The sequence below is a fragment of the Cetorhinus maximus genome, chromosome 12 (assembly GCF_964194155.1).
Source record: "Cetorhinus maximus chromosome 12, sCetMax3.hap1.1, whole genome shotgun sequence".
In the NCBI taxonomy this organism is placed as follows: domain Eukaryota; kingdom Metazoa; phylum Chordata; class Chondrichthyes; order Lamniformes; family Cetorhinidae; genus Cetorhinus; species Cetorhinus maximus.
In genome coordinates, this window is record NC_135890.1 from 116096475 (window position 1) to 116168563 (window position 72089).

The following is a 72089-nucleotide window of genomic DNA, read 5'->3' on the forward strand; positions in this document are numbered from 1 at the left end:
GCAGATTCATGTTAATAAGCAAAATAAATTGTGTTGCATCCCATTTTAAGTACCATTAGTTAGAGACTGAGATGTATATTTGTTATACATAGTGTTAGCCATGGTTCATTTGGCAGCACTCTCGTTTCTGAGTCAGAAGGTTGTACATTCAAGCCCCGCTACCTAGACTTTGGCACAAAAATCTAGGCTGACCCTCCAGAGTGTCGGAGACACTCTCTTTTTGATGAGATGTTAAAGCAAGATCGCGCAAAACAATACTTATCCCTCGTGCCCTGGCCAATATTTATCCTTCAGTCAACATCACAAAAAAAGAGATTATCTGGTCCTCATCAAATTGCTGTTTGTGGGAGCTTGCTGTGCACAAATTGGCTGCCAGAGTTACTAGAACCAAAGAATGTTTATAGCACATTCAGCCCATCACATCTGTACTGACTTTCCGCAAGACCAACTCAGCTAGTTCCATTCCCCTGCCCTTTCCCTACAGCCCTGCATTTTTTTTCTCGTTGGTTAACTATTCAATTCTCTTTTGAAAGCCACGATTGAATCTGCCTTCACCGCACTCTCAGGCAGAGCATTCCAGTTCCTAACCACTTGCTGCGTTAAAAAGTTTTTCCTCATGTTGCCTTTAGTTCTTTTGTTATTCACCTTAGTTGGACGTGTCCTCTGGTTCTTGACCCTTCCACCAATGGGAACAGTTTCTCTCTAACTACTCTATCCAGACCCCTCATGATTTTGAACACCTCTACCAAATCTCCTTTCAATCTCTCTTCTCCTAGGAGAACAGGCCCAGCTTCTCTAATCTATCTACGTTACAGAAGTCCCTCATCCCTGGAAGCAATCTTGTAAATCCTTTCTGCACCCTGTCACGACTCACTAGGGATAGTGCGTTGCAATATCAAGCCCCACTGCTCCCCAAGCCGTGACAAGTGTGAAAAGTTTGATCACACCACGTACTTGTTTAATTTAGGTTAACAGAATACGAGCACCAGGTTTGTAAACTTAGTAAGTAAATAACTGTTTATTGAACAAATTGTCTTTAACCAGGGGCAAAAGGAAGAAATATGAACTGCTAATTTCTAACACTATAACCTAAACTCTATCCCTTCTTAAATTTATATACACACACACATACAAGATACATAAGACACACAAAAACATGGATTTTAAGAGTGGGACCAAACAGTTCAGTAGCACCAATTCCGGAGTACAGGATTCAATGGGTTGATTTTGATCGATGTCTTCCAAATTCCTTTCAGTTCTTTGTTGATGACACAAGGTGGGCTTCCAGCACTTTCAGTATTTAGTTCGCTGGTTGAGCACTTGCTTTTCAATGTCTCTAATGGTAATTTTCCCCTTTTCCTCTTGACAGGGGTTTTTCAGAGAGAGAGCAGGTTATAGAGATATGAGCAAAAAAACAGCTGGCTATTATTGTAGAATTACTGGAATCTTGCACACACAAGAGAAAGAGGTTTTAGGTGTTTTCTGGTTAGGAGCTTTTTCTCTGCTGCACTGCTCTCACACAAACCCTGGTCAAGAGCCAATTAAAATGTTGTTGCCAGACAGTTCCCTGTTAAACCAGACTCCTCCTCAGCACCATCCTGTCTTTCATGGCACACTCTGTTCCAGGACAGCAACGTTGTATACATCCCTCACACTGTTCCAGTAGACATGTCTTTCAAACTGCAGACATTGTAATTTTAATCCATAGTCCAACAGAAATAAAAATATATGTTATTTACAACAGTCCAACAGAAATAAAAAGATATGTTCTTCACAACTGTCCAACAGAAATAAAAAGATATTTTCTTTACAACCATCTCTGAGGCCTTCATATCCTTCCTAAAAGTGTGGTACCATGAACTGACACAATACTCCACTTGAGGCTGGACATTGATTGCAACAGTGGCTACACTTCAAAAGTACTTCAGGCACATGAAAGGAAAATACTGTGGATGCTGGAAATCTGAAATAAAAACAGAAAATGCTGGAAAAACTCTTCTTCAGAGCTAAAGAGAAGTAGAAATGTGATGAAATTTATACTGTTTAAGTGGGGGGCTGGAGCAGGTGAAGCTGGATAGAAGGCCAGGGATAAATGGGGGCTGAGGTGAGATTGACAAAGATGCCATGGACAAAAAGACAAAGAGAGTGATAATGGTAGTGGTAAGGGCTGAAGAAGGTGCTGATAGTGGCATAAAGGTAAGAAAGCAGAATATGTTAATAGCAGAATTGAGTTGAGGGTGTAAGGGTATGAAACTGAGTCCTTTGCTGAGTACAGATGTTCAGCATCAGAGAGTGAGGTGAGGGCATAAGGGTATGAAACTGAGTCCTTTGCTGAGTACAGAACATTCAGCATCAGCGAGACCTCTATCTCTACTGTATTTTAAATCCTATTTTTATTTAATTTTACTTTTTATCTACTCATTTTTAGTTTTATTCATTTATTCATTGTTTATCCCTTTTTCTATCCTTTCTCCCCAACACCACCCCCACCCCCTCCCCCTCCCCTAAAAGAGCCATCTGTCAATTGTTCTGTGTTGTTCTTTCAGAGTGCTGACCCTTGTTCTGCTATAAACACATTCTTTCTTACTTTTATGCCACTATCAGCACCTTCTTCAGCCCTTACCGCTACCATTAACACTCCCTTTGTCTTTTTGTCCATGACATCTTTGTCATTCTTTCCTTAGTCCCCACTTATCCCTGACTTTCTATCCAGCTTCACCTGCTCCACACCCCCCACCCCCCTCCCCAAACAGTACAAATTTCATCAGAGATAAAAGCAAACAACTGCGGATGCTGGAAATCCAAAACAAAAACAGAAACAGAAATACCTGGAAAAACTCAGCAAGTCTGGCAACATCGGCGGAGCAGAGCACAGTTGACGTTTCGAGTCCTCATGACCCTTCAACAGAGTTATAAATTTCATCACATTTCTACTTCTCTTTAACTCTGAAGAAGAGTCATATGGACTGGAAACATTAACTCTGTTTCCCTCTCCACAGGTGCTGGCTGACTGGCAGCGTATTTCCAGAATTTTCTGTTTCTAATCAGGACAGAAATGCAAGTCTTTCTTCCTTCAGACTTCATAATAGGCATAGAATGAGTTTGGAGTGGGGGTGAAGGTCATGTGATGGTGCTGGCTGCCCGTCTCAAAGATGGCCGCGCCCGTGGGTGTTTCACGGGGCGGGAAGGGAAGGGAAGCGGGGTGACGTCAGGGGGACCTGGCGTCGGGTGATTGTCAGCTGATTCCCGAGGAACCGAAGGAGGTGAAGAAGCGGGAGGGAGGGGGCTTGTTGGTGTCAACCCGGTCAACAGACAGCGGCCCGTGTGTGAGTGTGTGTAAAAGATGTCGGTCTACCCCAACCGCTATAACCCGTTCGCCGAGGAGGATGAGGAGGATCAGCCGCCGGCGTCGGGCGGCCGGAGGAGTGACCCGTGGCCGGAGGAGGAGGAGGACGGCGGCGGCGGGCCGGGCGGCGCGGCCCAGGACCGGCAGTGGAGCCTGAGGCAGCAGGTGCTGCGGAGCGCCGACCGGACCGTGCAGAGCAGCGGCCGCTGCGTGGCCCTCGTGTACGAGTCCGAGCAAATGGGCACCGAGGCGGCGACGGTGAGAGGCCCGGGGCCCTGATGAAGGTTCCCCGCCCACCCCTCTCTCCCCCCACCCCTCTCTCCCCCACCTCTCTCCCCACCCCCCCCCACCCCACCTCTCTCCCCCCCCCCACCCCTCTCTCCCCCCACCCCCCCTCCCCCCCCTCCCCCTCTCTCCCCCCACCCCCCCCTCACCTCTCTCCCCCCCCTCTCTCCCCCCCTCTCTCCCCCCCCTCTCTCCCCCCCCTCTCTCCCCCCCCTCTCCCCCCCCACCTCTCTCCCCCACCCCCCCACCTCTCTCTCTCTTCCCCCCCCACCTCTCTCCACCCCCCCCACCCCCACCTCTCTCCCCCCCCACCCCCACCTCTCTCCCCCCCCACCCCCACCTCTCTCCCCCCCCCACCCCCCCACCTCTCTCCCCCCACCCCCCCACCTCTCTCCCCCCCACCCCCCACCTCTCTCCCCCCCACCCCCCCACCTCTCTCCCCCACCCCCACCTCTCTCCCCCCCCCCACCCCCACCTCTCTCCCCCCCCCCACCCCCACCTCTCTCTCCCCCCCCACCCCCACCTCTCTCCCCCCCCCCACCCCACCTCTCTCCCCCACCTCTCCCCCCCCCCCCACCCCCACCTCTCTCCCCCCCCCCACCCCCACCTCTCTCCCCCCCCCCACCCCCACCTCTCTCCCCCCCACCCCACCTCTCTCCCCCCCACCCCCACCTCTCTCCCCCCCCCACCCCCACCTCTCTCCCCCCCCACCCCCACCTCTCTCCCCCCCCACCCCCACCTCTCTCCCCCCCCCACCCCCACCTCTCTCCCCCCCCCCCACCCCCACCTCTCTCCCCCCCCCCCACCCCCACCTCTCCCCCCCCCCACCCCCACCTCTCTCCCCCCCCACCCCCCACCTCTCTCCCCCCCCCACCCCCACCTCTCTCCCCCCCCCACCCCACCTCTCTCCCCCCCCACCCCCACCTCTCTCCCACCCCCACCTCTCTCCCCCCCCCACCCCCACCTCTCTCCCCCCCCCCACCCCCACCTCTCTCTCCCCCCCCCACCCCCACCTCTCTCTCCCCCCCCCACCCCCACCTCTCTCCCACCCCCCCCCCCCCCCCCGGGGAGGGGAGCTCGGAGGTTTTTGCTCACCCACAGACACCGGCTATTTCATTTATATATAAACTCTGGAGAGTTACACACTTTATATAAAGGAGGGGCTGTGTTTTTTTTTGCCTATTATTTGAAGGTGGCTGGACAGGTCAACAAAGGAGCCCCAGCAAGAAATAAAATGCTAGTAATTTTATTTGAGTTAACCAAGCATTTGGATTCTGAGCTTTTATAGGGTACAAAAACTAGGAAGATTTGCTCAACCATATTAAACACTTTGGTTTGGTCCCAGCTCATAGAATCATTCATGGCACTAGAGGCTATTTGGCCCATCAAGGCTCTTCTGCCTCTGTGTCCTAAACCAATCCTTCTCATTCCTCTGGCTCTACCCCTTTAGCACTGCAGGCTTATTCCCTCCCGAGTGCCCGCCTTAACTTCCTTTTTTTTATGAAGGTCATCGGTTGTCTCGGCTTCCACCTTTTTAAAGCACCCAAGTTTGCAGTTCTTACCCGCTCGCTGCATAAAAAAAATAGTTCTTCCTCATGTTCCCTGTTTTGTGTATTATGTTTTAATTCTGAGCGCCATATTTTGGGAAGGACGGCGACGGATTTGGAGGGGGTGCAGAAAAGATTTGAGGACGGTTCCGCAGATGAGAAGTTGAGGTTCTGCTTGGAGCAGAGAAGACTAAAGGGAGGTTTGTTTAAGATCATGAAGGGTTCAGATAGAGTAAATAAAAAGAAACTCTTTCTAGTAAATGAATGGTTGACAAGCAGGGGGCACTGATTAAAGGTGATTGACAAATGAGCCAGATGTGATGGGGTGAGTCTTTTCCACACACTGGTTAGAATTTGGAATGCACTTCCTGATAGGGTGGTGAATACAGATTCAGCAGTCGTCTCCAAAAGGCAATTGGATAAATACTTGAAGGAGAGGAAAAAAAGTAAGAATACAAGGAAAGAGCAGGAAGTCGGACTAACTGAACAAAGGTTAGCATGGAGTCGATAGATTTTTTTTTGTCCTGTACTATTGAGATTCTATGGTGAGAATGTGGAGCTTGATCCCACATAGTGGTTGAAGTGAATAGCATAGATGCATTTCAGGGGAAGCTAGATAAGAGCGAGAGGGAGAAAGGAATGGGAAGTTAGTTGATGGGGTGAGATGAAGTAGGATGGAGCACAAATGCTGTTGATTAATTGAGCCAGTTTATATTGTGCACTCCCACGTAATACTGTGCCTGTGTTCTCCATATTGAAAGAGGTGCTGAGAAAGGTACCAAAATATTTTGAGGGATATTACTAGAACTGAAAAGTTATAACTCTTAGGAAAGCCTGAATAAGCTGGGGCTCTTTTCTCATGAGAGAAGGCTGAGTAAGTGGTGAGCTGATAAGGTCTTCAGGAGGTTTAGTAGGGCAGATGTAGGGAAGATGTTTCCACTTGCAAGGAAGTCCAAAACTAGTGATCATAAATATGATTCACCAAACCATCATATCCAATAAAAAATTCAGGAGAAACTGCTTTACTCAGAGTGGGACTTGCTACCACTTGGCTTGGTTCAGACAACTAGCATGGATGTGCTTAAAGTGAAATGAGATACAGTAAGTACATGAGATAGAAAGGAACAGAAGGATGTACTGATAGGGTGGGAGGAGACTTGTGTAGAGCATAACTGCGAATATATAGCAGTTGGACTGAAGGACCTGTTCCTGGCTGTACATTTATGTAAGCTGTCAAAGATGAGCAAAACTGTTTAATTAGATAAAGTTCAAGTGAATATTGGGACAAAACTATTGTCCAAGGAGAGAAGTTCAACTAACCAAAGTAGGGTGTTAACTTTATGAGGCTCTTTACTTTTTAAAATGAAGAAAAAGCCTGGTGGAGACAGGTCTGTCACTGTATAATCACCCTATAATTTGGTGATCTGTGAAAATGTCCTATTGGGTTTTACAAATGGCCATCTGTATTCCTCTCTGATGTCTATTGGAGCATTGAATTTATTTTGCTGTATTTCCTTTCCAGGAATGCTCTCCAATGGGGTTTTTTGTTTGTCGCTCTTACTCTGTTCACCTGGAGTAATTTGTGATTCCCTTTTTGTTTCCCCTTTGTTCTTTTCCCGGTTGTTTAAAAATCAGCATCATCCAGTACTAATCAGCTTCAAAAATAACTGTATTTCTGTCTCCATAAATGCCTGACCTGCAGTATGTTTCTGACATTTTCTGGTTTTGTTTTGGATTTTGCAATAATCTGTTTTGACATGATTAGGTTAGTTACCAGAACCCAGTCAGGAACACAATCTTCACCAGCTTAAAGTGTTTAAAATGTAAATCTGAAGGGCATTATTACAGATAACTTTATAACACTGAATATGCTAAAAGTACATGATTAAAAATACTGTACATCTAACATTTAAGGAACTTCAGTTATATGGAGAGACTAGAGAAGTTGCACAGTGCAGAGAAAGTTGGGGGTCACTTAATGCAATGCTCAAAATTAAGTGTTGTGGTAGTCTAAATAGGATAAACTGTTTGCAATGATGGGAGAGACAGTAACCAGGGGACACCAATTAAGATGTGGCAAAAAAAAATCAAGTGATGATGAGTTTTTATGCAGTATTATGACCTGCAGTGCAGCACTTAGAGGGTGCTGGAAGCAACTCAAATCGTAACATTCAACAGGGAAACTGGAGCTACGGCTCGGTTGGTAGCAGTCTTGCCTCTGATTCAGAAGGTTGTGGGTTCCAGTCCCGGTTCACAACTTGAGCGCACAGATCAAAAAGGCTCATACTCCAGTGCCGCACTGAGGGAGTGCTCACAGTGAGAAGTGAGATCTTTCAGCTGGGGCATCAAACCCAGGCCCCACCTGCCCCCTCAGGCACTGCACCCTTTCAAAGAAGAGTCGGAGAGTTATTCCACATTGTCCTGGCCAATATTTATTCCTCAATCAACATCCCCTTACGCATTTATGGAAAGGCACAAACGATGCTGCACATTATTGAGGAGAGTCCCCTCTACAGGCTATGTGCTGGACTAATTGCCTTAAACTCTCTCTCTCTGGCTTTGGGGATTTGCATTCACTAAATAAAATAATGTCTCAAAAACAGATTTTGTCCACCATCAGATTTCTGTTGGAGGGATAAAAAACTGAAAATACTGGAAACACTCAGCAGGTCTGGCAGCACCTGTGGAGAGAGAAAAAGTTAACGTTTCAAGTCTGTATGACTCCTCAGAGCTGTTTATAGGAATTTGCTGTACACAAATTGTCACATTTCCTACATTACATTAGTGGCTACAATTCAAAAGTACTTAATTTGCTATAGAGCACTTGGAGCCATCCTGCAATCATGAAAGGTGCTATATAAATGCAAGTCTTTCTATTGGGGGGGAGGGGTTTAGCAGAGAAGTGGGACTAACTTGAGAGCTCTTGTAAAGAGGTACATAGACACGATGGGCCAAATGGCTGTCTTCTGTGTTGATTCTGTGTTCAATGTGCATTTACAGAACTAATATTAATGTGGTGCAGCCTATTGTACCTCCACGACCATTGTAGGTCAGATAAACAGTGGAAACCTCGCTTTCATTTTAACTGTTTACTGAGCATATGGTTCCAAGCAGGGGAATGATAAAGGTATTTTACACCAAAGTGTTTTATTTTTAGTATTGGTTGAATTATTTACTGTTGATGAGTCTGGAACTTAAATTGGAATTTTACATGGATAAAGACTTGAATACTGATGTTTAGGTGATGAGATAACCAGTTCTGGGTGCAATACAATTAATTGTACAACCTGACAACCTTCCTGTTCATGCCTCAGCAATAAGGAAACAGTTAATATCAGATCCACCAACTCTTAATATCTATGAATTACACTTGTCTCCAAGCATACTGACCAATTAATTATAGAAAAATTGTAACATGGAGTCATACCATTCAGTCTAATATATTAGTGTCACCCCTCCACAAGAACAGTAGCCATTATCCCATCGGGTACCTTCCTTCAGTCATCCATTCAACCTATTCTTAAATGTTGACATGATTTCAATCTCAAATTCTGGTAGTGTTTTCTCAACCATCTGTATTTTCAAAAAAAAAAAAAATATCTCTCTCTCAAATCTCTTGCACTTAATTTTATGTCTATGTCCCCTTCTAAATCCCCTCAGTCGCTGAAGACAGTCTGTTTCTATCTACTCTAGCCCATCCCTTTCTTACTTTAACCTTTATCAAATCGCCCCATTTCCTCTGCTCCTGATGAAAACAATCCCCATTTTTGAAGCCATCATAGCTAGGCCCAGCTCTTGCAAACATCTTTGTTGGGGTCCATGAGAGATGTGTCTTCGATGGAATGACACCCATTCTCCTACCCCTCGCATATTTTCAATATGTGGATGATACGTTTGCTATATTTAAATCTGCAGCTGTATGTAATAATTTCCTTGCATGTCTTAATGGGCTTTGTCCTGCCCTCAAATTCACCTTTTGAAATGGAGCAGTTAAATGAACTTCCCTTCCTTGACATACTAGTTGAGAAATCTGGCAGGATTTCTACCACAATCCACCATAAGCCTACCTTCACTTGTCAATACACACATTTGGACTCTTAGAGTTCCATATGTTGTAAGATTGGCCTTATCGGCAACCTGGTAAATGGGGGCCCAAGCCATTTGCTCACCATGCAAGCTTGATGCTGAAATAGGGTATCAAAGACATCCTGCAGGATAATGGCTCCTCTGATCAGATCATTTTGCGTTGTATATCGCGCAAACTCATGAACAGGCCCAAGGCCATCACTTCGGACCTGAAAAGCACCCAGATTACCATGGAATGGCAGGGTATCTCAAAAGTTTGAGCTACAGGTGAAACTAGCTGTTTCATGCTGCTACTACGCAGTAGCAACATGAGTGGTATTCGTCACTAACAGGATGCTGCCGTTAAGCCAAAAAGACGTTCTGCCTATCACACAAATGAGTAATGTGGCATATGAATTTCAGTGCCACTGTAAAGCTCGGCATGTAGGCCGTAAGTCCCAAAGACTGCGGATAGTATCAAATAGTATGTCCCTTCCGCTGTTCACAATGTGCAAGGTATGGACCGTACCCAAACAGTCCGTGCTTGCAAAACTCAAAACAGTGTCCAGCATTAGATGTGATTCCACGATTAGACAACATTTGCTAACTAATCCTCAGTGTGCTAAGAATTACGCTGACAACCAATTTAAGATTGTCAGTTGAGTTCTGTGTGGTGCATTTGTGTGTACTGGAAGCTACATATATTAATACACAGGGCCTTGTCCTTTGCATACTGAGCATGTACACACATTGTGCCAGTTTCAGCTAAACAAAATAAGTGACAGCCATTTGCTGGTTCATTCCCCAGGGCAATGTCTGGACCAATCAGTCAAACTGCCTGGTTTAAATTTCAAACAATTCTTGGCAGTTAACTGTCAGTCCCTATCCAGTGATGCGTTCTCCATGGCAATGCCTCTACCAATCAGTCCACTTGCCAACCAATCGGCACTTTCTTCTCATACAATATACATGTTGTTTCCCCTGACATTAGTATTTTCTTGCGAATTGCCCTGATGAGCACAAAATTAAAAACTTCGACAAAAAATGCCTTTTGTTTTCAGCAATACTCATTTGAGATTCTGCACTTAAGGTCTTGTGAACCTGAAACCCCAAGTCACTCCACTTTTCCACATTATCCAGTCTTCCCGCATTCAAAGTATAATTGCCATTTTTAACCAAAATGTGTGGGCCTTCCATTTAGTGACAGTGAATTCCATCCCTCACTTTTTTTTAATATGCTGTCTTATCAATATCCACTCCTGGCTCTCCAATGATTGATTTTTATTATATGGTTATTTCACTAAGAGCTGTAAGTTTAGATATCACCTTTAGCCCTATAATCAAACTGTTAATGTATGCAGTGAACAGACGCAGTTCCTGCTGTCCACTTCCAACCACTTTGGCAAGCTACCTTTAAATCTTACTCTGTCTCCATCCATCTAACCAGTTTTTAATCTAATTTGCAACCTTTACTCTCAGTCCACGTGCCTTTAATTTGTTCCGCTAGTTTGAGATGCCTTGGCAAAGGCTATCTGAAAACCCATGCACACTACATCCACTGCATTTCCCCCCCCGACCCACCATATTTGACACCTAGTTGCTTAGCTTCCTTACACTCTCGCCATGGACATCCTTTAAAGAAAATCAAAACAAAAAAAAGCTTTTAAATTGGCTAAGGAGCTTTCTGCACAGCTGTATATTGAAACCAGACACTGCCTCGTCTGTTGGTTACATCCATTGTTGTGACTTCTTCCATTCTCTGGGGAGAAAAACAGAAACAGGAAAGATTGCTTTCCCCTGGTGATAACCCATTTAATTACACTGGAATCCATCCGTCGTATGAGAGGATTTCTAATCTTTTTTGACATTTGTGCACCCTTTCTGAATTCTAGCAAATTGAAAAGTCTTCATCCCTTTTCAAAGGAAATCTGTGTGTTTTGCTAATTTGATTCTGGATAGAAGGATTCAATTTACCAGCAAAATTTGACGTACATTATTTCCATATGTGAATTGAAGAAAAAGCTCATTAGTGTGCTTATCATTCAGTGATGTTTCTGGTTTCTAAGCCAGCTGCTCCATTTATGGGTGGTTTTGGCTCTTTGCTGCTCCACCTATACATGGCATTGTTGACTTTTTTTTTAAAAGCATTAATTTCCTTGGTATTTGAAGTTCACACAGATTTAATTTTGAGATTTATGCCACCCTGGGCAGCATTTTTAAACATTGTGAAATGTCTTAATAGTTACTGTAGATTTGATTTATTTGCTATATAGGAACTAATGCGACAAGGTGAATCTCTTAGGCGATCAGAGAATATGGTGGATAAAATGGACCAGGATTTGAAAGTTAGCCAGAAACACATAAACAGTATTAAGAGTATCTTTGGTGGCATTACGAACTACTTCAAATCTAAGAACCCGGAACCGCAAGCCTCTCCAGAACCTGAGAAACAAGCTAACAGCAAGTGAGTATCCTCTGCTCTTGTCTCTCTCCCTCCTCCTTCTTCTTCTCCTCGCCCACCCCAACTTCCCTTTCCTGCTTTCTCACCTTTGTGGCCCAGGATTCTATCCTTGGCCCCCTCTTTTCATATTTTCTCAGTGGTGTTGTCTGTAGATGGAGGTTCACTTGCCCCATGTAAGTCAATAACCCCCACCTCCATCTCTCCTCAACTCTTCCTTCTCTGCTTTTGGTCATCTCTCCTAATTCTGCAAATCTGTTTACTTTTCTCCTCTGTAGAGTGCCATTGGACATATTTCTCAATTACTTTTCTTTAAATATTGAATATGATTGTGCAATGCATGTAGTTTGGAAGTTAGGACAGGATCCCCAGGAGTTTCTCTATATTTAGAGTGTGTGTGTGCAGAATTTCCAGACCCCCCCCCACCAAATGGCGGGTTCCCCGGCAGCAGGGGCGATGAGCCATTGAAATTCCCATTCCCGTCGGCTGGGCCAGAAGATCTCGCCCGCGTGAAGGGCTGGAAAATTCCGCCCCAAGTGCACATAGCAATAGCTGTACGAGATTCCAGTCTGTCGTTCTATTTTAACGAATGGCTATATCCCACATGTATTAATAAAACTTCCTCAGACACGAAGGCCCCAGTCCAGTTGTGGCGTCACCTAGAGAAATGAGCACTGACTAAAACTATAAAACTGCAACTTGATTATTATTACTTTATCCCAATGTGATAATGAAAGCACTCTCTGGGGCAGTGTAAAGCTTGAGTTAGAGGAGCGTTTAATTTTGTAGCGACCCAGTTATCGCTGAGGTCATAGTTTAGTACTTTTATGGTGTGTAAAGGTGAGCTTGTTATTTAGTTCATTTTGGTGCACGGACAAAGCAGTTTCCCTGCATACTGGTACAAGCTTTTCCCTTTAGTAAATGGAGGAAAGCTGTTGCAGATTTTTGTCTTTTGCCTCATGTATATTCTCCAATGAACAAAACTGCATTTGTTCAATAATTGAAAGCTAGCAGTCAAGTAACTGCAAGAGGTCCTGTGTGTGTGTGTTTGGGTTTGCTAAATTCAGTGGGTCTTGCCTTTACTTTAAAGACTAGTAATGAGGCTATAACTGAACTTATAAACCAGCTTTATGTTAATGATCCTCTGGATACCCTGCTGATATTAGAATTTCCCCCCTTCATTCCCAAGTTCCACATCTCCTTTCATCCCAACTCATAGATTTAAGTGGACTGGCTGTAAGAATGATAGGTGTGGGAAATGGGAATCTTGCACAACATATTGCATAACACAACTGGTGCTCTTGAGGTTAGAGAAGTGTAGAAGGAAGTTTACATTTTTTCTAACTTGGAATTGTTTAACACCAGATGGACAATAACTTTTTCATTCCTGACTCTGATGTCCTTCAACTTGATGGGAAGCAAAATTCAAGCAATCTTGTAACAACTATATTTTTAAAGTCAATTTATCCTCCGTTTTCCCCCGTTCCCCATCCAGAAAGTCCGGATTATTTTAAATACAGGAGCCAAAATGAAACATCTTGATTTAGTATTAGGTTTGAGAGCTATTGAAATAGTCAGTGTCATGCTGCCAGCATTTTCTTGCAAAAGCCTTTAATTTTCTGTCACTGGCAAAAACTGGACTCACATGGGACTTACTGCATCATCGGCAAACTACCAAAGGGGTTGGTGAGCTCACTCCATCATTGGATCTATCAGCAGATTAGTTTGCCCATCGTTATTTGTGGTATTTGCTTCTGCTACCAGAGAACATGATTACTATTGTATGTAGCTGCTTTTAAATGACTAATTTTCAATTCCGTGATATCTTGTTTCCTTTCTCCCTTTGAGGAATGATATCTAACTGAGTTACACTGTAAAGAAAGAAAGTTAGCCTTCTTTAGCACCTTTCATGACCTTAGTGTGTCCTAAAGTGCTTTGCAGCAAATGAAGTACTTTTTGAAGTGTAGTCACGGTTGCTACATAGGAAACAAAGCCAATTTGCTCAGCAGATAGTGGTGTGATAATTACCAGATAATCTGTTTGATGTGTTAGTTGATTGGCTATGTTGTACACTAGCCAAACTCTCCCTACTCTAAGTGGTGCTGTGGGACCTTTTGCATCACTTGAGATGACAAATGGGGCCTCAGTTTAATGTCTTATCTGAAGATGGCACCTCAGAGAGTAACATTGATGGGTCAGCCCAGGTTTTGTGCCAAAAGTCTCTGGTGTCAGACTCAACCACAATGGGTCTGACTGGGAGGCAGCATTGCTACCACAGCTGACACAAAAGCAGAGAAGCAATGTTCTAATGCCTAGACTCCTTTAAATTTTTGAAATCTGGCGTGTTCCGTTTTAGCATTACCTCAGTTGCCCAGTATAGATGGCTGTGTACCTGGCATCTGCTTTGCTGCATCAAGCAATTGATTTTAATTCAGAAGGTGCCTATTTTATTTTCCACATCTTTATTAATGGTTCTGTTTCACTTTGTTTTCTGTTGCATGATCTTCAGTCACAGACTAGGAATTAAGATGAAGTTCAATTAGAAATGTGCATTTTCCTGTTTGCATCAACTTTTTCTGCCCTAGACAGTACTAAAGAACACAGTAAAGTACTTGTCACGAGTGGGGAAGTTGTAATAAACTGGTGTCTCCCTAATGTGCTGCTATGAGCTTTGTTTTGTTGTACTTACTAAATTTCTTTTGTTTATTCTATCCCAGTCTGTCTTGGCTGTATTGATGATGATAAGATCCAAAACTGAATTAACTGCTATAAAGAATAGCACCCATCAGATGCAAGAACTGGAATTTAGCTGGCTGTGTGTGTCTATGTATGTTTTTGATAGCTTCTGAATTCATTATTATGACAAGATAACACTCCTGTGAAGTCCCTTGGGATACTTACTATGTTAATGGTGCTATATAAATGCTTATTACACTTCAGTCCATCTTAGATAAAGGAACGCACATACAGAATACAATGTGTCTACCTGCAAAATAGGATCTAAAAACTGAAATCTCCTCTTACCCTATCCAGTTCGTGAGTTTTTTTATTCATTAATGGGATGTTGGCATTGCTGGCTAGACCAGCATTTATTGCTCATCCTAAAATGCCCTTGATGCATCCAAATGAACACCTGTAACTTTCCATTTCCCTCCCCCCAACAGTCTTAAACTATCAGGGTTCCCTTAAGGGAAAATAATGGCTTGATCCTTCTAATCTGAAGCTTGCTGTTACTAATAGTGGCCTGCAGTAGTCATTCAAGTTATGGAATAGTCTAGACCAGGGGTCTGCAATCTGCAGCTCTGGAGCCAAATGTGGCTCTTTAACATCTCATTTGTGGCTTCCAACTTGCTCCAGACTAAAAAAATTAAGTCCAGGAAAGAGAGAGTTTTTTATTGTGGGGATTAAAGGTTATTCATTGTTCTACACTGTTTTAAATAATTATTTTAATGAAAAACCTCATCGTGCTCTGAATAAACCTGTTCGAGTGGTATAGCTACACCATAGTTATAAGATAACAACCTGTTCCTCAATGCAAAGCATTTTTATGGCGACAAACATTATAGCTTCTCACATAGCTAAGATGATGAATTATTCTGAATGTGCTATTAGAAGATTTTTGTCACAAGAATCAATTAAAAAACAAATTGTCTTAATTCAACGCATGTGATTCCAAGTCAGGTCTATTTTAATTTCAATTTTTTTCTATCGATATGTGCATTCAATGCATGTATTTTATTTGCATTATAACAGAAACACTTGGCAATTTACCAAGTATTTGGTTTAGAAATGTTGAATTTTCATCTTGTAACTCCCAATTTTCATTTTAGGAAAATTTATTATTTTTTTTAAATGGCTGTTTAGGTGAAAAAGGTTGCTGACCCCTGGCCTGGCTTGTCATATGTCCAAGGATCTGTGCCAAAAGACTGCAATCAGCCATCTTTATTTGTTGTCAAAGATGTCCTCATGTTGCTTTCCTCAGCACAGTGCAGTTGTGTTAATGCTAGCATGTCAAAGAAAGTAATAAGAATATATTTACATATTTTCCCTGGGGCTTTGCACTGAGTCCACGTAGATAACTGTTTCAAATATACGACACATACGAATAAGGAGCAGGAGTAGGCCATTCAGTCCCTCAAGCGTGCTCCATCATTCAATAAGATCATAGCTGATCTAATAGGAACCCCAAATCTGCATCCCGTCTACCCCGATAACCTGTCAGCCCCTTGTTGACTGAGAATCTATCCACCTCTGCCTTAAAAATATTCAAAGACTCTGCTTCCACCACCTTTTGAGGAAGAGTTCCAAAGGCACTCAACCCTCTGACAGGAAAAATTTCACCTCATCTCCATTTTAAATGGGGCGATCCCTTATTTTTAAACAGTGACCCTTAGTTCTAGATTCTCCACCAGAAGAAACCTCTCCACATCCACCCCGTCCAGACCCCTCAGGATCTTCTGTTTCAATCAAGTCACCTCTTACTCTCCTAAACTCCAGCGGATACAAGCCTAGCCTATCCAACCTTTCCACATAAAACAACCCACCCATTCCATGTATTAGTCTGGTAAACCTTCTCTGAACTGCTTCCAATGCATTTACATCCTTCCTTAAATAAGGAGACCAATACAGTACACAGTACTCCAGATATAGTCACACCGAAGCCCTGTATAACTGAAGCATAGCCTCCCTACTTTTATGTTCAATTCCCCTTGCAATAAATAACATTATATTAGCTTTCCTAATTACTTGTACCTGTATACTAGCCTCGTGCGATTCATGCACTAAGACACCCAGATTCCTCGGCACCTAGAGCTCTGCAGTCTTTCACCATTTAGATAATACGCTTCTCTTTTATTCTCCTTGCCAAAAAGGACAATTTCACATTTTTGTACTCCACTTGCCAGACCTTTGCCCACTCACTTAACCTATCTATATCTTTTTGTAGCCTCCTTACGTCCTCGTCACAACTTTTCCTACCTATCTTTGTGTCTTCAGCAAATTTGGCAACCATCCCATTCATCCCTTCATCCAAGTCATTTATATAAATTGTAAACAGTTGAGGTCCCAGCACTGATCCCTATGGCACGCCACTCATTACATGTTGCCAACCTGACAAAGACCCATTTATGCCTACTCTCTGCTTTCTGTTAGCCAGCCAATCTTCTATCCATGGCAAGATGTTACCCCCGCAGTAAGTTTTGATCTGGCATTTTATCAGATGCCTTCTGGAAATCTAAGTACAGTATATCCACCGGTTCCCCTTTATCCACAGCACATGTTACTTCCTCAAAGAACTCCAGTAAGTTGGTTAAACATGATTTTACTTTTTCAAAACCATGTTGACACTGCCTGATTACCTTGAACCTGCTTTCTGTCTCCCTCTCTCTTTGAATAATGGAGTTACGTTTGCTGTCTTCCAATCTAATGGGACCTCCCCCGAATCTACGGAGTTTTGGAAAATTCAAACCAATGCATCAACTTTCTCACTTATCTTGTTTCAGTTTGCGATGTTAATCAACTGTTCAATATTTAAAGCAAGACTTTTTTTTAAAATTTTGTGTGGCAGATTACAAGATGCTTTGGATAAGAGTATGCAGCAGGGAAATGAGGACCGGGCAAAGCATCCAAACCTGAGGAAACTAGATACTTCAGGTAAGTCTTTTTCAATGGGCACACACCCGATGGACCAAATGACCCCCTGTGCGGTCAACAGTCCAAATCTGGACTCACCTTTTCAATAGAAGTTGCTGTGTTTTGGGTTTTTTCCCTTCTTGCTCCTTGAACACTCTGCTGCTCCGGGTAGGGTCGCCCAGTGTTGAGGGATTAATCCTGCAACCTTGCTGGTCTGTATGTCTGTAGTATGCTGGTTAGATATGACTTGAGAGAGCATTGGAAGAGGTGAGCAGAAACGTGCAGCTCAGCTAGCCAAGAAGAGGACCCAGAGAAAATGGAGGCCAGCAAATTGTGCACCTTCTGAGCCCACGGTCACTTTACGCAGCAAATGCAGCAGAGACTGCCATGCTAGTGTGGCTCTTGACCCTCACCAGGCAATGCTTAATGCAGTCGACCACCACAGCACAAACCGCCTGCTTACAAGATGAAAGGCTATAACAGATTGAGAGAGCACAATGCTAATTTATGAAGTTCGTTGGGGTTACATTCTAAATATCTGCCCTCTGACTGACAGGACATGATGTACATTTTCTAATACCTGGCATTGGGCTGACATCTGGATGCAGTATTTTTACTTCAAAATGATTTGTGTTTTAGTACAAGCAAATGGGGAAAACTACAAAGTGAAAACAGTGCACTATCTGTGCGAGATTGAAGGATTTTAGGAAAACATTGCTGCGCTAACTGCTGAAGAAGGAGCATGTTTGGAGTCTTTCATAAAGGGAAAATAGGAATCCTAAAGTTCCAAGGGGTCCAGTGTTTAAGCTTTTAGTCATACCTCGCACAAAGGAAGATGGTTGATTGCTGGGGGTCATTCATTTCAACATCAAGACATTGCTGCAAGAGTTCTTCAGGGCAGTACCCTAGGCCCAGGCGTCTTCAGCTGCTTCATCGGTGACCTTCCTTCCACCTTAAGGTCAGAAGTGGGGTTGTTCACTTCAGTGTTCAGTCGCATTTGTGACTCCTCGGATACTGAAGGAGTCCATACCCTCTTAGCAAGGCTTGGGCTAATAAGTGGCCTGTAATATTCACACCACACAAGTGCCAGGCAATGACTATATACAAGAGAGAATCTACCCATCTCTTCTTGATATTCAACAACATTACCATTGTTGAATCCCCCACCTTCAGCATCCTGAAGGTCACTGTTGACCAAAAGCTTAACTGAACCAGCCATATTGTGGCTACAAGAGCGGGTCAGAGGCTGGGAATTCTGAGCAAGTAACCCACCATCTAGAAGGTACGTCAGGAGTGTGATTGAATACTCCATTTGCCTGGACCAGTGTAGCTCAACCAGAAACTTGACACGATTCAGGACAAAGCCGCCCTCTTGAACAGCTCTCCATCTACCACTGTAAATATTCAGTCCCTCCACCATCAGGGTACTGTTGTAGATGGTGTGCACTGCAGTAACTTGCTAAGGCTCCTTCAGCAGTGCTTTCCAAACTCACAACCTCAATCACCTTGAAGTGCAGTAGGTGCAAGAGAACATCGTCACCTGCCACCTACAATCTCTCTCATCCTGACTTGGAACAATGTCTTTATTCCATTGCTGTCACTTGATCAAGAACCTGGAACTCCCTCCCTAACAGCACTTTGGGTGTACCTACACCACATGGACTGTCGCAGTTTAAGAAGGTGCCTCCTCATCACCACCATCACCACCTCAAGGGTAAAAGGGCATGGACAATAAATGCTGGCCTTGGCAGCAGCGCTTGCACCCTTGCATCCTATGATCAAATTAATGGGGAGAAACATTGTGAAGCACAAATTTTGCTGCACACTTTAAAAGGAGCAATTCTCTTTCATAACCATTAGTGTTAAAGCAGAAAGTGATCCCTTTGTGATCAAAACATTGCATGTTAAATTTCTTTTCCAGAAACATCTGTCTGTCCACTGGGTCTGGTTGGGAACAGAATTGTGAAAGCAATTTATCTTGTGAAGGTCAGCTCCTCTGTAGGTGAAATGAGCTTTGTTCCCTTAATATCTTTAATGGCCAATGATATTAGCATTGGACCTCTACCTTTTATAGCATGATTTAATATGGATCAGTGTTTAAAAAAACTTGGCCTGAAAAGTTAATGAATACCAGCAAAGCCTCCATGGAAGAGAGCAAAGCTAATCCCAGTAGTAGAAGTACAGATGGGAGAGAGGGCATTTTAGTCCATCTTGGCTTACCTATTTTTTTCTCTTCTCTCCCTACCCCCCACCCCCCCCTACAAAAAAAAACACAATCACCATAAATAATTCCAGAGTTTCATCTGTGCTGTCTTAAATCTGTTTTTTTTGTGTAAATATATTCTTGGCATCAATCCCAAATTTGCCTCCTTTGCCAGCCCATGGTTTAGTTCAAAGTAACTTTATTGGATTTATTTTTTCCATATGTTATCTTTCATATCAGTATCACCTCCCTGATAAGCCCACGGCCTTTTCTGCTGAACTCCAGTTCCTAGGGTCGGAGGATTGTCTCTGCCGTTTCTCTGACCCACCTCCAAGATCTGAGTGCCTCTGTAGTGACTGCCCAGATCACACATCCAGGTTTAATTTTAGGCAAAGTGTCTTCAGTTTGTCATGATTCTTATACCTCTTATTGAGCTGGCTTTGGCTATGTGGTTATGTGATTTATTGCTATATTTGCTGTTCCAGTTATTGCATATGTTGAACCCTGAGTCTTAGTGCCTCTTAGATCTCGGAGTTCCACACTTATAATTTCGACATCATGGAAGTATTTGAGGCCGTCCCTTTTTTCCCCTTTTGTGCCATACTTTGGTTTTTAAGTGCAATGTCGTCGTTCCGTTCATGGTTTACCCAACTCCTTTTTCTTGTTCCCAAGCAATGTCCTCTGAATCAATTGCCTCTCCTATTTCAGCATCAGCTGCAAATTTGCATGGTATAACATGTAACAGTTGTTTTCTACCCTTCAGTCAGTTTATTGCTTTTTTTCCCCCCTGGATCCTTGCAGCATTTGAGCCTTGACCAGTAACCTTTCACGAGAAGTTTTGTCCAATTCTTGTTGGAAATATTAGTACACCACTGTTGGCCTTTCCTTTGTCTGCTTGGACACCTTGACTATTTCAATTGATAGTTTTTCTCTTTTCACCACTCTATTACCCTTACCACATGTCCTTGCATACATATCTATAACCCTTCCCTTTCAATTTTTTCCTGAAATTCTATTCCTTTCTGTGTTGTATTCACCTCTATCCACCAGGGTAAGCCATATTTTTATTCCTCATATATTGTAATTCTCTGCTGCTACCACAGTCTCTAGTTCAGGCAAATTGTTGCAAATACTTCTAGTATTTCTCCATCAAAAATTTCCTCTCTTTTGCCATCGATGCCTGAAAGTTATTGAGTTTCTGCTGGTTTGTTGGCTAGCATCCACTCTTAGTCTCACATGGGATCCATTTCCATCTCTGCCCTTTGTCTCCTGTTTGGTTTGAGTGGTTTTCAACAGCTGCTTTTATGTCATTGCTCATTGCATGGTTCTTGAGTCATGTCTTTCCTAAATCATTCCCTTATCTCAAAAAATGATCTCTGTTATGAAAATAGCCATTTGTTAATGCAATCTGTTTTCCTAATCAGTGCATTTCATTTGCCAAATGTCTCCTGTTTAAATTTAAATGTCAGCCATGGCCTTATTGGTAGCACACTCATTTGAGTCAGAAGATTATGGGTTCAAGACCCACTCCAAGACTTCAGCACAATGAAGGCTGAGTCTCCCAGTGCAGTACTGTAGAACTGCTGCACTGTCAAGAGGCCCACATCTGCTATCTTGGATAAATGTAAGAGGGTCCCAGAGCGCACTTTTTCGAAGCACAGCATGGGACTTATCCTTGGTGCTCTGGCCAATATTGATTTCTCAACCAGAATCTCACAAACAGATTCTGATTATTATCACATCCCTGTTTGTGGGAGCTTTTGTGCAAATTGGCTGTCACAAATTTATTGCAAATTAAGAATAGCAATGATCCCAATATTAATTCCTCAGACGCCCCACTCTCCTCCCCTTGATTGTAAACCCTTTGTGGACTACCATCCCTGACTCTGCCCTAAATGATGCCTTCAGTGGTCCTTCTAGCCTTTCCTCAATATACCCAACTGAAGCTCTAAATAGAAATGTGTCAGGAGGCTGAATGTTCTATCCAGTCTTCTTGGGTGCAGGTTTACTCCCTTGTTCCCACTTTTTCTCTCCAGTTTCTTGCTAGTCACTTCCTTTGTACCTGGAGTCCCAGAGCTTTTCCCCTCAACTTCCTTTGGACTTATCCCTATTTGTTTTCTTTTGATTTCCTTAAGCATTAAGTTTGTCTTTTTCACTAGGTGGTTGGTAATAATTGTCCACATTATTCATTCTAACTCCCTATTCCCTGTACTTTGTTAACATCATTTAAGGTGAAACATCTTTAAGCGTACTCCTTCAGCATTCTATTGGGGCCCCAAAAAAGGAAACTTTGACAGGCATTTAGAAAAAATACCCAAATGCTGTGTGAAATCCTCAAATTTGCACAATACTTGTTCACTGATAATTTATGGTGCTGTCAGATTTCCATTTAGACAGTAGTAAGAAGATAAGAATTAGGAGCAGGAGTAGGACATGTGACCCTGCAAGCCTGGTCTAACATATAGGTTTAATTTCTACAACAGTGAGTATGTGCAACCCTCTGGGGTAAAGAATTCCAAGGACAACCTTTTTGAGTGAAGAAATTTCTCCTCCTCCTCAGTCTTTAATGGCTGAAGCCTCATTCTGAGATTGTAGCCCCCCCCAGTTGTAGACATTCCACCTGGGGAAACAGCCTCTCGACTTCTACCCCTGTCAAGAAGCCCCCTCAGAATTTAATTTTCATTGAGATTACCTCTCGTTCTTCTAAACTCAAGCAAACAGGCTCAATCTACTCACTATCTCCTCCAAAGGACATTCTGACAGACTGTTGTATCACACAGCTAGTACTGCATAATCTTTGCACTTCAAGTACTTGAAATATTCAGACATCCCAACGCCAATATGAAAAGATGTAAAAGTGGCTCCCCTTGGTAGTAACTCTGCTGCCCATGTATGGCACTTGGTTGTGTCTTAAGACTGTTATTTAATCTTGGGAGTTCTAAACCATGTAAGCTTTGTTCTTATTAGTTTGTGTTGATAGATTCCTTGATTTTTATATTGCAGCCTTATATAACCATCCAGGAGTGAATTACAACTTAACCAAGTTGTATAAACCCTTGTATAATAAACTTGCTATGCAGGAGATAGTGCTGCAATTTTTCTTTAATGGCACTAGGTGGCACCATTGTATACCATACCAATATTAGTGTATGTTCTACACTTTTGACCCAAAAATAGTTTGAATTAAACTATATCCTACACGTCCCTGTGAGAAAATTGATTATGCATTCAATATTAATTCATTAGGTAGTGCATAGGTCTTTTGTTCTGAGTGATCACTTTAAAACGAATGTTAGTTAACAATGAATTGCACACCAAGAGATCTATTGTTCAATTTGCACCTGTACTCTGGTTATCACAGCAAGATAGCACAAAGCAGTGCTACAGTTGGTTTAGTTCTCCTGGGCTAGAGAGGAAGGTTAGCCAGCGTGCCATTTTCCTGATGTGCGATCCAGTGACCCATGCTAGGAAGTGATTGGATGCAGCGGAGATTCCCACCTAACTTTAATGTTTGGATAGCCTGCTAACACATGTATGCTTGGCTTGCGTGAGGGCTGACTACTTGGTGATGAAGCTCCAGGCGGCAGCTGGTGCTCAGGGAGACAAAATCAGGGCCTTCAGGAGATGCAAATTGCAGGTGGGATATCATTGAGTTTACACATTTTGTGGAATGCCATGTTCTAACTGGAGTTTAACTCATGCTGGGGTCAAGGGTTTATTTTTGTTATGGTTAATTAGACACAGAAGTTGATGCTGCAGTTCCAAAGAAAACTAATCCTGAGCTGAACTTTAATGAGCCATGACTTCATAAAGAAACAGCCAAACCACTGAGTCAAGTATCAATACAAGAAATGGGCTTACAACATCAACGTTTATAATCTTTTACAAACAAAATAGCATTTTATTTCTAAACAGTGGAGATTTATTCTTAATTGGACATTGCAGTCAATAACACTCAGACGAACATCCTCGTGCATCAGAGACGTGACCGTCCTGTTCACACTCCCGCACTCTCACCTGGCACCCTGGGCTGTGAGCAGTGCAGTTCGGACCCAAGCAAAATGAGTGTATGTTTTCTTTTTTCCCCTTCTCTGCTCTGAACTGTTCCATTACTGAACAGCCTTGAAATCACTTCCAGGTGCCTTTCAATTGGGATGGTCTGTATTAATCATCAATGGAATACATTTTTTAAAAGTTTGCTCCATATTTAGTACTTTTCACTCTTATTTAAACCAACTATTTGATCCTCTCCTGGAATTTGAATTCTCCTTCAGTAATGGTTTGGAGACAGATAATTTAGCATTTTAATTATAAATCATTAATGTTAAGGGCATAGAGTACAAAACCAAGAGGTTATGCTGTACTTGTATAGGGCACTAGTTGGACTACAGCTGGAATATTGTGTGCAGTTTTGGGCGCCACACCTTAGGAGGGATGTGAACACGTTGGAGAGAGTGCAGAAGAGGTTTACAAAAATGGTTCCAGGGATGAGAAACTTCAGTCATGAAGATAGATCGGAGAAGCTGGGACTGTCCTCATTGGAGAGGAGAAGACCAAGAGGAGATTTGATAGAGGTGCTCAAAATCATGAGGAGGCTGGACAGAGTGGGGAGAAACGGCTCCCACTCGTAAAAAGATCGAGAACAAGAGGTCACAGATTTAGTGATTTGCAAAAGAAGCAAATGCGATCAGATAAAAACTTTCTCCCGTGAGTGGTTCGGGTCGGGTCTGGAATGTAGTACCTGTAAGTGTGGTGAAGGCAGGTTCAACTGAGGCATTCAAGAGGGCATTGGATGATTATTTAAATAGAAACAATGTGCAGGGCTACAGGGAAAAGGCAGGAGAATGGCCCTGAGACTTAATGCTCATTCGGAGAGCTGGTGCAGACACAACAGGTCAAATAGCCGCCTCCTGCACTAACAATTCTGTGAAATGTAGAGCTTTTTTTTAAAATTTAAAATGCTTAAATTTATCCTTCTCATTGGAATCTTACTGACTAGTGGAAGCATTCCAGCTTACTGTATCATATCCCTCCATAATGTCACCCCCTCAATCTTGTCAGCTCTAGTGGGGGGGGAGAAAAGACCCACATACCTGGCCCTCATCCCTTGTTGCATCCTCAAGAATCTGCCTGCCACCTTTTCCATCGCTTTTATATCCCAATCATAACAGACCACTTAAAAACAATGAATGTTCCTCAGCCTGCACCATAACTACAACTGTACAAATTCAACATTATTTCAGTATTTTTGCATCCTATGCTTTGAAGAATATTAAACCCAGGATTATGTTTTCATCATTGATTTGTCTCCTCTGCTCAAGCTGTTCCGGTTTCCTTCCCTAGTTTTACTTGTGTTTTTCCATATTAAACTGCCTGTCATTATCCTCTTGCTGTTATCAGAGAATGTTGATATTGTTCCTTCAATCCAGATTACTCATGTATGTGATGAGAGTAACTTGGTACTAATCCTTATGGAATACCATTTCCCATACATTTCCATTCCAAGAAAATTCCCTTTACCTACATGCTTTTGCCTTCTGTTCTCTGCACATGATGGGAACTAGCATTGAATCTGGCCGTTCAGCTTGTGTAGCCGTGCGTTGGGATCCTTGTGAGGCAGATGGGTTTAGGACGCCCCAAAAATCTTAGGCCAATTTGGCTTGTCTGTGGCATTAACCTGCTCAGCTAAGTCCAGTGGATTCCTTGAGTGGGTGGGGTTTATAGGTCTTTTGATTTTGGGGAGTGCGGACTGGGACAGTGGGGCTAGCTAATTGCTGTTGCAGAGAGCTGACATAGACTTGATGGACTGAGTGGCCTCCTGTGCTGTAGGCATTCTGTGTTTCTATGACTTGGATGCCTTTCAAATTTACCTCTACTTTCTGCGCATCAGCTCTGAATAGACAGAGGGAAAAGTGTACAGAGATTAAGCCATTCCAGGTAAGTGGAAGAAATGGCAATGAACCTTTCGCTCTCTTGTTTTGCACATGCATTTCTACCTTTAAATGAGGCAATTAGTCTTTTTAAATTGACTGCAAAATTGGGAAATTAGTTACAAGGTATCTTTTTTTTTTGCACAAAAACTATATCTGGAAAATTATCTTGGGCTAAAATTTTTGATTACTGAAAATAAAATTCCTCCTGGTTTTGTTTTTGCTAGCTTTAATTTTGTTTTTCTTTTTCTGTTTAGGTTTCGGGGCCAGTGGCAGCTCTGCTGCTATAGAAAATAACAGTTACTCCAAGAACAATATTCTTCGTACTTACCATGCGCAGATAGATGACAATCTAGGTAAGGTATTGTCAGACTCGAGAGTCTTGCCATTGTGCTGCCTGTGGTGTAGTCGTTTGTTCCTTCTGGAACTTTCCCCCCACCCCATTCCAAAGACAGAGACTGGGGATCAGTCGCAGATTTCAGAACAGTGCAGGTTTTTGTTAGGTAAGAGTTATGAAACCACAGAGGGTAAATGGAGTTAAAATACAGGATAGTTATGATACAACTCTGAAACAAAAACAGAATTATCTGGAAAAACTCAGCAGGCCTGGCAGCATCGGTGGAGAAGAAAAGAGTCTTCTCCGCCGATGCTGCCAGACCTGCTGAGTTTTTCCAGGTAATTCTGTTTTTGTTTTGGATTTCCAGCATCCGCAGTAGTTTTTTGTTTTTATCTCTGTGATGATATAACTCTGACCTGTTTCTGTGTCCACCCTTGCAAGAGATGATTTTTGTAGTTTCCATTCTAATGATCCAAATAACCTATCCTTTACAGTTATATTTTTAATGGGCCAGTTGCCTTTCTCCCCCAAGTGATCTTTGCTACTGTCAACAGACCTATCAGCAACTGGTCCAGTGCTTCTGTACTTTTAATTTCAATTCTTTAAGACTTCTGTATCAAATCCTGTTGGTTTGCAAGCTGGTTTTTTCTTTAAAGTGATTTAAGTATTGCCATGAAGCTGTGGTAAAGCACCAAGGAGGACCTTGCCAGCAATGGGTATCTTGTCTCATGGACCCATCCAAGCTAAAAGCAAAAGAAAGCAGCTTTAACTTGGTACTCGTTTTGCTAATAAGTAAAGCTGCCTTGTTTCCCTACGCACACTGCTGTGCTCAAAAGTAATGAAGCATTCAAATAATAAGGTACTAAATAAATACAAGTCTTTCTGATTTACATTGACTGTTCAAACGTGCCACTTATTATTTTGAATGATCCTCTTGTGTAATTAATGCATCACCCACAAATCGTGACGCTGTATTTACAATGGAGTCTTTATTTCTGCTCCATTCTTATTGCATTCTGACTTGTGTTTTAATTGAATTTAGTAAGATATGCTTCCTCTAAAGTTTCCATCACTTTGGAGAAGGTGTGGATTTTGTTCCATTTTGAAGGTGTCTGTCAGCAACAGTTCAGTGGTAGCACTCTTGAGTTAAGTCAAATCTTGTGGGTTCAAGTCTCACTCCAGAAGCCAGAGTGCAGATTTAGACTGGCACTCGCAATGCATCACTGAGGGAGTTTTGCACTGCCGGAGGTACTGTCTTTTTTTTTGGATGAGAAGTTAAATGGAGTCCCTGTCTACCCCCTCGGGTTGATATAAAAGATCACATGGTAATATTTTGAAGAGTAGGAAGTTATCCTGGCTGTTCTGGCCCACATTTATCCCTCAATCAACATCAAAAGAACAGTTGATTTGGTCATTCATATTGCAGTTTGTAGGAGCTTGCTGTGTGTAAATGGACTGCCAGGTTTTCTACATTATAGCAGTGACTACACTTCAAAAGTTCTTCATTGGCTGTAAAATGTTTTGAGATTGTGAAAGCTGCTGTAATGAATGCAAGTCTCTTGTTGTGCAAACGTGAATCACGGTTCTGTCTCTTCCTTCTAATCACAGACGAGTTGTCCTCCGGCCTAGGCCGTCTGAAGGGGCTGGCAATTGGCCTGCAGACAGAAATTGATGACCAGGATCAGATCATTGATCGTTTGACAACCAAGGCAGAACGCCTGGATTCTAAGATTATCGCAACTGATCGACAGATTCGTAAACTCTGAAGTGCCGCGTCAGATTTCAAATTTGTTTTGGAAATAAGACCTTTTATTCAGATGATTTAGTAAACAGGATTTGAGAAAACAGTTCACAAACCTCCCAAAGAAATTGACGCCATTCTTGACAAAATGTTTCCGAATGTATTACCATGGATGTAATTTTTTAATGTACCCTAGGTGTCTGCATTCAGATTTGCATTAAATACTGATTAATATGATGCGATTGTATAAAGGAGTTAAAAGTTGTGCGGCCATGCCACTCTTGTTTAATCTGGTTTTCAATGATCTGTGCCAGTTTGTATGGAAGACAGAAATTGTGTGTGATCCAAACTTTTGTGTGTCAATGCTAATGTGAAACCTGGTTGCATTTTTTTGTTGCAATTGCTTGCTGTTACTGGTAGCTTTGACAGAAAGAGGCCAGGAAAACTAGCCTGTATGAGGTCATTGGAAAATCACTGACACTAGACTCCGTTTCTGTGCTGTTGTCCAGAGAGTTAGATTTCACTGGTTTGCATATTGCCTGCTGTTTTCTCAATTCCGCATACCCCCAATCATTCTTGCCTAGTCTGTGATTTAGCTTGTTTTGTGAAGAGGCTGTACATATGTGCCTTTGGTAATCTGTGACTTGTAGCACACCATCAGTTTATACTAAACTTTTTTTTTGAAGATTAATATATCTAATAACAAATATATTTCTACCAGTTAATGTGAGTTATCCATATCAAAACATGCCCTTTGGATTTTTTTTAGATCAGTGGAAACAGTGCCTGTATTTTAAAGGACTGTTTTGAATGTTAAGTCCTTTGTTCTCTTAAAATTACAACCTGTAGTATGCATAAACACTTGAATATAACAAAACTCACTCATCCTATGAAGTAGATGTACTCGGGTACCACTGGGGGCGATCTTTGTAGAGCAGGTCCACTAGAAGCTGTTAATTTAATCCCGTTTTTCCTGTAGTGTATTTCAGGATTTCCTTTGTTTCGGAGAAACCTTTCTTGCTGGCTGCTGTTAGCTGAACAGCAAGCAAATTTGCAGACAATTCACTTTATGAAAAAAGCGTTCTGAGAATAATATCAAAGATTCTAAGAAAGAAAAGAGGGAGGTAGCTTAATTGTCACAATCCTAAATGCTGTGTAGGGAAATGTATATCCCTTGTCTGTTTTCACACTCGTACATGCTCACTCACTACACAATGCAGTGAGGGTGAATTACTTAAAGAATATACTTCCTTTCTCACTTCTCCGCTCTATGGCAAACAGCATAAACAGTGCGTTTAACACCCGGACCATTTTGTGGGGTTTCTTTACCTCTGTCCTTTCAGTTCACTATTTCTATAGTGCAGCGGAAAGGGCTGTTTAATCATGGTTGAGGACTTCATGGTCACTGTTGTCCCTTAAACACCCAACAGGGCAGCTGTGGCACTTTGAAACGTCATGAATCTGAGCAGAGTGTTTGGTTATAACCATCTGGCCACTCCTGTAGCTGCTTTCTCCTGGCTACGGTGCAAAGGCGGGTGTCTGCTGAGGAATGAAAGATCGTTTCAAAAACTGTTTCTTGTTGCAAGGTTGTCCCCTCAAGGATGGTATTTTGATGAATAAAGTATGAAAAGAGTGAGGCGTGCACAGAAAGGGATGAGTGGAAGCGGGAGAGTTGACTAAGGCAGCTAATCGAGGATCAAAATTTTTGTCTCAAGACTCTACCATTTGTCTGTCATCGCAACAAGTTTGTTTCCTGTCCTTCAGAGGAAATTTGTGCAAACTCATTACACCTGCCTTTTACCCATTAACTTTTTGTAAATCAGGTCAGGGTTGGGGTTGAGGGGTCAAAGAGCAACCTGTCTTGAAGGTGATAGATTTCTTTTTCATAGGCTAATTTACTAACTCAGACTTTTGAGCCCTATCTGAAAATAACTGATATCACAGGGGATCCTTGCTTAAAATATCTGAAACCGACGCAAAGCCCATTTAGCAATGGAGTGCATTTCATGTTTTCTGTATGTGTAATCGATATATGGGACTTGTTGAGGATTTGTATTCAAAGAACAATGAGTAATGAAGTCATCCAAAATGTTCTTTTTTAAAATTCGCTGGTTTTGTCTGTAGCTAAATGTTGGGATAGAAATATGTGGTTGTTTAATACCCCAAATTCTCACTTTTTGTACAAAATGTGATTTTTGTTTTAATAGGATAAGTTAGCGTGCTTTGTGAACCTCTACATTATTGGTTCCAAATTGCACAAGGTGGATGCAGTATTTTTTTTTAAACTATTGCAAGCTTCTTTTGGCTGCAGTAACTAAGCACAAAAGCTTAATTTGATTTTTTAATGTACTTGGAAAATCAAAAATTAAAAGAGCAAAATACTGGGTGTAGTTTAATGTGGAAACTAAGTATGAAAACTTTAATCTATAATTTTGCTGAATCACTTCCAAATACTAAATGTTGGTTATTCCTGTTCTAACCATTTAATTTTTTGAACATTAATTTACGCATGGAATTGGCTACCTTCCAGTTTAAATAGCAAAATTAACATTGCTTTTTTATTTTCCGTATCTTAAGTCAGACACTTGAGGAGCAAACATGCTGCGATACCAGAAGTATTTTGAAACATTGCTGCTGGCTTAGTCCTTTCACGTAATAGAAGGATTTGCAGATATTTGATCCATAAGCTTGATGGAACTTTCCCTCTACATGGTGACTAATGCATTTGAACAAATTGTTTAGATGGATAACAGTGAAGCATTTTGAAAGCTGGGAAAGGTGCCATTCCCATACTGCTTAAGTGGATATGATATGTTTAGATAGAAATGTTATATACAGCTAATTGAGTGCCTTCTATAAAATTTTAATAGGCCAAAAGTACTAGCCTCTATGGAATAGATTGTACCAACATTTACAAGGGGCAATTTCATGCCATGCAAGTTATAGGGTTTCTGCTTTAACTGTATAAATACTTTGAAGAGCGAACTAATGGAAATATGTTTGATTTGTTACTGAACTGGAAACATTTGTATTCTGAGCCTTTGGAGTGAAACTTTTAACTGCCTTTCCCAATTTTTGAACTTTTGGTTTCAAATGATCTGACTTTGTCTTGTGCAATAAAACCTTAAAACCTCTCTTTCTCATTTTTATAAATGTAATCTGGTGAGAAGAAACCAAACGAAAATGAAACTGCAGTGTTTTTATTTTCCGTGTGCAGTATCCTGAATTTTTCAATACTTTTTGTCGAGACTGATCTGTGAGTGTGAACCTAATAGAAATGAGAAGTAGCTATGGTCTAACGATAAATATGGCAAGATATCAGCCGTTTGAGTGATTTCCATTTTGTGTGTGTGTGTGCATTTTACTGTTGAGTGGATTTAAACTTTTATAGACCTGCCTAATGCTGTTCCTTCTGCATATAATTGGTCCCCTCCAAGGGTGATGTCCTAGAAGACTTATAAAAGTGCACCTGGTTTTCCCCTCCTTAGCTTGATCAAGAATGCAGCCATGGTGTCTAAGGAAGCCTGATTTATGAAATCTTGGAGTTGATAACTATTTACCATACAGACAATATCACGAGTTTTGGAGTTTTTATTTTTATTACCCCTGCCCCCCACCCCCCTGTTTTTCTTTCTCTGTCCCCCTCTGCTGAAGCCACTGATTCTTGAGATAATACGATTTATCTTGTGGAATCTATCTCTAATTGCCATTGAAGGTGGTGGTGAGCTGCTGCCTTAATACAACTGCCTGACTTGGGCCATTTCAGAGGGTGGTGAAGAGTCAACTACATTCCTGTGGGCTTGGACATTAGTAAACCTTTGGTATGACAACAGTAGTTTTATAGTCACCATTAATGATACTAGCTTTTCATTAGTGGGATTTCGATGTATGGCTCCAGCTCATTAGTCTGGGCCTCTGGATTACTAGTCCACTATCATAGCCACAATGCTACCGTACGCCTTTGTATAGCACCTTTCAAATCTTGGGATGTCCCAAAGGGCCTTACACCCAATGAGGTACTTAAAGTGCTGCCACTGTTGTAGGAAATACAGCAGCCAATTTGTGCACAGTAATGTGATAACCACCAGATAATCTAGTTTTAGTGATGTAGATTGAAGGATATATATTGATTCAGACACCAGGGATAACTCCCCTGCTCAACTTCAAAGTAGAGTCTTTTATATCCATCTGATATGGCATTTTAACCTCTCCGAGAAATGGAATCTCCCTCAGTATAGCACTCCCTTAGTACTGCACTGAGATGTTGGCCTAGATTTTCTCTTTTTTGTGCTGAAGTCTCAAGTGTTTCTGAAAGTTTCAGCAGTGCTGTGGTTGGTACTTATGGGGTGAGAAACCAATCTGTACTGTGGAAGCCATCGCAACACAGCCTGATCTGTTTTTCACCTAACATCTGGAATATTGTATTTTCCATTGAGATCTCCATATTGATCAGAAGCCCTGCTGTTTCAAAAGGTGAAAGAAAACATCCTGAATGATGCCTTGGCTCAGATCTGGAATGTGCTGTCATCGGCTGTCCCTCGATTCAAAAGATGACATCTACTCAGGGTACTGTGTTTCTGCCATTGGTGGTCTTGAGACTGAGCAGCCGATTCTTGACCCACTGATCGTTGGGCATGAGGTAGAGAGATCTGGCATGCAGGATTTGCTTCCTTCTCTGCTGCCACTGCCACCACATTAAAGCATTTGGATTCAAAGTGTGATGCAGCTTGATTGACACTTTGCCAATTTGAACAACAGGTACCAAGCCACTCCAAATGTCAATGCTGCCGCACTTCACTGAGGGCTTCAGAGTCTTTGAAGCATTTTCTTTGTCCTCCCCGGAACACGGGCCATTTGAGAGTCGAGAAAATCGGACCTGACAAGGGAAGAGCCACTTTTGAGCCATCTGGATGTGGTGTCCAGTCCATCAAAGTTGATTTTGTCTGAGTGCTCGTGGAGCTGGCTTCAAGAGGTCAAAATTTCCTTGGCAGCAGAGCAGATGAAGGAAGATTCCTGATTTGGGCAAATCCTGATCTATATAGCTGTGCTTTTATAACTATTTCTAAACAACTTAATAGAGCGTCTATGACATATTTGCTCCAGAAATGTAAGCTGTATAAACGAAAACAATTTATTTGCAGCATTTGTCTGAAGAGCTTGGAAAAGTAGATCTCCCAAATTAAGCAGATGTACTCCCATTTATCCAGCTTTCTAAAGGTTATGAACCTCCTACTTTAAGCCAGGCTGGAATAACAATTTAAAGTTTCAAAACTGCACATTTACTCACCGCTCATCCAGATATGAGACATTAAAGGAATTTAACGTAGAGGGCCTACTGATATTTGGACCTCTTGTCATTAGCATTGCCACAAAAAGCTACTGGGTCACAATTTTAATCAATGTTATTTATTGGGAATAGATTTTTTTTCCCACATCGAGTGTTCTGTGGCATTTGCCAAATGTAGAGTTTCTGAAACAGGTGCTTGTGATATTGGTTTGAATGTTGGTGTAGCTAGCCCATGTGTATGCATTAATACAAGTGAGTACTTGTGCGTTTTGCTATTATAAATCCAAAGAGGATGTGGTAACCCTTGCAGTTATGGCACTTTGACTGATGATTACACTGTTTTATACAAAACTTATGCAGGTGTTCGGAGCAGGATGTAAATGATTGAGCTTTCATTATTCAGCTTTGTTTTTTTCATCTGATTGGGGGGCACTTTTAGGGAAAGCAGGAAATTCATTTTGTGCCCCAAGTGTTAGTATTACCACTGAGGTTGTCCTGTTAACAATCAACCAAATTTTCTTTCTTTTAGATCTGTTGATGATATTCGCTGCACAAAGATACACACTTCTTGAGGGACTCATTTTCTGGACAGCATATTGTATAGGGAGAGAATAATAGTCAATATTAGACTGATCACTTTTTTTATTCTTTCATGGGATATGGGCATCGCTGGCAAGGCCAGCATTTGTTGCCCACCCCTAAAATGCTGTTGAACTGAGTGGCTTGCTAGGCCATTTTAGAAGGCAGTTGAGAGTCAACCATATTACTGTGGGCCTGGAGTTCACATGTAGGCCAGACCAGGTAAGGATGGCAGATTTCCTTCCCTAAAAGACAGTTGGGTTTTTACGACAATCGAAGATCGATAGTTTCATGGTCACCATTACTGAGACTAGCTTAACTTCCAGATTTTATTAACTGCATTTAAATTCCACCAGCTCCCCATAGAATCTGGTTGGGTTACACTGCCCAAATTAATTTTGAAATTTTATTAATTTGATTCAACAACTTAACCCACATCAGGATAAAACATTTTCAACGTTCACTGCTTTCCCTTGCAATTAGTGTTCTTTGTGAATGTGTCTTTGTTTCCCCCCCTGCCAAATCATGTATCAAGTTCACTCAGGGAGGTCTGAAGGATTTTCAGACTGATGCACCAGGGTTTATGCTTCTGAGATTGGGATTAAAGCACATATGGTTTGGGGTTTGGGGTGGGGGTGGGGGCGGGGGGGAAGGAAAGGGATTATTATTTATTTATTCATTCTAAATGAAGCCTCAATGTTGGTAAGTCCTTTTGTCAATTAAAATTGCCAAACTTTCTACTTGTGGCTACAGTGGCTGAATTGTAGCACCTCACCTGAGTCAGAATGTTGTGGGTTTAAGGCCCAATCCAGAAAGTTGAGCACAAAATCCAGACTACCTCTGCAATGCAGTACTGAGGGGGTGCTGCATTCTTGGAGATGCAAAAGTCAGTCTCTCCATTCACAGAATTATCTATAATGTATAGGCTGCCTGTCGAGCTTTGCTAGTTATAATGGGGGACAAACATTAAGTTGATCCAGAGGAAACTGGAACATAAAAGGCATAGCGTATGGCTGAATATTTGTTGAAATGTGGCTAATGATCACCCTGTACCATTGTGTGAGGTAGTAACAACCAGCAGGTTGACCATTGCTGCTGAGCACATGAAGATGGTGTTTTATTCCCTTACCTATGTTGTTACCTTCAACATTGCCCCCTTTGTACACAATTAATGCCTTTTGTAATGAAAAAATTAAATTTGCCATTATAAACTCTTAGGTCTACATAGAGTAATCCTGCCTATAGTGACACTGCAGAGCCTCAGTATTGCCATCTAAGTTTCCCATTTGCTTTATTCATAGTTAAATCATATGTTTTGAATTTATATTGTTTTATGTAAACCAGAAAATATGACTTGAATGTGAGAACTTATCGAATTATCACCCAGCCTCTAACTTCAGTTCACCTGAAGGTTACCATATGTAAAATACAACCAGTAAATTTATTCCTTTTTTAAAAAGATGAGTAATGTTGTTAGTAGAAAGAATGCCTCTTCCCTCACGTGCCTGGAGTTACCTATTCCCGCTGAGTACCAGAAGAATGTTATGATCACACAGCTTTGATGTGATTTTATTTTGCAAAGATAAGTAACCAATAAACTTGATTTGGGATCTCAACACTGCTTGATGTTCTGGTCCAAACAATTTGCTAAATGTCCATACATCTTGAAGGGACATTGTTGAGATTGAGTGTACTAGGAGGGAGCTGGAGAAATGCACATACTCTCGCACTTTCCTCCCCAATCTCTTCCTCTCCCCCTCTCGTTTTGGGAATTGTTCTCACTGTAAGCAGTATGTTTCACAAGGCTAAGCATGTGGAATGCAGATAATTCACTGTTAAAAGCAAGATACTGCAAAAAAGTTATGACAATTCCTGTCGGCAAAAAGTTAATGTGCCCCCACACCCTGATTTAGTGTAGGGCAGAAATGTTGGCTATTGTACGTGACCAGTTACTGATTAGTCCCATGATTTACACAAGCCTAATGTAATAAAACTGAAGAAAATATACATTTCTGCAGTTAGGTCGGAAGCATTCATTCATCCATTTCTCTTCAGCGTTACTTCTGATTAGTGGTCTGGAGTTTTTTTTAAAAGCTGCCTTCACCTCCTTCCTTTCTCATTTTCTCATGAAGTAAAGCACCTCTTAACCCAGACACCCCCTCCCAAAAAAAAATAGGTTTCTGCAATTTATTGGGTGTGGGAAAATTAAAAGCTGGGAATCCAAATCTTCAGTGTCTTGGAAAACTTTTTTCTCAATTTACTTCTTTCTCTTGAGTGCAATGAAGGCGTCACTGAATCACTTTTGACATTCACTGATTTTTATTATATAGTTGCATATGGTTTGAACTAAACTGCAGTGAGATTAAAATTGATTCATTTGGTTGTGGTAGAGTCAGAACAGAATGTCAAGAATAAGACTATGTTCTTGACCTAAATACCCGTCTCATACACTGGAACAATATGATGCTAGTTTGTTGCTACAATTCACATACATGCTAACTTAGAATATGGGTAAAAGCTGACAATTTAAAAACCGCTCCAAGTATGGACTTGTAATATTGAAAGCGAGGGGTTAGTTTGGGGTGTACTGAGAGTGGGATGCAGGCCTATCTAACAGTTTTATCACTTTTATTGCACAAATCATTGAAGTTGACAGGGCAGGTTGCGAAAGCACTTAAAGCCCAGGATCCCGTATGACTTTTTATAAGTAGAAGTAGGGAATACAAAATCAAGGGAGTTATGATCAACCTTTATCAAACACTGGTGTACCCTCAACTAGAGTATTCAGTCCAATTCATTGCATCACATTTTTAAAAGGATGTGAAGGCATTAGAGAGGCTGCAGAAAAGGTTTACTAGAATGGTTCCAGAGATGAGGAATTCAGTTATGTGGATAGATTTGAGAAGCTGGGGCTGTTCTCTTTGGAGAAGAGAAGGGTGAGAGGAGATTTGATAGAGGGGTTCAAAATTGTGAGGGGTCTGGACAAAGTATATAGAGAGAAACTGTTCCCATTAGCAGAAGGGAAAGAATCAGAGGAGACACAGGTTTAAGGTGAATGGTAAGAGAGCCATTTTTTTCATGCAGTTTGTGGTTAGGATCTGCAGTTCACTCAGTGTGGTGGAGGCAGTTTTAACTGGCTTCCAAAAGGAAATTGGATAGCTAACTAAGAGAAAATAAATTGCAGTCCTATGGCAAAAAGGAGGGGGAATGGGACTTGATGTAATGCTCTTGCAGAGCAGGGAAATAGGTACAACAGGCCAAAAGGCTTTCTGTGCTGTAGCTATTCTACAATTCTATGATTGCCGGGCACAAGCACACAGTTAGCAGCAGTCGTGATTTAGGCATTACTCGAAGACAATCATGAGTGCTGAAGGCATGGGAGTGATTTTAAGCTAGGGCTATTTCTCCAGACCTTTTTAATACACTTTGGAAATGCTGCTGTATTGGGACTTATCAGAAAACACTAGCAAATATTCACCTTATCTCAAAAAAACAGCTGCAATCAGTAGTTTGTTTCTTTTTGATTCATGGGATGTTGACATCACTGGCTAGGTCAGCATTTGTTACCCATCCCTGATTGTCCTTGAGAAGGCGGTATGAGCTCCTTCTTAAACCACTGCAGTCCACGTGCTGGAGGTACACCCACAGTGCTGTTAGAGAGGGAGTTCCAGAATTTTGACCCAGTGATAGTGAAAGAACCGGGATATATTTCCAAGTCAGGGTGGTGAGTGGCTTGGAGGGGAACTTCCAGGTGCTGGTGTTTGTATATGTCTGCTGCCCTTGTCCTTGTAGATGATAGCAGTTGTGAGTTTGGAAGGTGCTGCCTAAGGAGTTCCTGCAGTGCATCTTGTAGGTGGAACACACTGCTTCCATTGTAATAGAGGGTGAATGTTTGTGGATGGGGTGCCAGTCAAGTGGGCTGCTTTGTCCTGGATGGTGTCAAGCTTCTTGAGTGTTGTTGGAGCTGCACTCATCCAAGCAAATGGACAGCATTCCATCACACTCCTGACTTGTGTACTTACGAACATATGAATTCAGAGCACAAGTGGGCCATTTGGCCCTTCAAGCCTGTTCCGCCATTCGATAAGACTGTGGCTGATCTGATTTTAACCTCAGCTTCACATTCCTGCCTACCCCCGATAACCTTTCACCCCCTTGTTTATCAAGAATCTGTCAACTTCTGCCTTAAAGACATTCAAGTACTCTGTCTCAGCTACCTTTTTGAGGAAGAGAATTCCAAAGTTTCACAAACCTCAGAAAAAATTTTTCCTCGTCGCTGTCTTAAATGGACGACCCCTTATTTTTAAACAGTGGCCTCTAGTTCTAGATTCTCCAACAAGAGGAAACATCCTCTCCACATCCACCCTGTCAATTCTTCTCAGGATTTTATATGTTTTAATTAAGTCGCCTTACTCTTCTAAACTCCAGCGGATACAAGCCTAGCCTGTCCAGACTTTCCTCCATATGACAACATGCTCATTCCAGGTATTAGTTTAGTAAACCTTTTATGAGCTGCTTCAAACTGTTAGATTCTCTCTTGTTGGAGATGGTCATAGCCTGGCACTTGTGCGGCGTGAATGTTACTTGCCACTTGTCAGCCCAAACCTGGATATTGTCCCAAGTTTTGCTGCATTTGGGCATAAGCTGCTTCAGTATCTGAGGAGTCGTGAATGGTGCTGAAACATTGTGCAATCGTCAACGAAATCCCCACATCTGACCTTATGATGGAAGGAAGGTCATTGTTGAAGCAGCTGAAGATGGCTGGGCCTAGGACACTACCCTGAGGAACTCCTCAAATAAGGAGAACAATACTGTGCACAGTACTCCAGATGTGGCCTCACCGATGCCCTGTATAACTGAAGCATAACCTCCCTACTCTTGTATTCAATTCACCTCGGAATAAATTATAACATTCTATTAGCTTTGCTAACTACTCGCTGCACCTGCATACTAACCTTTTGAGATTCATGCATGATGACACCCACATCCCTCTGCATTTCAAGAGCTCTGCAATCTCTCGCAATTTATACAATATGCTTTTTTCATTTGTCCTGCAAAAATGGACAATCTCACATTTTCCCGTATTATTTTGCCAGGTCTTTGTCCACTCACCTAACCTATCTATATCCTTTTGTAGCCTCCTTATGTCCTCTACACAACTTATTTTCCTTCCTATCTTTGGGTCATCAGCAAATTTAGCAACCATACCTTCAGTCCCTTCATCCAAATCATTTATATAAATTGTAAAGAGTTGAGGCCCCAGTACTGATCCCTGGGCACACCAATCATCATATCCTGCCAACCAGAGAATGATCCATTATGCCTATTCTCTGTTTCCTGTTAGATAGCCAAACTTCTATCCAATATCCAGATTTGTGCCTTGTAGATGGTGGATAGGCTTTGGGAAGTCAGGAGTTGAGTTACTCAGTGCATGATTCCTAGCCTCTGACCTGTCCTTTTAGCCACAGTATGGCTAGTCCAGTTCAGTTTCTGGTCAATGGTAACTCCCAGGATGTTGATAACGGAGATTCAGTGGTGGTAATGCCATTGAATGTCAAGAGACAGTGGTTAGATTCTCTCTTGTTGGAGATGGTCATAGCCTGGCACTTGTGTGGGGCGAATATTATTTGCCACGTCAGCCCAAACCTGGATATTGTCCAGGTCTTGCTGCATTTGGACATGGACTGCTTCAGCATCTGAGGAGTCGGGAATGGTGCTGAACATTGTGCAATCATCAGCGAACATCCCCACTTCTGACCTTATGATGGAAGGAAGGTCATTGAAGAAGCAGCTGAAGATGGTTAGGCTGAGGACACTGCTATGAATGTTGGGACAGGCTTAACTCCATAGCAACCTTTTGCTGGCATGCGAGAGGAAGAGCAGGAAATATTGGAATTTGCCAGCCGGCTAAGATTGGCAGGAATGTTTGGCCTAGGACACTACCCTGAGGAACTCCTGCAGTGATGTTCTGGAGCTGAAATGATTGGCCTCCAACAACCACAACCATCTTCCTTTGTGCTAGGAATGACTCCAACCAGTGGAGAGTTTTCCTCCTGATTCCCATTGACTCCTATTTTGCTAGGGCTCCTTGATACCACACTCGGTCAAATGCTGCCTTGATGTCAAGGGCAGTCACTCTCATCTCAACCCTGGAGTTCAGCTCTTTTATCCATGTTTGAATCAAGGCTTTAATGAGGTCAGGAGCTGAGTGGCCCTGGCGGAACCCAAAGTTGAGCGTCAGTGAGCAGGCGCTAAGATGCTAAGCAAGTGCCCTTCCATCACTTTACTGATGGTTGAGAGCAGACTGATGGGGCGGTAATTGGTCGGGTTGGATTTGTCCTGCTTTTTGTGCATAGGATGTACCTGGGCAATTTTCCACATTGCCTGGTAGATGCCAGTGTTGCAGCTGGAGAGAAAACATCTCTTACATAAGATATAGTCAGGTGTGCCACTTTTGAGAAAGATAATAACCCTGTCAGTGGAAGGATTTTAGCAATTTATTTGCTATATTTAACTTCTGTGGGGGACAGACACTAAGTAAACACACCCACAAACTGGGAGTCTCAGAAAACAACATCTCATTTTTAAACGTTAATACCTTTGAAAGTTTGTACATAACACATGATGGGTGGAAGAAGCATTCGGTCTCACCTTCCACCAGATTTGCTATTATCGAACTCCAATCCCACCTTCCACATGATCTGATTGGTTAATTGTTACAACTCCCAGTGCCAGTGAAAAGAGATGATTCTATTTCTTGATCCCTCTCACAAAATGCTGATGGGTTTGCTCAGTGCTTAAAGAGCTTGCGCTTGGCATGTAGGTAATTCGCCATTTGGGGGTGAGTTCCAATTTCAGAACTGGTATAAGAGAAGTCTGAGTGTCCAGTTCCCTCTGTCACCTGTGCCCAGGGAATTGTATGCCAAGACCAGGCCACCCAAAGAAGCAAAAAAAGAGATGGTAACATAAGATCATTAAAAAATTAGGAGCAGAAGAAGAGCATTCGGCCCATCAAGTCTGCTCTACCATTCAATAAGACCATGGCTGATCTGATTGTGGCCTAACACTGCTTTCTTGCCTGCCCCCTATAAGCCTTGACTTCCTTGTCAATCGTCCATACTTTTGGTTCCTTCAAACTCAATGATTCCAATGTTCTCTTGGCCAACCTTCCATAAACAGGAGCTCATCCAAAACTCTGCTGCCTGTATCCCAACCCCTACCGGGGTCCAGCTCACCCATCACCCCTCCCACCCCAACTTAAACTGGCTCCCAATCCACCAATGATTCAAATTTAAAATTATTGCTCTAGTGTTCAAATCCCCTCAAGGCCTCACGAAACCTGTAACCCACTCCAGCCCGACAACCCTCCAAGATTTCGGTGCTCCTCCGATTCTGAATCCTTGCGCATCCTCGACCTCCACCATCCCATCATAGGCATTTTTTTGGAACAGAGGTGGCTGAGGGGAGACTTAATTGAGGCTGGGGAGGACCTATCGCCATTAGCAAAGGGAATAGCTTTGAAGTAATTGGTGAAAGGTTTAGAGAGGAGTTGAGGAGAAATCTTTGCTCTCACAAGGTGATGGTGTTTTGGAACTCCTTACCTGAAAGTTATAGGGCTGTGGACCAAGAGCTGGAAGGTCGGATCAGACCGATAGCTCATTTTCGGCTGGCGTGGACTTGATGGACTAAACGATCATTCACCCCGCACAGCCTCCCATCTCCCCACCATTCCCCTCACCACCACTCACACTGACTCCCATCTCTCTAACTCCACACAGCCTTAGATTTCCAAGTGCAGAAGACAAGGTCGAAGTGTTTGCAAACCATCTTCAGCCAGAAGTGCCGAGTTTGTGATCCATCTCCTGCGTCTTCTGTTTGTTCCTTCTGTGCCATAAATCTTTCCAAGTTTCTTTGCAAACCTCTCTCCCCTCCTTTAATATCCCCTTCGAACCCATCTCTGTGGCCAAGCTTTTGTCGCCTTCTTTGGCACTGTCAATTTTCTTCTGACTTTCTGAAGTACCTCGGGACATTTTACTAAATTAAAAATGCTACATGAATGCAAGCTGTGGTGTCTACATTCAACAAACCATAAAAAAAAAACACCATTGCCAACTGAAACCCAATTGATTTCGAATTCTGCTGCGATTGTTGATAATAGCAATATTTGTTTTCCAGCAGTGCTCCCTGTTCGATTATATAGAATTCTGCTTCTGTTGATCGATACAACTCATCTAATGGCCAGCCAGACGAAGCCTGTGATCGGAAATCTGTGTCGTGCTCGATAGAAGTTCGAGCAGCTTTGCTCCAAACTTATTTGTCTTGGTGAAAGCAAACAGTGCCTGGCGCACGACAATGGCCTTGAGGACTGGAATGTCCCCCCTCCTTTCAGGAGGGATCATCCCTGAATCCACTGCTGTCAGAAGCCATCAGGCACCGAGCCAGGAGATGGCTTGTCCTCTCTTTTCTGAGCTGAGCTCACTGCCAGGAGAGGTTAGGCTAGGTTCATCAGTCATGGCTGACACAAATCTTTCCTCAGTGTTGTATGTAACAGGAAAATAAAGGGTATCGCTGACGTGGCCATACTGGTGTTGTGCTCCAATGAACGCAGTGATTCTTACGGTCTGCTCCGAATGCAGAGTTTATGTTATGACTGGAATTTTTTTTATTTCAACTGCATTTTTTTTTAAAAAAAGACTTGCATTTCTATAGCGCCTTTCACAACCTCAGGACGTCCCAAAGCACTTTTAAATGGAACCTCCATCTTAATATTGGAAATGCAGCAGCCATTTTTTTTTTGAGCAGCAAGTTCCCACAAACAGCGGGTGAAACGAATGGCCGGGTTGTCTGTTTTAGCGATCGCCAGTGTCGGCTGAGGGGAGGGTGTCAATCCAGGGCACCAGGGAGACCTCCCCGACTCTTCTTTGAAATGGTGCCCATGGGATATTTTACAGCCACCTGAGAGGGCAGAACGAGGTTTAATGTCCCACCCAAAAGGTGGCTCCTTTGCTGGTGCGGCACTCACTCGATGCTGCACTGGCCTCCCTAACCATTCTGTGTTGTCCACCGCATGGACTGCAGCAGCTCAAGAAGGCAGCTCACCACCAGCTTCTCAAGGGGCAATTAGGGCTGGGCAATAAATGCTGGGCCCAGCCAGCAGCGCCCACATCCCGTAAATAATTTTTTTTTAAAATCAGAGTAACAGCTGAGATTGAACATTGCACCTGGAGATTTTTACATTGATGTCTTTTCCACTTACTTTGTTGTGTTGGGGAAGTAGTTCTATTGGATTGGAGGAGTGGGTGGTGTTTTCTTTAATCAAACTTCCCACTTTCATGGCCCTGATCTCCCTCCCAGATTCCTATCTCGCTGTCGCCCCTCCATCATCCCACCAATCTCTTCCTTCGCGCAGATTCCAACCTCTGTGCACCACCCTCAGCTTCTGATCTCTCTGCATCTACCCAGACTTCGATCTCCCCTCACTCCCCCAGCCTTCAATCCCTTTGGCCTCCCTCCTCAAATTCTGATTGTTCACCCCGCACAGCCGCCGATCTCTCCACCATCCACCCCCAATCACACTGATTCCCATCTCTCTGTCCCCACACAGCCTTCGATCTCCAAGTGTAGAAGACAAGGTTGAAGCATTTGCAAACACCTTCAGCCAGAAATGCTGAGTTGATGATCCACCTCCTGTTCCTATGTCTTATGTTCTGCTGTACGTCCCTAGCCAAGCTGTTCCAGTACAGCTACAGCTCTGGCATCTACCCGACAATGTAGCAAATTGCCCTGTTATGCCCTGTCCACAAAAAGCAGGATAAACCCAACCTGGCCAATTACTGCCCCATCAGTCTACTCTCAAACATCAGCAAAGTGATGGAAGGGATTGTGGACTGTGCTATCAAGTGGCACTTATTCAGAAATAACCTGCTCAATGATACTCAGTTTGGGTTCCACCAGGGGCACTTCATTACCTGACTTGGTCCAAACATGGACAGAAGAACTGAATCCAAGAGGTGATAGTAACTGCCTTTAACATCAAGGCAGCATTTGAGCGAGTGTGGCATCAAAGAGCTCTAGAAAAATTGAAGTCAGTGGGAATCAGGGGTAAACTCACCATTGGTTGGAGTCATGCCTAGCACAAAGGAAGGTAGTTGCAGTCATTGGAGGTCAATCACCTCAGATCCGGAACATCACTGCAGGTGTCCCTCAGGGTCATGTTCTCGGCCCAACTACCCTCAGCTGCTTCATCAATGACCTTTCCTCCATCATAAGGTCAGAAGTGGGGATGTTCGCTGATGATTGCACATTTGCAACTCCTCAAATGATGATGCAGGCCATGCCCACATATAGCAACATCTGTTGCCTCTAGACTTAACTATTTTAATTCACCCCTGGCTCATCTCCCACATTTGACCTTCCATAAATTCGGGGTCATCCAAAACTCTGCTGCCTGTGCCTTACCTCGCACCAATTCCCATTCAACTATCACCCTTGTGGTCGCTGACCTACCATAGCTTCCAGTCGAGCAACATTTTGATTTTAAAATTCTCAGATTGTTTTCAAATCCCTCCATGGTATCATCACCCCGTTCCCCTCCTCCCTACCTCTGCAATCTCCTCCAGCTGCATAGCCCTCTGAGATCTCTGCGCTCATCCAATTCTGGCCTCTTGAGCATCTCTGATTTTAATCACTCCGCCTTTGGCGTCCATGCCTTCAGTTGCATGGGCCTGAAATTCTGAAATACCCTCGCTAAACCTCTCTGCTTTTCTACCTCACTTTCCTCCTTTAAGATGCACCTTAAAACCTACCTCTTTGACCAAGCTTTTGGTCACCTGTCCTATAATATACTTACATGATTCAGAATCATATTTTGTTTTAAAATGTTCCAGTGAAGCATCTTGGGATGTTTTATTATGACAAAGGCATTACATAAATATAAGTTGGTGTTGGTGTTGGACAACATTCAGGCTTGGGATGATAAGTGATAAGTAATATTTACATTTCACAAGTGCCAGGCAAAGACCATCTCCAACAAGTGAAAATCTAACTATTTCCCCTGGACATTCAATGGCATTACCATTGCTGACTGCTCCACCGTCAATATCTTGGGGAGTTACCATTGACCAGAAAGTGAACTGGACCAGCCATATAAATACTGTGGCTACAAGAGCAGGTCAGAGGCTAGGAATCGTGCGATGAGTAACTCACCTCCTGACTCCACAAAGCCTGTCCACCATCTACAAGGCACAAGTCAGGAGTGTGATGGAATACTCTCCATTTGCCTGAATGAATGCAGCTTCAACAAGCTCGACACGAGCCAGGACAATGTAACTCACTTGATCATCACCCCATCCACCAACTTAAACATTCACACCCTCCACCATCGACGCACAGTAGCAGCAGTGTGTACCGTCTACAAGATGCGCTGCAGCAACTCACCAAGGCTCCTTCGACAGCACCATCCAAACCTGCGACCTAGGAGTTCAAAGGCAGCAAACACATGGGAACACCACCACCTGGAAGTTCCCCTCAATGCCACTCACTATCCTGACTTGGAAATATATCGCCGTTCCTTCACTGTCGTTGGGTCAAAATCCTGGAACTCCCTTCCTAACAGCACTATGGGTGTACCTACACCACATGGTCTGCAGCGGTTCAAGAAGGCAGCTCACCACCACCTTGATTATGACCATTAGTGATGAGAACTAAATGCTGGCCTTGCCAGCAATTTTCACAACCCATGAACAAATTAAAGAAAGGTTCATTCCAGATCGTAACAACTCGCAGTGTACAAATGTTTCCTAATGCCCCTCTGGTTCTTTCACCAATCACCTTAAATCTGTGATGTCTGGTTACCCTTCTGCCAGTGGAAACAGTTTCTCTTCACATACAGAACCCGGTGAGTGTCATCTCTGCATATCTCCAAGGTACAAAGCACAATAGCGACTGCGCCCTTACCTACTTGCCCTGGCATCCCGCTACTGCTTTAAAGTTGGAAGGCATCTGATTGCCCCCCCCCCCCACCCCAGCTTCAAGAGCCCACCCTCTGTTTTTTAATTGGAGGCTGAGCCCACTCTCTGGACACTAATAGGTCAGTTTGGGGAAAATCACAGGTGTGACTATTTTCCACATGCTGCAGGCTTCTGACCCCCATTTGAGCCAGAAGCCCCCGGGGAGAATCCCGCCTCGGGGTAGGAGGGTTGATGATCCTGATGTCCTTCTCGGGTATGAGGTAGAATTCTGACAGGACCAGCCCTCTGAGGCCCTACGTTATTGTATGGGAAGAACAGCGTGAGGCCTGCACAAAGTAAATACAGCCGGGTATTATAATGATAATGGATTTATTCAAAAGTAATTTTAAATAATATTCAGTCTTTGTATCTAGACATTCCCATCTTTGCTGTTCCCAGTTACATAGCATATGGATAAACAAATAAAAAAAATGACAAATAGTAGAAAACAGTTAAAAGGAAAATACATTTTTATGGGTTTTTTTTTAATAAAGGCAGGTGTGTTTATGGAGGTAGCTTTCAGCAGAGTTTCAGAGGTAAAAGTTTTAAAGGTTCTTAGCTGTTCTCTTTGTGCTTTCAGAGTTTCATTGTTCTGTTGTGAGGTTATAAGTCTCTGCACGTGCTTACGTAAAAGGATACTGAGGTAAATAGCATGCAGCAAGGTTATATAGTCTCTTCTTCATCCATTTTACATCTCTCTCGTCTCATTGTCAAATGAGGAGTCCAGAAAGTGGCGATGGCTCTGCACAGGCTCCCCTCGCTCCTGTAGGCCTCCAGAGCTGACTTCTGTTGCCCTGTGATGATGTTACATACCGCATCCAAAACAATATTAAACGAAGATCAGCGACTGCGGGGCACAGCGGCAGTTTTCACGCAGAGATTCACGCACCCATGATCCTTGGCAGCCAGGGATGGAGGCTGCTGTCCAGAATGTTCTAGAGAGGGAAGAGAGAGCCACACAGAAACAGCTTTAGGAAACCAGGGACACCAGCAGAAAATTATTTTGAGAGTTCATTATGTTTTTTCTAAAACTCGTTCCCTGCATGTGGTAAGGCTGCCATTTATTCACCAGCCATAGTTGCCTTAATCTATAATTGAGTGGCTCGTTAGGCTGCTTTGGACGGGGGGGGTTAGCGTCCATCACTTTGCTGAGGGGCTGGAATCACACGTAAGTCAGACCAGGTCACAACAGTCAGGTTCTTAAGTCAGAGAACATTAGTGAACCAGTTGGGCTTTTACAACAATCTGACTTGTACAAGCGTAAAGAGAAAAAAGTATTCAAATTTACAAATCGCATTAGTGGGATTTGAGCTCATATTCTCTGGATTCGTCATCCACGGTATAACCAACGCAGTCACATACCCACGTAGTTACAAAGCAACTGTAACACTGATGGATAGCAGTTTAACTTTAGTGTAAATGCAGCTTAAACCTAGAGCCAGAACCCAAGGTGACGCTGGGACTTAATGCTCCATCAGTGTAACAAGGGATACATGGAGGATTTCTGTGACAGGACTGAATCTTTGTCAGCCACACACTCCAGGTTTGTACGTGGTTAAGGCTCATTGGTATCCCACAGTGTCCTCAGCTCTCACTTATGCCTCCAAGCAGTGAGTAATGTACACCGACAGGCACACCCTGGCACCTTGTCTCGGCTGACGAACTAAAGTGTGAGTATCATTAACTTTGTTTGATGTCAGTGGGGGAACGACGCCGCTCTAAGTGCATGAAGTCTGGAATGACGGAAGAGGCAGATGGTTCTAGCGAGAGGAGAAGGGCTCTGAGGGTGGACACCTGCAAAATGTGGGGCACATCCAGGGCACTCTCCTGATGAAGCAGACTTGTGACCAGTCAGCTCAGAAAAGATTGGGCCCTTACCCAGCAACATCTCATAGTTAACAATGAAACTTGATCACAGAAATCCTGCTCTTTAGAGTAGAAGGGGCTGGCACAATATTGGGTCTAACCCCCACCTCAAGAGGAAGGAACCTCAAGAAGAAGGGTAGAACTGCCTTCTTTGCTGCAATCTCTCACTCTGCTGATGATTTCAGTGAAATATCCCAGATCCCTCTCCTGTATTGTCCTGTGGATTGTTATTTAGCAAATACTGTCATTGTTTAATCCCCTACCTCCATCTGCTCACTTGGCAATTACTGCCGTAAAATGATGTTGATCACTCATCAATCCGACTTGCATCTGTATTTCACCCACTTCTAATATTATTTGTGACCCACTCGTTCAATATCGTCAACAAAACTGAACCAAACCTACGTCCATTAGTTAACATCTTAATCATTAAGCATAGGAACTAACAGCAGGATGAAATTACCTGGCAACCTGCTTCAGATATGGATCACTAATCAATAGCTAGATTGATAGACTGGGATGATGGTGGTGTAGTGGCAATGCCGCATTGAACTTGTAATGTAGAGATCCAGGACATGGGTTCAAATCCCACCATAGCAGCTGGTGGCGTTTAAATTCAACTAATTAAATCAGGAATTGAAAACTCAGTAATGGTCACTCTGAAACTATCATTGATTGTTGTAAAAAACCCATCTGGTTCATTCCTGCCCTTCAGGGAAGGAAATCTGCCGTCCTTACCTGGTCTGGCCTACATGTGACTCTAGACCCACTACAATGTGGCTGACTCCTAACTGTCCTCTGAAAATGGCCTAGAAAGCCTCTCAGTTCAAGGGCAATTAAAGATGGGCAATACCTTGCCAGTGACACCCACATCCCACAAAAGATTAAATTAAAAAATAATTATAATCATGTGGTGGAATTACTGACAATGAGTCAATTGAAATTAGAATCATAGAATCCCACATGTGTCACTAAGTGGGTTTTTCAGATTACTTTGGATTCATGCCACAATGATATAAGGGTTCATTATGCTTGGCCTATGGTGATAGTAAACCAGATATTTTGTGCAGAAGGCCAAGCTTCAGTTGATAGAAAGTGCAGGCTTGTTTACTGAAAGCCAACTTTTGCATTAGGTACAGATGGAAAGTATTGGGAAGATGCCCAATATGTAACTTGTCTTGTCTGGTGAAAAACAAAGGTGCTAATGAGAATGCAGGGATACGTCATTAGATCCCTGACTGAGGCTTGGCAGAACTGGAATCTAAATATTGTGCAAAGATAGAGAAGGATAAAAAAAGGAATACAAAATGTTTTTGTTAATTAATGATTACAGCTGTAGGAATCGGTTTGTATCAATGTTGCTGGTCAGGCAAAGTCTGTCTGGACTGAGAAGTGATCACAGAATAGTTATAGCACAGAATGAGACCTTTCGGCCCATCGTGCCCGTGCCAGCTCTCAGCAAGAGCAACTCAACTACTCCCCGTCTTTTCCCCACAGCCCTGCAAAATTCTTCCTTTCGGATAATCACCCAATTCTCTTTTCAAAGCCACAATTGACTTTGCCTGCCCCACGCTCTCAGGCTGTGCATTCCATATCCTAACCACTCGCCACGTCAAAAAAAATCTTTTTCCTCATGCCGCCATTGCTTCTTTCACCAATCACCTTAAATCAGTGTCCTCGGGTTCTCAACACTTCCACCAATGGGAACAATTTCTCCATATCTACTCTGCCAAGTCCCCTCAGGAATTTCTATCAAATCTCCTCTCAAACCTTCTCTTCTCTAAGGAGAACAACCCCAGCTTCTCCAATCCATCCTTGTGTTTGAAGAAAAACAATAAAAGATAGGGAGAGCTATCTAACTGGGAAGGAACTGAGCATGAGATCTGTAAGAAATTTGGGGTTTGCAGTAGTAACTGAGTCCTAATAATGGGGGCTTTAATGATCTTAAGGTGGACCGCGAAAAGACAAATGCCTTACACTCCAAACAAGGCGCTTTCCCGAATCAGTGCTAGATTTGATTCTCAAGGTCAAAGCTGGATGCATAAGTGACCTGAAGGTAAGAGGTAGTGACCAAAATCTAACTGCTTCACATCAAAAACAGTTGTGTTTTTACAAAAAAGAAAAAGGAACAATCCAAGATAAAGGCACTAAACTGGTAATGAGCCTTCTTCTGTGCAGTGAAGTGAAATCCAGTCCAGATTAACTGGTTGGAAAATTGGCAAACAGTGAGCAGTGGGAAGATAATTAACTATGAGCTTAACAGGTTCGAAACATCCCAGTTAAGAGTTATTTGTGGTGTGCCAGAAGCCGGGTTACCATTGATGAATACAAAAAATAGTGCAAAAAATAAGTTGTTAAGATGAGGCCTACATTAAATATGGGGGAGAAAGCAATGAGAAGTATTAACGGGATATAGAGGGAAACAAAAAGGGAGGTTTGGGAGGTTGAGACGGAGTACAAAATGAACTGACCATCAAGGGGGAGTAGCAATGCCTTTTATAAGCATATAGAGGTAAAAGAATGGTCAAAGAAAGGGGGCAGACTACTGAGGTAACGGGTAAATGGGGAACAGAGTTAACATTTCGAGTCTGTATGACCCTTCTTCAGAGCTAAATAGATAAGGATATTTAATAAATACCACACCTTCACTCTTGGCAAAGCAAAATGAATTATAAGAGTCTTTGAGAATTTGGTAGAGCCAACACTTAAGGCAAAAGATCATAAATACTGTACATTGGTTAAATAATAATCATAGAATAAAGGCAAAAATATCAGAAAATGTTGAAAGACTCACACAATTTGACGAAAAATCTTCAATACAAACCCTTATCTTTTTATTTTTTTGGGCACCCTGTGCAGTCTTTAATAATTATTTCACCATGATGAACAGCTTGCTTCCTACCTGGTTCCTTCCAGTCCATCACCTTCGCACCGATCTCTGATCCCCATGGCTTCTCCTTGACATTCCACGCATATGTATTTCTCCCGGAACAGATAACTGATCTGCAGCCCAAGGCGGCAAGAGGGACTCACCTCCTTCATTCGAAAATAAGCGCAGTAACTGTCGAGGGAAGAGGGGAGAGAAAAGAAGGGGAATTGTTGGGTGTTAGTGCTTAATCTTGTGCTAGAAGTGCAACTGGGATCCAGGGAAGGGGGGAATAGATGGGGTAACAGGAAGGGCTTGGGAGTTCACAAAGGTCTGTTATTATATGAATTAGGTTAAATTCCGGGTAGGGACCTTTCATTAGATCTTAAAACTCAGGCAACAGAAAGCATAACCACCAATGGTAATTAATTAAAACAATTAAACTCTGTTTACTTTAACTCTTTCATGAGATGTGGGCATCGCTAGCAAGGCCAGCATTTGTTACCCATCCCTAATTGCCCTTAAACTGAGCGGCTTGCTCTGCCATCTCAGAGGGCTTGGGTTGTTAACCTTCCCAGATTGGCTTGGAGTCTCCAGGAATTGAAGATCAATCTCCATTGCTGTGTGCAACCCGAGAGAAAAATCATCGGGACATTCAACAAGATTTTTTTTTTTGGTAATTTTCTTTGAACATTTCTCTTTACCAGATATAAAAATATTGAAAATGGGGAAAAGAAAGGCCATTTGGCTGACAGCCAAGCATCATCCAATTGGGTAATGGGTCTTTTTGTTTTCTAATTGGCGTAGGAAGGCAGCACATCACAGGGATGGATGTGTCAGCCAACTAATGGCTGGAGTGTGGGGGGAAATCATGTGATGAAACCTCCAGGAATATATTTAATCACAGTTGGCAACCCTACAGAGGGCAGGTAAGAGTCAACCACATTGCTGTGGGTCTGGAGCCATATAAAGCCATGGAAAGTTTATGGCACAGTAAGAGATCACTTGGCCCATCGTGTCTGTGCTAGCTCAATTACAAGCCACCCAGCCTATCCCCACTTTCCAGCATTTGGTCCATAACCTTGAAGGTTCCGGCACTTCAGGTGCATATCCAGACACCTTTTAAATGAGTTGAGGGTTTCCGCTACTACTACCCTTTCAAGCAGTGAGTTCCAGACCCCTACCAGCCTCTGGGTAAAAATGTTTTCCTCATCTCCCCTCTAATCCTTCTACCAATCACTTTAAACCCATGCCCCCTAGTTACTGACCTCTCTGCTAAGGTAAATAGGCCCTTCCCATCCACTCTATCCAGTCCCCTCATTATTTTGTGCATCTCAATCAAATCTCCCCTCAGCCTCCTCTGATCCAAGGGGAACAACCCCAGCCTATCCAATCTCTCCTCATAGCTGCAGTTTTCCAGACCTGACAACATCCTTGTAAATCCCCTCTGTACCCTCTCATATGCAATTACATCCTTTCTGTAATGAGGTGACCAGAACTGCACCACAGAACTCAAATTGTAGCCTAACTAATGTTTTATATAGATCCAGCATAACCTTCCTGCTCTTATATTCTATACCTCGGCTAATAAATGGAAGGATACTATATGCCTTCTTAACCACCTTATCGACCTGTCTTATACCTTCAGTGGACATTCACTCCAAGGTCCCTCACTTCCTTTACATCTCTCAATATCCTCCCATTTATTGTGTAATCCTTTGCCTTGTTTAACCTCCCCAGATGCATCACCTCATACTTCGCTGGGTTGACTTCCATTTGCAACTTTTCTGCCCACTTGACTAGTCCGTTGATATCTTCCTGCAATCTACGGCTATTCTCTTTATGTTGTCTGCAAACTTCTTGTTCATTCCCACTACATTTACATCTAAATCATTAATAGATACCACAAAAAGCAGGGGACCTAGTACTGAGCCCTCGGAACCCCACTGGAAACAGCCTTCCAATCACAAAAACACCCAACAACAATTACCCTTTGTCTCTTGCCACTGAGCCAATTTTATATCCAGCTTGCCTTGGGTCCCATGGATTTTATTGTTTTTTAACCAGTCTGCTATGTGGGTCCTTGTCAAAAGCCTTGCTAAAATCCATGTAGACCGCATCAACTACGCTACCTTCATCAATCCTCATTACTTCCTCAAAAAATTCAATTGAATTAGTCAGATACAACTTTTCCTTAACAAATCCATACTGACTGTCCTTGATTAATCCGAGCCTTTCTAAATGACAATTTATCCTGTCCCTCAGAATTGATTCCAATAATTTTCTCACCACCAAGGTCAGACTGACTGGCCTGTGATTCATCTATTCCTAGCTCCCTTTTTAAACAAAGGTACAACATTAGCAGACCTCCAATCCTCCGGCACCACACACCTGTATCCAGTGATGATTGGAAAATGATGGTCAGACCCTCTCCTATTTCCTCACTGGCCTCTTTTAACAGCCTGGGGTACATTTCATCTGGCCCTGGTGACTTATCCACTTTCAAGGATGCTAATCCCATTAATATTTCTTCTCTCCCTGCGCTTATCACATCCAATACTTCACACTCCTCCTATTAACTACAATGTCTGCACTATCCCTCTTTTTTGTAAAGACAGACCCAAAGTATTCATTAAGAACCATACCCACATCCTCTGACTCCACACATATGTTACCTTTCTGGTCTTTTATGGGCCCTACTCTTTCCTTAATTATCCTCTTACTCTTAACGTATTGATAAAACATCTTTGGGTTCTCCTTGATTTTGCCAATATTCTTTCATGCCCTCTCTTTGCTGTCCTAATTTCCTTCTTGATTTCAGCCCCTTCACTTTCTATCCTCCTCTTGGCTTCCTGTAGTATTGAGTTCTCAGTGTCTGATATAAGCTTTCCTTTTCTGCCTTATCTTACCCTGTAAGCTCCTTGACATCCAGGGGGCTCTAGATTTGGGCGTCCCACCCTTTTCCTTTGTGGGAACATGTTTACTCTGAACTCCTTGAATCTCCCCTTTGAATGCGTCCCACTGCTCTGACACTGATTTACCTTCAAGTAGCTATTCCCAGTCCACTTTTGCTAAATCACTCCTCAGCTTTGTAAAATTGGCTTTGCCCCAATTTAGAACTTTAACTCCTGTTCATTCTTTGTCCTTTTCCATAATTATGTTAAAGCTAACTGAATTATGATCACTATCACCAAAATGCTCTCCCACTGTCACTCCTTCCACCCGCCCAGCATCATTTCCTAAAACTAAGTCCAGAATCGCACCCTCACTTGTTGGAATTGTTACATACGGGCCAAAGAAGTTCTCCTGAATGTACCTTAAGAATTCTTTTTCCTGAATTCCTTTCACACTTAATCTATCCCAGATGACTATTACTGCACTATCGTAATTGCATTTCTCAGAGATTTGCCTACATATTTGCTCTTCTATCTTCCTCGGACTGTTTGGTGGAGTATAGTACACTCCCAGTAGTGTGACTGCCCCTTTCTTGTCCCTAAGCTCAATCCATATTGCCTCAATTGATGATCCTTCTCCCAGCCTCACAGCTGTAATCACTTCTCTAACTAAAATTGTCACCCCTTCTCTATCACGTCTGAAAACCCTGCAACCAGGAATATTGAGCTGCCATTCCTGTTCTTCTTTGAAACATGTTTCTGCAATAGCTATGATATACTGCCGCGTTTCTATCTGTGCCCTCAGCTTTATTTGCTGTACTCCTTGCATTGAAGTATTATACCCTTGAGCACTGCCAAACTCTTTATTTTATTTTCTATCTTTTGTTTCTCTTGTCTTCTAGACTCATTCACTGATTTTTTTTTGCCTTCCATTACCATTTCTGATTTTGCCCCATCTGAGTCTACCCTCAGGCTCCCATTCCCACACCCACCCCACCCCCATCACTGCCCCCCCCCCTGCCAAACTAGTTCAAACCCTTCCTAGCAGCACTGGCAAGCCTCCCAGCAAGGATATCGGTCCAGGTCCCACGTCCCCCAGAACTGGTCCCAGTGCCCCAGGAATCTAAATCCCTCCCTCCTATGCCATCTCTCATGTAGGTAAGGCTGTCTAAAGGCCAACAGTGAACCAGATGGATTTGGACGACAATCGATGATAGTCTCTTGGTCATTATTACTGATACTAGCTTTCAATTCCAGATTTATTAATTGGTTGCATTTAAATTCCACCAGCTGCTGTGGTGGGATTTGCACCTGTGTCTCCAGGAGCATTACCCTGGGCCTCTGGGTTACTAGTCCAGTGACATTACCACTTTGCCCCTGCAAAATAAGGAATTACAAAACTGTACACAAGCACTTATTTAAATTCATAATGTCTCAGTCCAAATTTTCCACAGGAGGCCTGGGAGATCCTCGCTGGCCAATGTTTTGCTGTGAAATATTCGCTCCTGTCAGATCCACAGCTTTCAGGGTTGATTATTGCTCCTCAGTTTTCCACCCCGCCTCACTGTGCTGATGGTTACTGGAAGTTGACAATTTTTTAATCAGTTGCCAACGGCTGGGGACGTGACTATGGCCATTTACAAATTCAGCATTCAATTTTGTGCTCGGTGCCCTGTTTATAAAACTCAAACTGTTCCTGGTTTTATCTACCCACACTGACTTTGGAGGAACAATGTACCTGAACCCATCAGTCTCTGCTTATGGACACTCTTCAGCATCTTTCACACTCACGCGGTGAACCCAATTCTTCTTGTAGCCTCCCAAGACAAGTGTTAATTCCCATTTCTCTGCATTAATTTTCATCGGCCGTGGCTCAGTCATTGGCACTCAGGCCTCTGAGACAGAAGATTGTGGGTCCAAGTCCCACTCCGGAGAGTTGATTACAAAAGGTTAAGAAGTTGCACTTCAGAGTGTCCCAAAGTGCTTTAGAACCAACCATGTACTCTTGAAGTGTCGTCAGCGTTACACTATAGGCAACTTGGCAGCCCAGCTAGCACAACCAGCAATGGGATAATGACCGGATCATCTCTTGTTTTTAGCAGTGTTGGTTGAGGGGTAACTATTTACCACGACACAAAGGCAATAACTCCTCTGCTCTTCTTCAAAATTGTGCCGTGGGATCTTTCATATCCGCCGGAGAGGGCAGACAGCATCTCAGTTTAATGTCTCGCCCGAAAGTCTGCCAATGCAACGCTCCCCCTGTACCCCATTAAAGCATCAGCCTGGATGGTGTGGTCAAGCCTCTGAATTGGGATTAGAGTTCACACCTTTCTGGCTCAGAGGTGAATGAGCCACAGTTGACACGTGTCGCTAAGAGATTTAGGACAGAGAGCAGAAATATTCCGTATGGGCTATGACAATCAACTGCACCCACACCCCCCTCCACCTGCCCCACCCCCATCCCAGAGATAGTGATTGAAGCTCATCAATATTTAAGAATAGGTGGTCGGTGTTTGAAGGAAAGGGGGACAATATAACATGGCAACAGAGCGGCTAAATGTGATTAGGACTATTTACTCACGTGGAAGGTAAACACCAACATAGCTGATGGGCTGAATGGCCTGTTTCCTTATTCTCTGTATAAGATGCTGTGTTTAAGTTAGGATAATGCTCTCAGAGAACAGTCCAGGGTAAGTCAATAAACCCTAAGCCTGTGATTCTGCAAATTTCCCCTGTGCATTGGGAGAAGCTCAGTTCAGCAGTTTTCTCCATAATATTGTTTGTACACTGTTTCCAGCCTGAAACCTTTACCACTGGGAGCAATCACACTATTCATTCTGTTATCAGTGGGTAATCTGATTTCCTGTTTAGTGTTTATCCTAGGATTTTGATGGAAAATAACAAGAAATCTGGATGTTCCGATCCCAAAATATATGAGGGAACTGGACGAGGTTATGGTAAGGTTATATTTCCCAAAACACAAACAAAACCAAGTTACATACAGGGTATTTGACCTTGGTCACAGAACTGGAAAGCACCTACTGTGTCCCAACATTTCTATGGCAGCTATGAATGCCTGAAGTGATTCTCAGAATGTAATAATATGGGACCTGCATTACACTCCAGTAACAGTGCAGGAGCCGCATTGCACTCCTCGAACAGTGCAGGAGTTGCATTGCGTCCTCTAACAGTGCAGGAGCTGCATTGCATCCTGTAACAGTGCAGGAGCCGCATTGCACTCCTCTAACAGTGCAGGAGTTGCATTGCATCCTCTAACAGTGCAGGAACTGCACTGCATCCAGTAACAGTGCAGGAGCCGCATTGCACTCCTCTAACAGTGCAGGAGTTGCATTGCATCCTCTAACAGTGCAGAAGCTGCACTGCACTCCTGTAACAGTGCAGGAGCCGCATTGCCCTCCTCTAACAGTGTAGGAGTTGCATTGCCCTCCTCTAACAGTGCAGGAGTTGCATTGCATCCTCTAACAGTGCAGGAGCTGCATTGCATCCTGTAACAGTGCAGGAGCTGCATTGCATCCTATAACAGTGCAAGAAGCTGCATTACACTCCTGTAATAGTGCAAGAGCTGTATTTCACTCCTCTAACATCGCAGGAGCTGCACTGCATCCTGTAACAGTGCAGGAGATGCATTACACGCCTGTTACAGTGCAGGAGCTGCATTGCACTTCTGTAACATCGCAAGAGCTGCATTGCATCCTGTTAACATTGCAGGAGCTGCATTGCACTCCTGTAACAGTGCACAAGCTGCACTGCATCCTGTAACCATGCAGGAGCTGCATTGAATTCCTTTAGCCATGCAGGATCTATATTGCATCCTGTTAACAATGCAGGAGCTGCATTGCACTCCTGTAACAGTGCAGGAGCTGCATTACATTCTGTAGTAGTGTAGGAGCTGCATTTGCACTGCTGTAACAGTTCAGAGATGCAATGCACTTCTCTAACATCGCATGAGTTGCATTGCATCCCATAACAGTGCAGGAGCTGCAGTGCACTTCTGTAACAGTGTAGGAGCTGCATTACACTTCTGTAACAGTGCAGTAGTCGCATTACACTCCTGTAACAGTGCAGGCATTGCGCTCCTCTGACAGTGCAGGAGCTGCAGTTGCACCCGTGTAATATTGGTGAAAAGGCTTCAGATATCAGTCCAAGAGAGAATAGCAAATCCCAGGATGCTTCCCAGTGTTATCCAAACTTCAAGATCTTTGAAATAGACTCACCTCATACAACAGGTGCAGGCAATACCCCCCTGTATCTGCCCAAACAAGGTACCTCACTCCCAACTACAGATAAGCGTAGCCTTTTGGACCAAGGTGACACCCCCATTTCCCACAACATCCATCCCAACCAGCATTCATGAGCCTATTAGCCATTCCCTTTGCCCTCCTCACATGCTCCTACGTGTATAGGATTTGAACTATTGAACCATACATGACATCAAAATTGGTATTATTGCGCTTTGTATATTATAACGCTACAGATAATATCATTAAACTGTGAGAGGAAAACATCAGTGATTTCGAGCTGCCTGCTAAACAATAAAATTAGACCACAGGCTTCAAGGGTTGCCAACCCTCCAGTGTTGCCCTAGAATCTTCAGGGATCAATTTCCAGCAACTGGAGAAAATTAACATTAAAAAAAGGTTGGGGGGTTTTTTTTTTGTTCATTTTCTTTGAACATTTCTCTTTAGCAGATGTAAAAATATTGAAAATGGGAGGAAAAAGGCTGTTTTTTTGCTACAGTCAAGCCTCATCCAATTGGGCAATGAGTCTTTTTGGCCTCCAATTGGCACAGGAAGGCTGTGCGTCACAAGGATGCATATGTTGGCCTTCAGAAATACATTTAATCAGTTGCCTACCCTAACCGATTGCCAGGTACTAGTTATCATGTCTAGGATATACAGCCCTATCAACTCTCCCACAATTAAAAAGATTCCTCCCTAGGAGATTGCGATCTCCCACATTCCTGCCAATCTTAGCCAGCTGGCAAATTCCAACATTTCCTGCTCTCCCTCTCACATGCCAGCAAAAGGTTGCTATGGAGTTAAGTCTGTCCCAGCATTCACAGCAGTGTCCTCAGCCTAACCATCTTCAGCTGCTTCATCAATGACCTTCCTCCCATCATAGGTCAGAAGTGGGGATGTTCGCTGATGATTGCACAATATTCAGCACCATTCGCGACTCCTCAGATACTGAAGCAGTCCATGTCCAAATGCAGCAAGACTGGGACAATATCTAGGCTTGGGCTGACAAGTGGCAAGTAACATTCACACCACACAAGTGTCAGGCAATGACCATCTCCAACAAAAGAGAATCCAACCATTGCCCCTTGATGTTCAATGGCATTACCATCACTAAATCCCCCACTATCAACATCCTGGGGGTTACCATTGACCAGAACCTGAACCGAACTAGCCATATAAATACTGCGGCTACAAGAGCAGGTCAGAGGCAAGGAATCCTGTGATGAATAACTCACCTCCTGACTCCACAAAGCCTGCCTACCATCTACAAGGCACAAGTCAGGTGTGTGATGGAATACTCTTCACTTGCCTGGATGAGTGCAGCTCCAGCAACACTCAAGAAGCTCGACACTGTCCAGGACAAAGCAGCCCGCTTGATTGACACCACATCCACAAACATTCACTCCCTCCACCACCGATGCACAGTAGCAGCAGTGTGTACCATGTGCAAAATGCACTGCAGGAATTCACCAAGGCTCCTTCGACAGTACCTTCCAAATCCACAACCACTACTATCTAAAAGGACAAGGGCTGCAGATAGATGGGAACACCACCACCCGGAAGTTCCTCTCCAAGCCCCTCACCATCCTGACTTGGAAATATATCTCCGTTCCTTCACTGTCGCTGGGTCAAAATCCTGGAACTTCCTCCCTGACAGCACTGTGGGTGTACCTACACCACATGGACTACAGAGGTTCAAGAAGGCAGCTCACCACCACCTTCTCAAGGGCAACTAGGGATGGGCAATAAATGCTGGCCCAGCCAGCGAAGCCCACATCCCGTGAATGAATTTTTAAAAAGTATTGAAAGGTCTCTATGGCAATGACAGGTCCTATTATTTTTAATAAGGAGGTTTTACCTTTGCTGTGAATGTTGGGATAGCACTACCTCTTGTTTCTTCTCCACGGAAAGCACTCGCCAATCCTGCAGCCAGGCCGGAGGAGGAATACAGGAAGGATAACAGCCAGGATTTCCAGGCCCCGTCGTTGCCGCGGGAGACTCGGCGTCCCAGCCAACTTCCGGCGGGACCAGATGATCCCGGCAGCAGGTGTGGCCAGAAAATCCCAGCCAAGGAAAAAGACAGGGAAAAGTGGATAAGGAGAAGGAGACACAGCAGCTCTCCCTAGCAGCAGGATGACAGGTGCACCCTTCCATCTTTAGGCATGCTCAGGTGTTTACAGGTATACCACCTGGGGTTGAAAATCTCAGGCCTGGGCTTTGACCGATGTGGAAAGTTTAGAGTTTAGTACATCCAGTTTCAGTGCTATTTTACACAGGCAGCAGTAGTTCGTCTTTACAAAGAAAAGTACAGCACAGGAACAGGCCCTTCGGCCCTCCAAACCTGCGCCGATCATATTGCCCGTCAACTAAAACGTTTTGCACTTCCGGGGTCCGTATCCCTCTATTCCCATCCTATTCATGTATTTGTCAAGCTGCCTCTTAAACACCACTATCATACCTGCTTCCACCACCTCCTCTGGCAGCGAATTCCAGACACTCACTACCCTCTGCGTAAAAAACTTGCCCTGCACATCTCCTTTATAGTTTTCTCCTCTTACCTTAAATCTATGTCCCCTAGTAATTGACTCTTCCACCCTGGGAAAAAGCTTCTGACTATCTACTCTGTCCATGCCACTTAATTTTGTAAACTTCTATCAAGTCACCCCTCAATCTCCGTCGCTCTAGTGAGAACAATCCGAGTTTCTCCAACCTCTCCTCATAGCTAATAACCTCCAGACCAGGCAGCATCCTGGTAAACCTCCTCTGCACTCTCTCCAACGCCTCCATATCCTTCTGGTAATGTGGCGACCAGAATTGCACGCAATATTCCAAGTGTGGCCTAACCAAGGTTCTATACAGGTGCAGCATGACTTCCCAGCTTTTATACTCAATACCCCTGCCAATGAAGGCAAGCATGCCATATGCCTTCCTGACTACCTTATCCACCTGCGTTGCCACTTTCAGTGACCTGTAGACCTGTACAACCAGATCCCTCTGCCCGTCGATGCACTTAAGGGTTCTGCCATTTACTGTATAATTCCTACCTGTATTAGACCTTCCAAAATGCATTACCTCACATTTGTCCAGATTAAACTCCATCTGCCATTTCTCCACCCAAGTCTCCAACCGATCTATATCCCATTGTATCCTTTGACAATCCTCTTCACTATCTGCAACTCCTCCAACCTTAGTGTCATCAGCAAACTTACTAATTAGCCCAGTTACATTTTCCTCCAAATCATTTACGTATACTACAAACAGCAAAGGTCCCAGCGCTGATCCCTGCGGAACTCCACTAGTCACAGCTCTCCATTCAGAAAAGCACCCTTCCACTGCTACCCTCTGTCTTCTATGACCAAGCCAATTCTGTATCCATCCTGCCAGCTCACCTCTGATCCCATGCGACTTTACCTTCTGTACCAGTCTGCCGTGAGGGACCTTGTCAAAGGCCTTACTGAAATCCATGTATATAACATCCACTGCCCTTCCATCGTTGATCATCTTTGTCACTTCCTCGAAAAACTCAATCAAGTTAGTGAGACATGACCTCCCCTTCACAAAACCATGCTGCCTCTCACTAATACGCCCATTTGCTTCCAAATGGTAATAAATCCTGTCACAAAGAATCTTCTCCAATAATTTCCCTACCACTGACGTAAGGCTCACCAGCCTGTAATTTCCTGGATTATCCCTGCTACCCTTCTTAAACAATGGAACCAACATTGGCCATTCTCCAGTCCTCTGGGACCTCACCTGTAGCCAGTGAGGATACAAAGATTTATGTCACGGCCCCAGCAATCTCCTCCCTTTCCCCCCTCAGTATTCTGGGGTAGATCTCATCTGGCCCTGGGGACTTATCCACCTTAATATTCTTCAAGACGCTTAACACCTCCTCTTTTTTGATCTCAACATGATCCAGGCTATCTACACACTCTTCCCTAGACAAATCGACTGCTAAGTCCTTCTCTTTGGTGAATACTGATGAGAAGTACTCATTTAGTATCTCTCCCATTTCTTCTGGCTCCACACACAGATTCCCACCTCTGTCCCTGAGTGGGCCTACCCTTTCCCTGGCTACCCTCTTGCTTTTTACATATGTATAAAAGGCCTTGGGATTTTCCTTAATCCTGGTTGCCAGTGACTTTTCATGACCCCTTTTAGCCCTCCTGACTCCTTGCTTACGTTTCTTCCTCCTTTCTTTATATTCTCCACGGGCTTCATCTGTTCCCAGCCTTCTAGCCCTTAAGAATGCTTCCCTTTACTTTTGACTAATCTCACAATATCCTTCGTTATCCAAGGTTCCTGAAACTTGCCATACTTATCCTTCATCCTAGCAGGAACATGCCGGTCCTGAATTCTTATCAACTGACGTTTGAAAGCCCCCCACATGTCAGTTGTTGATTTTCCCTCAAACATCCGCCTCCAGTCGAGATTCCTCAGTTCCTGCCAAATATTGTTATAATTAGCCTTCCCCCAATTAAGCACCTTAACCCGAGGACTCCTGTTTTGGTCTGTTTTGTAGCAGAACTTCAACAACTTGCATTTATATAGCACTTTTAATGTAATAGCGTCCCACGGTGCTTCACAGGAATGTTATGAGATGAAGTTTGATGCCAAGCAACAGAGGAAGATATTGGGACAAAGGCTTGGTCAAAGAGGTAGATTTTAAGGAGAATTCTGAAGGAGTGAAGAGATGAAGAGGTTTAACAGGGAATTTCAGAGCTTAGGGCCAAGGTATGTGGGAACTTCAGAAATGGGAGCAGGAGTAGGCCATTCAGGTCCTCAAGCCTGCTCCGTCATTTAGTAAGATTATCACTGATCTTCAACCTCAACTCTACTTTCCCACTTGATCCCGATATCCCTTGATTCTCTTAGTGTCCAAAAATCTGACAATCAATCTAGACCTTGAAGATATTGAAGGACGAAGCATTCACAACCTCCTGATGTCATGAATTCCAAAGATTCACAATTAGCCCTCTGAGCTGTGGCCATAATGATGAGGCAATGGAGGCTGGGAATGTGCCACAGATAGCTGGTCTGAAGCAGCCAGCTTTCAGTATTGTTTCTGACTAGGAGCCATTTAGAGAGCAGACTGAGCTCTATCTAGGAAGATCTGCTCATAGCTTCAGTCCGTGTAGTGGGGTGGTGGGAGGGGGGGTTGGTGGGGGTGCAGCTACTGGAGAGCAGCAATGAAACTTGCCATCCTGTTGAAAACACAAACTGCAACGTCTCAGCATCCATTGAGAAGGGGAAAAGGAGTTTTTGTCAACAACTGTGCTTCATGCCCTTAGCAGTGTGAGGATCCTACACACCAGAGACTCAAACAACTGAGCTCAGGTTCCATCAAGAAATAACGTACAACGGGTTACCAAGGATACAGAACATCAAGGCTATGAAGCCTCCCTTTCAATGAAACAATTACTATTCTTGGCAGCCTGCCCTTGTCCCCCGTCCATGCACACAGATAGCACGAGCTTCAAATGTTGCAAAAAAACTGGCATTTTTAAAACAGGCTAACTGAAGACAACCAACTGCAGGTAACATCGGATCTTTATCATCGAACTCCCTTTCAAAACCAAAGTGGTCTCTCCTGAGTTGGAGATGTTAGCAGGGTGGGGGAACAAACCAGGGATTCCACTCCTCATCAGGATCCAGAGACTTTTTTTGGAAAGGCTGCATGTTTGGGTGTCAGGTGATTGGGCAGGATACCCTGCTATGACCACCCCCATCGACCAATAGTACAGACAGTACAGACATCCATGTTTTTTTCCAGTCAACATTATTCCAATACCTGTGGCTAAAGTATTGGCCATCAGATAATCCAGGCATGAGCATCTAGACTTGCACGTGAAGGACAGGCACTTGGATTAAGTACTAGAAGCACCAGAATCTGTGGATGTATCTATAGAATCTGTCAGGGCCTTCAGCAGGAGGAAGGGGAGGAGGGAACTGGAGAGTGAGGGGAAAATAGTTCATATGGAGAAATGGAAGATCCAATCCCCTGTACGCAATTTAACACTTTTCTAGGGCCTTCTGATCATTTTTCTCTTGCGCCTGTCACAATGTCAGGATGTCCCAAAATGTTTTACAGCCATTAATTACTTTTTGATGTGCAATTTAGGAAATTGCCAGCAGCTGGTTTTGTGCACAGATAAGATCCCACAAAAACAATGAAGCAAGTGTCCCTAATAATGTGTTTTTTTTTTCTGTGAATGCTGGTTGAGGGATAAATATCTGACAGGATACTGGGGAGAACTCTCCTGCTCTTTTCGACATAGCACCATGGGATCCTTTACCTCGACCTGAGAGGTGCAGATGGGGCGTCGGTTTAATGTCTCATCCAAAGGACAGCACCTCTGACAGAGCAGCACTCCCTCAGTCCTGCTCCAGAGAATCAGCCGAGATTTTTGTGCTCAAGTCTCTGGAGTGGGACTTGAACCCACACTGTTCAGACTCAGAAGTAAGAGTGCTACCCAGTGGTTCAGAGCTTACTCAGAGGTGGTACTTGATCTTGCTCCCTTATCATGTCCAAAAAGGTTTGGATATAATGCCTTTATGTAGAAATCAATATTTTTAAAATGGATACATATTTGAAAGTTAATGTGATGTTTCTGTGGGGGGTAAGTGAAGAATCCCTAATATCATGATTAGCCTTTCTCGTGTAATATTTGACTGATCGATTTAAACGAGGAAAGATGGGAGAAGACTCAAATGGAGCATAAACACTGGCATGGACTGGTTGGGCCAAATGGCCTGCTTTTGCACCATATGTAATCCTATGTGAGTGTGTGGACAGCATTCTAGAACTGGAAAGCTTTGTGTGGCACACTGAAAATCAACCTGTCGCAAGCTGCTAGCAAATCTGAAAGATCAGTAATCAAATCTTGTGCAAAGATATATCGATACATTATTTTAAAAATTTGACGTATATAAAACCTTCCTGTCCAACTTCCTTTTGCTACAATTCTGGGTCATGCTTTTATCTCAGCATTTAACATTAAAAACATTCATTATACAAACTTTTAGAATGGAAATCCTATATGTAAACAGTTGTGTGTAACAATGTAGTTGCAGGCTGTGGCCATTAGGGGGTGCATTTTGAAACCCCTCTGCCAGTTCTGTTGCCATCTCGTCATTTGGTATAAAATGGTCTTCTCATCTACTGTGTCTGCCATCACACTTCAATCATTGCTCCCCAAATTGTCAAAGGATTACACCAGTTATTTCCTGCTAGATTTTATAACCTTGATAACCTAAGCAACAAATGGGGATAGGTGATTTAAAAAGAGCTGTCAATTTATAGAAACATACCTCAGTGATACCCTCTAGAGTACCTCAGGGTGTACCTAAATCAGACTGTGACCTTGATAATGCTAAACCTGTGCAAGTCCTCAGTTCGGCTGCTGGTAGAATATTGTGTACAGATATGGAACTTTACTTTAGGAAGTAGATCAAGGCCATGGATATGGTGCACAAGAGATTCATTAATATGATACCAAAGAATGACTTGCATTACATAGTGCTTCTCATGACAACCCACAGCATTTTACAGCCATAGACATACTTTTTAAAGTATCGTCCCTGTTGTAAAGTAGAAAACGTGGTCACTAATTGGCACACAGCAAGATTCCACAAACAGCGATGTGATCATGATCAGATACTCCGTTTTCAATGTTATTAGTTGAGGGATAAATAATGGCCAGGGTACCATGGATAACTCCCCTTCTCTGCTTCCAGTAGTGCCATGAGATCTCTGAAATCCACCTGACAGGGTTAATGAGCCTTGGTCTTCTGAAAGACAGCACCTCTGACAGTGCAGTGTTCCCTCAGTACTGCACCAGAGTGGGACTGGAACCCTCAAACTTCCAATTCGGAGGCAAGAGCACGACCCACTGGGCCATAGCTGAAATCTATGGCAGTGAACAAACCAGCTGAGGCAAAAAGAAGTCTGGTTCATGGACAGCTTGACAATTTTATTTGTGACTAACTGCAAATCCATTTTAAAGCATTATGCAATACTACTTGGAACACTGCATTAATTCCAATTTTGAATGCCTCATGCGATAAAACACAAGAGCAGCTGGACAGCTAAAGCTTCACTCACTGCTTTTTGCCCTACAATACAATGTTATAGAATCATAGAACAGTGCAGCACAGAAGAAGGCCATTTGGCCCATCAAGTGGAGAGAGTTGGCAGAATTCAGTGGCACAGAGGGATCTGGGTGTCCCGGCACATGAATTACAATAAAGTTAGTATGCAGGTGCAGCAAGTGATTAGGGAGGCAAATGGAACGTTGTTGTTCATTGCGAGGGGAATGGAATATAAAAGTAGGGAAGTTTAACTGCAGTTGTTCAGGGCCCTGGTGAGACCACATCTGGAATACTGCGTACAGTTTTGGTCTGCTTATTTGAAAAAGGATTTCATTGCATTAGAAACAGTTCAGAGAAGGTTCACCCAACTGATTCCTGGGATGAAAGACTTAATCTTATGAAAAAGGTTTGAATGGGTTAGACCTATACCTGCCGGAGTTTAGAAGAATGAGAGGTGATCTTACTGAAACATCCAATTGGTCTCACTCCCCTGTCTTTCCCCATATTGCTGCAATGTTTCCTCTTTCAAGTATTTATCCAATTTCCTTTTGAAGATACTATTGGACATGTACCTGCCACCCTAACAGGCAGTCCATTCCCAATCCTAGCCACTCGTTGCGTAGAAATGTTTCTCCTCATGTCTCCTCTGGTTCTTCCGCCAATCACGATAAATCTGTGCCTCTCGCTTAACGGCCCTTCAGCCATTGGAAACATTGTCGTCCAAAAGCTGTTGATGTTATTGTGGCCGTAGTCAGGAAACATGCTAGAAGAGGGTCACAAGGAGCCAGGCGGGGCCTGTCATCAAGATGCTAACACTGTCACAAGGCCGGGGTGGTGCGCGGATGCTTTGCAAATTGGCTTCGCAGTTCTCGCTCTCCCTGTCGAACGCATTGAAACTGAACGGTTCCTGGGGTCATCGGAGGTCACATGAAATTCTGATGTTCTGGCTGGAATCTTAACAAATTCCCCCTTGACAACCCCCTCCCCAATTCGGCCTCACAGGCTGTTGGAATGTGACAAATGCCTCAGAAACATGGGAAAAGTGTTTAAAGGGATTTCCAAAGAAACAGTTGTTGTATTAGGTTTTGCAACATTCTCCTGAAATTGACACGGTCATTAGTGGCCAAGCGTGTAAAAAGTTAGGAAGCAATTTCACAGAGGAATGATGTAAATTACACTGGCACTATTCACTGAAGAGTTCCAATCTGTGATGATCATAGTGATCGGAACAGATAAAATTCCTCCATTGTAACGCTGATTATATCTTGTTCACTCATGTTTTATATCACACAGAGAGATTTCAAACTCTACATCAGTTGTGTGGCACTGTTATGATGGAAGTGATGGACATCTCCTCCTTCAGAAACAAAACAAAAACTCTTGCCTCGCTAGTAATCCAACATCATTAACTTGGCGTCACTTCTATTTATTCAAATAGGCTCAAGATATATGGTCATTGCTTGGGACAACAGGAAGTTTCCTGTGAGGAAACCATGACATAGGAACAAGGGGAATTGCCAGACAAAACAGATCCAAGGCCTATCTGGATCGCCTTCTCCCATTCATGTACATAAGAACAGATGAATAGAACCAGGATAGGCCATTCAGCCCCTTGAGTCTGCTTCAACATTCAATATGATCATGGCCGATCTTCATCCTCAACTCCACTTTCCCAGCCTATCCCCATATCCCTTCATTCCCTCAGCATCTAAAGATCTATTGATCTCAGTTTTGAATACTCATCAACTGAGCATCCATAGCCCCCTGGGTTAAGGAATTCCAAAGATGTGGAACCCTCTGAGCGAAGAGATTTCTCCTCACTGCAGTTCAAAATGGCCGACCCCTTACCCTGAGACCTTATTCCCCTCATCACACACGGTTCTAGACTCTCCAGCCAGGGGAAACAGCCTCCCAGCCTCTACCCGATCAAACCCTTTAAGAATTTTATGTGTCGTATGTTACGAAAATAATGGAGTTGTTGACTCCAATCACAGCAATCAATCCATCCATGAGTCTTCAACAGGCCCAGACATGAGGTGAGGAAAACCCCCAGTGGTGAAGAGCTTTAGGAATCATAGACCTAAAGTCAACCGGTTCCTCCTAAGCACGCTCAATCACCACGTCTCAGATTATTTACATATCGTATCCCAAAATATTACGTCCGGAAAGAAATTTAACGAATTTGCATTCGAATGAACGAACACTAATTCCATCCACCATCTCCCTAGGGAGCCTGTTCCAGAGGCTGTCTATACACTCACTTTGCTCCTGCTGGCTAGTTTTGAACCTACCCTCTTTCTCGCGCAGGCCGTTTGCTCAGGATCTACTGTTCTGGACAAAGTGAAGCAGCTTGTTATGGTCTACATTGCCTGAGGCTGCTCAAGAAGGTGGCTCACCCACCACCCCCACGTTCTCAAGCGTAGTTTAGGAATGGGCATTAAATGCTGGTCTTGCCAGTGATGCTCACAACCTAAGGACGAATAAATTAAAAAATGCCCCTTTGGAATTCTAAAAGCAGCATTTGTTTCACTGAAGCCATTCATGGCGTAGAATTAATTTTTTGGTGTGAAGCTCAGCTCTGAACTAAAGCTTCATCGAGCGCTCAGCTATTTCTTATCTACAGTATATTAACTTTATTACCTATGCCACATAACTTCTGATTTGTGGATCACCATGCCACTAGGTGGCATCTTTAAAGGAATATTTCCCACTTTGTGTCTAATTTTGCTTTATTGCGCTCTGGTGAAGCACCTTGGAACATTTTATCGCATTAAAGACGCTAAATAAATATAAGTTGCTGTCGTTTTGCCAGACACGGTTGTGTCTGCAGCTGCACACCTCTGCCACTAGATGGAGCATCAAAAACTCCAGAAGCCTTCAATCCCCAGACCAATACTAACAGCGTCACTAATGCACTCAAGAGATTTGCTTTGTCCAAGTTTCCTGGGAGCAAGAGGTGTCAGCTGTGGCTCAGTTCATAGCACCCTCATCTTTGAATCAGAGGGTTGTGGGTTCATGTCCCACTCCCGGAAACCAAGAACTGTGATTGTACTTGAAAGAGTTGCAATCTGTGACTGTTGATAACTCGAAAGAGTTTCCTGGGAGCAAAGTTAAGAGAGATCTACTGATTCTTAATAAATTCACAAAAACAACTTCTCTTTCCTAACCATGGCTCAGTGAGCAGCACTCTTGTCCCTGTTTCAGGAGGTTACACGTGCAAGTCCCACTCCAGAGACTTGAGCACAAACATCTGGTCTATCGCTCCAGCACTGAGTGAGTGCTGCACCGCTAGAGGAGCTGTTTTTAAGGATGAGATGTTAAACTTATGTCCTGTCTGCCATGTTGGGTGAGCTTGTAAGATCCAATGGAGCTATTTTGAAAAAGAACAAAAATTTCTACCTGGTGTCCTGGCCAATATTTAGCCCTCAACCAGCACCGTTGCTGTGTACAAGTTTGGCTTTTGCATTTCCTACATTACAACAGCAACAACTTCAAGCAACGCGACATCGGGTGTACAGCACTTGGGGATGTGAAAGGTGCTATATAAATGCAAGTCTTTCCTCTTTCTCCCCAGCTATACATTACCACACATGGGAAAACATGAACCTTATAAAGGGAACTGTGTGCCTTATAATTGCCTGTGAGAATCACTGTTTCAATGGTTAACGTGTTTGCTTGAAACTTCTTGGTCTGTGGTTTCAACACAGTGTTGATCCACTTATTGTGCACCAACGCAGAAAGTCTGCATAGGAGGACCATGGAAATCTGGATCATAAGATCACTAGAATTAGGAGCAGGAGTAGGCTATTCGGCCCTTCAAGCCTGCGCCACCATTCAATAAGACCATGGCTGACCTGATTGTAGCCTTAAAACCATTTTCCTGCCTGTTCCCCAACACTCTTAACTCCCTCGTCGCTCAAAAATCTGTCCAACTCAGCCTTGAATATATTCAATAACCCAACCCCCATTGCTCTCTGCGGGAGAGAATTCCAAAGTTTAGCAAACCCTCTGAGAGAAAAGAATTCCTCCTCAACTCTGTCTTAAATCGGAGACCTCTTATTTTTAAACTGTGCTGACTAGTTCCACAAGGGGAAACATCCAGCAGCCACCCCCTGTCAAGCCCCCTCAGGATCTTACATCTCTCAATAAGATCAGCTCTCAACTCCAATGAATATAGACTCAACCTGCTCAACCTCTCCTCATAAGACAACCCCTTCATCCCTGGCATCAGCTGAGTGAACCTTCCCTGAATCCCTCAAGTAAGGAGACGAAAACTGTACACAGGACTCCAGATGCGGTCTCACTAAAACCCTGTAGCAACTGTAGCAACACTTCACTACTTTTATATTCCATTCCTCTTGTAATAAAGACCAACATTCCATTTCCCTTCCCAATCACTTGTACCTGCATGTTAGCTTTTACAGGACGAGTATTCTTTATCCTTTGGGGCCGATTACGTCTCAATATTCAGATATTTTCAGTCTTTAAATGTGATATAGCTACTGTAAATACGGTAGGCCCAGGCCTACTTACATTACAATAACCTAAACCTAGGCTAGCTATAGTCTACAAATACTAGGCTGTTTCTCCATTTGCCAACTCTCACACACCCTACTTTTTACCTATTAACACTTAACCTGTCAACAACTAAACTTCTCATGGCTGGAGGTCAGGTCCGGTCAACGAGGGTCGTATCTACTCAGGTCACAGACTCTTCCCACCCAAAAGGTCGGTAAAGTTTGTGTTGGCTCATGTTAGGGTCTGTTCAAAAAAAAAAGTTTGGCTTTTGGATGTGCTTGGTTTACAGATGTAGGGATAAAGGATACTTGACTGTACTGATTTATGCACCAAAACACCCAGATCCCTCTGTGCAACAGAGTTCTGCAATCTCTCTCCATTACATAGTACACTGCCAAAGTGGACAAGTTCACATTTTCCCACATTATACTCCATCTGCCAAATTTTTGCCCACTCACTTAACCTGTCTATATCCCTTTGTATACTCATTACATCCTCTTCAAAACTTGCTTTCTTACCTATTGTTGTGTCAACAGCAAATTTAGCTACCATACATTTAATCCCTTCATCCAAGTCAGTAATTAGATTGCAAATAGTTGAGGCCCCAACATTGATCCCTGTGACACTCCACTTGTTACAGTTTGTCAACCTGAAAATGACCCGTTTATCCCAACTGTTTCCTGTTAGCTAACCAATCCTTCATCCATGTTAATGTATCACCCCAACACCATTAGCTCTTCTCTTGTGTAGTAACCTTTCATGTGGCACCTTATCAAATACCTTTTGGAAATCCAGATACACCACATCTACTGGTTCCCCATTATCCACCCAGCTTGTTACTTCCTCAAAGAATTCTAATAAATTGGTCAAACACGAGTTTTTTTTTTCACAAAACCACATTGTGTCTGCCTGATTCTATTATGATTTTCCAAATGTCCTGCTATTACCTCTTTAATAATAGATTCAAACATTTTCCCTATGACAAATGTTAAGCTAACTGGCCAATAGTTTCCTGCTTCCTGTCTCCTTCCTTTCTTGAAGAGAGATATTGCATATGCAGTTTTCCAATCCGCTAGGATCCAGAATCCAGGGAATTGTGGAAGAAGACAACCAATGCAACCCTATCTCTGCAGCCACTTCCTTTAAGGCCCTAGGATGAAGGCCATCAGGTCCAGGTTCAGGGGATGTATCAGCCATAAGTCCCAATAATTTTCTCAGTGCCTTTTTCCTGCTCATCATGACTGAAGTTCCTCCCTCCCTTTTCCCTCTTGATTTTCAACTATTCTTGGTATTTTTTTCTGTCTTCTACAGACACAAAACATCTGTTTATTTCCTTGTTTTCCATTATTCATTCCCCAGTCTCACCCTGTAAGGGACCAATGCTCACTTTAGCTACTCTTATCCTTTTTATGAACTTGTAGAAACTCTTACTACCTGTTTTTATATTTCTAGCTGGCATTCTCTCATACTTTAATTTCTCCCTCCTTAATTTAGTTTTTCTTTGCTGGTCCCTAAAATTTGTCCAACCTTCTGACTAATCTTTGCAGTACTGTATGCATTTTCTTTTTAGTTTGAGACTATCCTTAACTTCCTTAGTTAATCATGGATGGTGCATCCTTCTCATAGAGTCTTTCTTTTTCGATGGAATATATCTTTGTTGAGAGTTATAAAATATCTCCTTAAATCTCCCTTAAATATCTCCCCACTTGCCTGGATGAGTGCAGCACCAACAACACTCAAGAATCTTGACACCATCCAGGACAAAGCAGCCCGCTTGATCGGCACCACATCCACAAACATTCACTCCCTCCACCACCGACGCACAGTGACAGCAGTGTGTACCATCTACAAGATGCACTGCAGGAATTCATCAAGGCCCCTTCGACAGCACCTTCCAAACCCAAGACCACTACCATCTAGAAGGACAAGGGCAGCAGATAGATGGGAACACCACCACCTAGAAGTTCCCCTCCAAGTCACTCACCATCCTGACTTGGAAATTTGCCGTTCCTTCACTGTCGCTGGGTCAAAATCCTGGAACTCCCTTCTTAACAGCACCCTGGATGTACCCACACCACATGCACTGCAGTGGTTCAAGAAGGCAGCTCACCACCACCTTCTCAAGGGCAACTAGGGATGGGTAATAAATGCTGGCCCAGCCAGAGAAGCTCACATCCC

The 72089-nt window shown here is 43.2% G+C and overlaps 2 protein-coding genes across 2 annotated transcripts in view; one reads left to right on the forward strand and one right to left on the reverse strand.

Annotated features, from left to right (window-relative positions):
- The first annotated feature begins 3250 nt into the window (after positions 1–3250).
- On the forward strand, positions 3251–30002 carry snap29 (synaptosome associated protein 29). Its single transcript, XM_078554473.1, has 5 exons — positions 3251–3604; positions 11517–11707; positions 17268–17353; positions 25723–25821; positions 27411–30002. The coding sequence occupies exons 1-5, from the start codon at positions 3344–3346 to the stop codon at positions 27566–27568; spliced, it is 795 nt and encodes a 264-aa protein (XP_078410599.1). The 5' UTR covers positions 3251–3343; the 3' UTR covers positions 27569–30002.
- A 15728-nt stretch (positions 30003–45730) lies between these two features.
- LOC144687902 (somatomedin-B and thrombospondin type-1 domain-containing protein) overlaps positions 45731–72089 on the reverse strand; it is a 141267-nt gene continuing 114908 nt past the window's right edge. Inside the window, exons 4-5 of the mRNA XM_078554474.1 lie at positions 50186–50344; positions 45731–46352 (exon numbers count right to left, since the gene is read on the reverse strand). Of these exons, the coding sequence (XP_078410600.1) occupies positions 46247–46352; positions 50186–50344 (265 nt within the window). The 3' untranslated portion in view covers positions 45731–46246. The remainder of the gene's footprint in view (positions 46353–50185; positions 50345–72089) is intronic.

Coding starts and splice junctions, on each gene's coding strand:
- snap29 (XM_078554473.1), top strand. CDS start 3,344: ATGTCGGTCTACCCCAACCGCTATAACCCGTTCGCCGAGGAGGATGAG. Junction 3,605..11,516: donor TGGGCACCGAGGCGGCGACG/GTGAGAGGCCCG, acceptor TTTGCTATATAG/GAACTAATGCGACAAGGTGA. Junction 11,708..17,267: donor GAGAAACAAGCTAACAGCAA/GTGAGTATCCTC, acceptor TTTGTGTGGCAG/ATTACAAGATGCTTTGGATA.